The sequence below is a fragment of the Pinus tabuliformis genome, chromosome 7 (assembly GCF_031772625.1).
Source record: "Pinus tabuliformis cultivar Carrire ecotype Pingquan chromosome 7, CPIR1, whole genome shotgun sequence".
In the NCBI taxonomy this organism is placed as follows: Eukaryota; Viridiplantae; Streptophyta; class Pinopsida; order Pinales; family Pinaceae; genus Pinus; species Pinus tabuliformis.
Genome location: NC_142293.1, coordinates 550850012 through 550922100, shown reverse-complemented (window position 1 = coordinate 550922100; position 72089 = coordinate 550850012).

Sequence of the window (72089 nt, the reverse complement as noted above, 5' to 3'; positions counted from 1 at the left end):
GAATACATTATGTATTCCAGTAAACTAATCTACAAATTCTTTTGACTGGGTGTTCAATTACAATGAGTGTTTAGCATGCATACACATAATAAATTCATGCAGATATACTTAAGAGAATTATAATTTGCATCTTATGTACAAATACTAAAGGAATTGAAATAATATATTAGAGAGTGTAAGAGTTAAATAAATATAAGAAAATTGGCAAAAGGGGATTTCTTTAATAAAATCCTAGATGAAGCTTCAACATTTTTCATAATAAAAATATAGAAGGAAACAACTTGTATAAACAGGTGGGACCTAGTCCTTCATTGGGAAACAAAATTTGTCATAGTAATAAACATAAAAAATAGGGATATACTACTAATTATCTAGATTTATATTGTGAGAATAAACACCATGCAGAGGGAGAAACTCTATGCGATATATAACAAAATTTGTATTGTAACCGTCGATTCATGAACTTCCACCATGAAATAAATGGAAATAAAAATTCTAACTACTCTATCATACATCCGTATACATCACAGGGGCAAATTGAAGTAAAGAGTAAATGAACAAATGGATCCATTAACCAAACTCATGTCTTTGAAGTTCAAAATAAATAGTTTGAATATTATCTTCTATTACAAAATTTAATGACTGAGTGTAGTTAATAGATTATAAAACCCCATAGATGAATATAAATTTTTAAGCATTGGTAAGCCATTAATGGCTTTAATAACTTGTGTTCGTACAAAACATCAAAATCTTGATAGGGTTGAAACAATAGAAACCCCGAGGCAACAAACCAAGAAGAAGAGCATGTGGCCATTTCTAAGGCTTTTGGGTGAAGGAAGAATGTTGCTACCTGGAAAGTAAACCCATTCTCAGTTCATAAATTTATCATAACACATGAACCCAAAAAGGTGTTTCAAGTTAAATCCCACTCTACAACCCATACTTGTCATGAAAACAATGAGAATGTTATTATATAAGAAATGTAGAGCATAAGGAGGTAAATAATATGAAATCAGAAGAGGTTGTGCCCAAATGCCTGAAGGGGTCACCTGTAAAACTTGACATGCAAAGAAAACCCAGTCAAATTACTTATAATGATTTTTCAAAGACTAACAAAACAAAAACTCAGGAACTTAAAGTGATGAAGCTAAAGTGCTTTTGACTATAGTTGTAGCTAAAACCTTAACGTAATGAGACGGTGTTTTAGTCAGGAGTGGGTAATTTCATAATACTATGACCCTTACTCTAAGAATTAAACAAAAAGAATGAAGATTATATTCTTACTCAGAAGGGTCAAACACTTTCACACATAAATGAGGATTTTGGAATGGTACTAGACTTATATTTCTTTCAAACGGAGCTCATCAACGATGATAAATGGTTTTAGAACGAAAAAGGATTTCTACCTTTTGTTAGACACAGAGTTGATGTAGTCAAACCGTCACAATTAGAAAACTAGGGTACTCTGGTATTTGGAAGAATAAAGTACAAATTAAAGGAAAATTCTTCAAACATATAACATACATTTACAATGTTGATACTAAAATGAATAATAAATTTTTTACTTGGGAATTATATGAGCTTCTCAAGCTCTTCATTTTAATTTTCATAGTGAATGAGACGAAAAATCCATATAGAAGTGATTGCATTAGTGCCACTGCACAAATGGGATGAAAGACATAAATTTTTCCTCATAGAAAATAAAACAAATTGGAAAGGACAGCCTAATACAAACCAAGACTTAAATTATTGGAATGAATGTAAAAAAAATTGTATGATACCTAAGGAAACGTCTAAGGGGCATCTGTAAAAACCTCAAGGATAAATTGACACCAAAACTATTACAGTCGAACCAGGTGGCATGTTGCTCTAGTCCCTAGAGGAAATAAAATGAAAAACAAAGATTTTAAAAAGGTAGGGTTAGTTATTGATAAACCTTATCCATTGTCGACTCTTAGATATTAGAGTTAGATCTCAACTAGAGAAAAGGTGCACAATTTCCACTCCATGTGAAGTTCACATGACAAGCCATGACATGGCCTTCCTCCATTAATTCAGGCACATCAATAACCAAACCAATAATAAAACCTATCCTACATACATAATCTCTAAGTGTCATACCAAGGTATAAAGGTAATACAGAGGTAATTACATTGTATAAGTTAAGGTCTAATCATGCACCATTATAAATGGATATAATATATGAGGTGCAAAGGTGTAATACTTAGCAAAATTGAGTAGGTAGTGGTGTCATTATTTATTCAAGAACTCAAAACTCATATGGTGCAATTGTGATTCAAATGGAAATATAGTCATATCTTTAATGATAACCACATTGTATAATTGAGGCTTAGAGGTATTTTTCTCCACCATATTTGAATCCCTTATTGAGATTATTTTCAAAAGAGTAAGGCCTAATGGGGATAACATTGTAAATTAAATACATTCACTACCATATCAACCATTGTTTATTGAAACCAAAGAAATAACAATATTTTAGAAGAGACATTGTTAATGAAAGTAAATCAGAGACTTAACACACTCAAGTGAATAAAATAACACAACTAACCTGAATAATGTACATGGAAAAGGAAATACAGTAAGAGCTCTCCAAATAGGAGAGGCAAGAAATTAGTTACTAGAATAATCTAGATGACCATAATAGAAAAACGATGAGGTGAGGTATGTTACATTTACGGATGAATAATATAATTGAAATTGGAGAAATAACATATCATCTAGAACATATATTCAAAAATGGGTTATTGAAGTAAGATGGAAGAGGATTCTAGGTAGGTTAAGAAACAATGGTGAGTGAAAATATGAAACTGAATCAACCATTTGAAACATTTTTTGACATCGACTCTCAAATAATGTCACCTTACGATATTGACTAAAATAAAAATTTACATGGACCATTTAAGTGAATTCTATGTCAAAATAATAAAGAAGGTGTACAACAGTATTTTTTAGTGTCCTATTACATGGGGTTTTTGATACCGAAACTTTTGTCTGATAGGTGTTTAGTGTCGTATAATAAGGGAGGTTTAGTAGGGAAATTTTAGTCTAATATGGATTACCACATCATAGAGAAGAATCCCTGAAAATCCTTCGAGGTCTTTTCATAGGGACCTTAACATAATTAAAAATGATTTTATTTTCTTTTAGAGAGCTACATAAGACTGTGCCAATCCATAATGATTTCCTTGTAAACCAATTATATAATGAAAGCATTCACGATATTTTAAATAATACTCCTATTTTTTTAACAAATTAATCTTTGTTTATTAATTAACCCTCCTAAGATATGATTCTAAGTAAAATTGTCCTTCTTGTATTTTGTATTTGGGAGAGTTAATGATTACCTTTAAAACATACCAGCAAGCCTAGATAGGTTTTGAAGTGAGGTGTATGTTATTATCATCATGAGTCCAAACTAATAGTAATGTGCACGATATATTGGAAGTATTGATTCCATGTGTTGTTGTGTGTTGTCATTGTGAGTTCCCAAGCGTCAATATAGAAGAAATTTCCTATGTATGAGTTGTAGTCGACATCTAGACGTGTCGTAGCCAGTGATTTATATACTATAAATATGTAACCATTGAGATCGATAAAATACAATGTGTGTGATTTATGTGTCTAATTTTTCTCTCTGATCATCTCTCTCGAGATTTTTAAGATGGTATCATCCTTGAAACTCTCACGATAATTTCAAAGAAACAATGTTGATGTTGTTGCGTGAAATTACATTATGGACATTTTTTTGTAAAAGAAGAGGAGATCTGCTTGTGAAGAAGCTTGATCAACATAGATTTGGTTTGATCTAGTGTGGAACTAAAATTGAGAGCAATGTATACATATTTTAAATGGTGGTTCTCGAGATTATGAGATGGTGCAGGATGTACAACTGCGGTATGCAGGTGGAATAACGGCATTTATCATTCTAGATTTGAATTAATAAAATATTGTGGTATCTTTTATCCAGAGATCGAGATCCAAACACTACAAATCTGATGGAAAATACCAATATGAAACTTATCAATCTACACAGATAAATAAATTGCAGTCACTTATTTTGTCTTTGTACATTTTGGCGGTTGGTGTTTGTGTTATTATTCGTTATAAAAAAGGTTGGTGGTTCTTAAACTAGAAGCCCTGGTATCTAAAACATCAATTCTTGTGTGTTTTTATTGATTATAAAAAGGTTTGTTGGTTCTTAGATTAAAAGATCCAATGTCTAGACCATATTTTCTTCTGTGTTTGTAAGCTCAAGTTGTTTGATCAACTTCTGAACACATTTAGTATTTATATCTCCATCCTAGCATTGACGCATAGCCCAAAGAAAAATATCTAACATATGGTGATTGGTTCATTACTTGATGGTTCTTATTGTGGAATTCGTGGTGCACTGAGGTGTGAATATATTTGATCTTGAAAAGTTCATCAATGTTGGCGAAAGGAGGTTATGTTTTAAATGGAGGTCAAGTGATAGCTCAAATATGTGGTGGTGAAAGAGCGGTGTTTTAGAAATTATAGAGTGGATGTGAGAGTTGATGAAGAGCAGTCAAACAACGATTATCTGTGTTATTTTAATATGTGTTTCAATTTTTTTCCATATAAGAATTAAGGGAGGGTATTGGAAGTAATCCTTCCATGTGTTTTTGTGAATTTTCATTATGAGTTCCCAAGTGTCAATCTAGAAGAAGTTGTTTCCTATGTATCGGTTGCAGTTAGGATCTAGACGTGTTATAGTCAGTGATATATATACTATAAATATATAACCATTGATATCAATAAAATATAGTGTGTGTGATTTGTGTTTCTAATTGTTCAATCTTATCATCTCTCTCAACATTTCTAACATGATGAAAAAGAAAGGATACCTTGTTTTTACAAAATATTATAAGTAGCAATTATTGTGACATTTATTATACCCCTTGTTATGTCTAGATGATGTATGTTGCGCACAATATTTGACATACATATAAGGAATCTACTTTAGAATTTTTGTTTTCATAAACTACTTGAAACTTTAGTCAAGTTTATCAAACCTATTACTTAGGAATTAGAATATCATTTATTATTTGGAACCCACTATCAAATATATGGTTGTTTATGTTACTTTTTTAGACACTTTTATGGTTTACTAATAAATTTTGTATCCAACTACTCTTTCCTAATATCTGCCAAACAAAAAACTCACCAAAACAAACCTTCCCATATTTATAATTGAGAACTTATCAAGCTTTACTTCCAACATATTGATGATTGCAATAAATCACTAACTGCATATCATCTCATACTAGCATTTCATTGATATGGAAGCTTTATTAGAAGATATATTACTTCCATCGTCTTAATAATTTAAATTAAAAAGGAAATTAAATTTCATCAAAAATCCATTAAGCTTATGGATAAGGTAAAATGTTTTTTAAACAATGTCAAAAATGTCTCTAAAGTTAACCCAACGAATTTCTAACTTTAACCCAAATTTTTCGTTCACAAAAGCAAAACTATATCTAAACAATGAACAAATACACATTTCAAACTTAAGTTCCTTTGATTAAAAACTCCACTAATCAAAAAAATAAAATGATACTTGACCATATTAGGGAATTAAAGAGAAATAATTAAGACATAAACGAATTTCCTCTTCTCTATTATTAAATTTATCAAATTGTACTTTCCTATATAGTTAAAATTTTAATCACTTAAAAATATCTTATCAAAAAATATAGTTAATTACAATTTTAATATCATACTTCACTGTGTTATAAATCTCTTTATTAAGGTATATAGATTTTTGTCGCTGGAATTGTTCATAGATAGAAGAAGATCTGCATTTTGAAAAATTTTGGTTTACATTTGGGAACCACAATCAAGGTCTTGATGATGGAACTGGATTGTGGTTCCAAAAGGTTGACCAAAATTTGTCAATATATAGATATTATTCCACTTATCAACCAATCTTTTTATTTTTTAAATATCATTTAATATTAAAAATTATTATTTTGTTTTTCAAATAATAAATTTTTATAAAATTCTAATAAATAAAAATAACTATAAAAGAAATAGAAAGAGACAAGCCACCATGAAAACTTATATCTATATCCAGAAATAGAGAAGCCAACATCAAATAAAAGCTTCAAATGTGGAGCACTAATGTAGGAGCATCCAATTAGGGAGGCGACAGCTAGCCATGTTGTTTCAGTTTTTTTTTTAAACAAAAAAGACAATTTTAATTTTTAGTTTTCTTTATTGTATCGTTTTTTCAAGAAGGTTGTCACAGCCAATGTCATTATTTCTTTTATTTATTTTAAAAGTCAATAGATTAGGGAGTGACCTTCATAGATTAATTTTTGAAAACAGAAAAAGGAATGTAACTGTAAAGTTGTAACTGCAAGTAGTTCCTCAACTGAATGAGGCCACAAGCAGTTTATATACATGAAAAAAAACAAGAAGCAGGTTGTTGCTGCCAAACAAAAGAACAGAAGCTAGATAGTGTAAATCTCTGACAGAACAATTTCTCTTTTCTTGAATAGTGAAAGAAATCATTTCAGGTAACCATCAGTATTTAATATGAATGACTGCTACCGTGTACGAAGTTAACTATTAGAGGACTGTAACGAGACTGTGCATTGAATTAAGTCACTACAGACTGCTAGCGAACTCATTCAGGTATTTCACAAGACAACATATTGAAATTCTTACAAACAACAAAAGCATTCATTTCTTTCCATATATATATATATATATCGCATAAATATTTGTTACAGTAGAGAAAGTATCTTGTAACCCTACGCGAGTTCAGAGTCTAAGGAAAGTTGCCTTTCCAAACAAAATATACAAATACCAGAGACAGTCCATAGACATTTCGTTTCAGATCTAGGAGGGTTTCTGAAACCCAAGAGAAAACAACTATTACAAAATAGACAAGATAGCCCAGGACTTTCAATGGAGGAATAGGCTCAAGCATAAACAGAATGAGACTACATCTCTGAAAGGTCCAACTTACAGCTATCAAGTAAAACACACAGGAAAGACACTACCCGTTTCTAGTGAACATGGCCACGGAGAAGTGAAGGAACAGAGGCCATCAAGGGCCAAACCCTCGTCAACACGGCAGAGGAAGGAACCACCTGCATAGCAAACAAAAGATGTTTATAGAGGCAGCATAACCAACATATAGAAAGCAAATCGAAAGAATGGACATAACATTACAGTCAGAGAGTTACCTGAGATGGAGGGTGGGTTTCATAGTCGAACCCGAAACTGACAACGTTCAACCCATGGCCACAGAGCCACAAAACCCCAACTGCTCACAAGGAGCAAAACTGTTAGTAAACGAAGAGAAAGTAATAAGTTTGAAACTGGAGTGGAAGAATTAGCTTGCATGAAGGCCGAATCGTCACCAGGGAAGTCGAACTGAGGACCTAACAACAACTACCATCAACTGTCACCAACAAAACACAGAAGAAAATGAACCAGTAGTTACAGCGAACAAGTTACAGTCACAGAACAAACCTCGCATACCCGGAACAATCATAAGGCTCGGAAGCATTTCATGAAACTATACCAGGAGCAGCCACCAAGTTCAACGGAATAGCATCCCTACGTTTCCCATAGGCATAGAACCAAGGCTGAGACCGGGACCAGCAAACGGCGGAAGGCACAGGGACATTGCTATCGGCGGAAGGAATCAGGTAAGGAACAGAGCGAGTCTAGTAGAGACAAATGACCAATCAAACCTACAAAGACACAATAGAACCCTAGCACAGAGGTCGAGGATACCTCGCGGAGGAGGCGGAGTTATTGCACGATTAAACCCTCACCAAAACCCAGCTACCTTTCAACGTGGGAAATGGTCACGTGGGCCAGTTGCCACATAGGTGCCACCTCATGGTTTTGGGGTGAGTCATCAAATTTTGGTATCAGAGCAGTTCTTTCCTTAGGGAAGAAAGTTTAATTATGGGGGTAGGAGGAAGAGGAAGAGGAAGAGGGATTCTGAGGGCAACTGATGAAGGACTACATGAGGAAATCAAGATCCTAAGTGCCAGATTCGAAACAGTGGAAGCAGGGAGGCGCAGGGATCCAAAGGGTGGTGATGTTAGTGAAGAAGAAGCTACAGCTACGACAGATGGGTCCGATGAGGAAGGACCAGAGATAAGGTTGTTAAAATATGTTTTGTTAGCAAGTAGCAAACTAAAGCCTGAATTTTCAACTTATGATGGCAGCTTATCCACTGAAGTATTATTGGATTGGATTAGCGAGTTGGATAAGTATTTTGAATGTGAAGAGCTCAGTGAGGATTTGAGGGTCATATTCACAGCTACAAAACTGAAGGGGCATGCAGCGTTGTGATGGGACAGTGTGCAGTCAGAGCGAAGGAGATTAAATAAGCCACCAATCAGAACATGGGCTAGAATGATCACCAAAATGAAGGGTAAGTTTTTACCTATGGATTATCAGATTTCTCTATACAGACAGGTATAGAACCTAAAACAGAGAGCAATGACAGTGAAGGAATATATGGAAGAATTTTATAGAGTGAATTTATGAGCGGGTTATGTTGAGGATACCCTAGAAAAGATAGCAAGGTTCATGAATGGATTACGGGTGGAGATACTGGATGAGATTAGTATTCTCTCTCCCAAATCTATAGAAGAAGCATATCAAAGTTCTTTAAAGGCGGAGGAGAAGATCACCAGGAGACAGAATCCCAGGAGAGGACGTGGATCTGGCCGAGGAAGGGGATAATCCTTTGGCAGAGGCAGAACTGCCAACAACAGTAGGAAGGCAGCAATTCAAAGAGCGTAGGGTCAACTAAAAAGGACAGTAACACTAGAGGGGGAAGGCCTTACTAGTGAGGTAGAGGTAATGGTAGAGGCAGAGGAGCTGCCTACTAGTGTTACAAGTGCCACAAATGGGGGCACAAATCATTTGAATGTCCTGAAAGTGATCAAACAGGACAAAGGGGAGCATATGTTTCTTAGCACGAGGAAACCGAGGCCCCACCTCAAGAAGTGGAGAACATGCCTGAAACAGGAGAGGCCTTGGTGTTGAACAAAGTCCTGTTGAAACCAACTAAAGAGTTAGCTAACCAAACATAGCAGAAAGCCCTGTTCCGGACTATGTGTAAATCAGATGGGAAGTGTTGTAAATTGATCATTGAAAGCGGAAGCACTGATAATCTGGTAGCCACCGAGATGGTGGAGAGACTGGGTTTGAAAAGATTGAAACATCCAGCACCATACCAGGTGTCTTGGTTGCAAAAAGGGCATCAACTGCTTGTTGACAAGCAGTGTGAAGTGGAATTCCATATTGGCAGGTATAAGGATAAGGTGACATGTGACATTATGCCGATGGATGTGTGCCATATACTATTAGGTAGACCATGGCAGTATGACAAGAGGGTAGTGCGCGATGGAAAGACAAACTATTATAAGTTTGCAAAAGATGGGATCAAGCATACATTGCTACCCATGAACGAAGAAGATACAACAAAGAGTAGTGGGTCGAAAGCATTGTTACTGTTAGTCTCAGTCTTTCCAGCCTTCCTCCAGTGATCAAACGTGCTCTTACAAAGTGATTTTGAAGTGTCAAGGTCAAATTTTGTCATTTCAGTGAGTCTTCAAGCAAAATTTGGTCACTAGGCATTAGGTCTAGGGTTTGCCTTAACTCCTTTGAAAGTTGTCAAAATGTTGGTCCATGTCACCATTCATCTGATTCTATCATCATTCATAGGGTTTTCATTGTCATGTCAGTGTCTAATGAGTCATTTTACATCTTGTTCATGCTTCAGTTGTGCCTTGGCAAGGTCATTTCCCTCTCCTAGGGTTTTGAAAGCCAATGTCTCTTGGACGGTCAAATCATCGGCAAAACTTGTTTCCTGATGTTCATACACCTTCCCCTATCCTTAAAGTACCTTATCAAACACTTCCCATCCCTTAGATCCGCCAAATTCCTCATTTTTGCACAAACCCTAGTTTCTAGCTACAACCTAGCAATTTTCTAGGTTGGGCCTGTGTTTTGCCCTTTTGGACCCCTTCCCGTCACTCAATCTTTGAGATTCCACTTTCCCCTGCTTCCTAACATCCCTCCCTACTTCCAAAAATTTCCCCAAGAATTTAGAAGCCCCCTATCCCCTTCATTTCGCTCCATTTCGACAAAATTCCTTGTTTCACACATCGGGACAAGTCGCACTCAAATGATGTTCCAGAGCAATAAAAGATGAATTTTGGAACACTGAGAGAGGTTTTTGTCCACAACATGCCAAAGAAGAAAACCCTCCTTCACTTTTCACACAGGTGTCATGGTTTTAGAGAAATGTCAAAATTACAATCGCCGGATCCAAGGCAGTTGGCCAAGGCACAAAAAAGGAGAAAGAGGCCCGATCCCCTCCATATCTTGGCTGAGGCCTCACTGAAGGATCAAGGCACTCAATAGCCTAGCCACAGCTCAAATCCCAAAAATTTTTGAGAATTTTGGGTAATTTTGGCATTTTTTGGAATTTTACAGGTTTTGGCTCCTCAACGGGTCTCACCCCCGGTGAGACCCTTTGTCATGGCAACTCCTTTTCACAAAAACTCAGCATTTCCTGATTTTTTATGAAAAGCTACATATTCCCATGGATGGACTTGAGGTTTTATGGAGTATTGGGCCTCCAGAAGGTCAAAATACATGCAAAATTTAACTTTCTGCCACTTTTTTGAACTGCAGAAAGCTGTCTTGGGAGAATTGGTTTTTGATAGGGCAAATGAACTCCAAATTGAAAAATTCTAGTTGGGTTGGAAATTAGACTCATATACCTTTCCAACGAGCTATCCTACACCCAATTCTAACACCTGCAAGTGCCCCAAACAGAGCTCCAAAGGGGGGCGACCCGTTGAGCAGGGGGGCGCGACCCGTTGAGCAGACTTTGCCAGATTTCACTGTACAGCTCGGAAAAGCACAGTTTGACTTTTTGGGGTTGAAGATGATTATCTTTAATGTAATTTTGGTAACTCTAAGACACTTTTACTCTTGTTTAACACTTCTAGAAGATTCATTCATGTAAAGGGTAAAAATTGATTGTATGAACTGGTTTCCAAGTTTATAGAGGCAAGTTGTTTTGACTGCCTATTTTCTAGTGTCTAGTTTAGAAGTTGTTGAAACAGATCCTAGGATAGTCAGCTCGACCCATGGAGGCAGGGAAAGAGGTTAGATCATCTATATTATGTACTTTCTTGCTCATTTTCATGGTTGGACTCTTGAGGGAGAAGCTATCATTGTATATTTTCACTGTATCTCTACAATTTTTGGCTAAGGAAGACCAGGGTTTTGCAGTCATCTTTGGGATTCTTGTGGACTCATGTGTTGATGGTGTGTTTCTCAATGTTCTTGTAAGCTTTGTTATGTGATTCGTTTCCTTTCTTTACTGCTGCACATTAAACAAATGAAGTGTTAAAGTATGAATTCATGCTAGCCATGCTCTGCTTTTAAATTTGTTTAATTTCCATGTTTTCTACTGTCTAAAGGGAATTCAAAGTCATTGTTTGCTCTCTTTAGCTCCTCGTCTTTCATTCATGATCATCCATCTCAAGTTAAGGCATCAATATTGTCTCCTACCTCGCCCCAAAGAACCCCCTGCAGAAACTGTGTCCAATCCCCGCACCCAAAATTGAAGTTCCTCAATTTGCCACCAAAAACCCAAAAAAACCCCAAATCAACTCTTTCTAATCAGTTTACTAGCCTAATATCAGTGTTACCTTGTTGGTCATCTCATCAATTGAAGATCTACCGAGATTGACCGGAGAGAGCCTTCCCCTGCCCCGTAGGGCTAGCTACGAGGCTAAATGGTTTGATATAGCCTTGAGGTTTACCTTTCTCAGCCTGAGGTGAAATTTCAAGTGCTAACATACTGGCGACCATACTGGGGAGAACAACTAATCCTTTGCTCATTGACGTGTTATTTCATAAGTCTTAGACGGAGCCTGAAGTTACGCCAGGTAGCCTTCGAAAACGCTCTTGTCTTACATCAGCGTTAGTAGATAAATGCTGCTTCAGTCAATCTCCGTGAGCTTGTGAACGTAGCGCTTCATTGGCACTTTACCCCAGTTCATTTGTAAACTCTGAACTTTTGGATGATTAGTTGAGAGTTTTCACAGGCTGAAATCATTCACTGGCGACTCCTTCACTGAAAACTCCAGAGATCAATGCTTCATGGTGACTTCACTGCAGAGAGATCAGTAGCTGTGAGATTTTCAAGATGGATCAGATTGCAAGAAGATACGCTCCCCTGAGCCGAGATCACATTCCAGGTTTTCCGAATAAGATTCCCAAGGTAGATTGGTCAAGGAATTTGCCTATATTTAATGATGATGGTAAGAAGGATGCTGCTCTACATCTAGTTAGATTTCATATGCATATTCGCAAATTAAAGGTGGATTTTCAGGAAGATTGCTTGATGAAGATATTCTTGGCCACTCTGGAAGGTGAAGCCCAATCATGGTATGAAGGTTTGCCGCCTGCTTGTATTTATTGTTTAAAGGATTTTCATGCCTTGTTTATTGAAAGATATCAAGCATCTTATCCATAATTAAATTTAGTTCAAGATTGTTGCAAGCATTCCTATAGTTTTATTGAAATCCTTGAGAAGTTTTATGAAGATGATAATTTCATGGATGAAGAGATCATGGAAGCCCTGTATGAAAAGCCGTTTCAGCAGCACATAGATATCTTAGAGGATACTTGTCAAGATCAACATGTTGAAGATGGCCATATGGCTGTAATTGATGAAAGAGAAGAGCTTGTTTCAGATCTGCCTACAGAAGAAGACAGCGTGCAGGGTAGCCAAGATTCAATTTTAGAATGTAATGCAGTCAACTCAGCTATTTCAGATCAAAATTCAGATCATGGTGACCAAGAATACCTTGTGTTGAATCCTATAAAGAAGAACTCGACTGTTGAGATTAGCTGGCATGAAGAAAACGAAGTTACAAATCTAAGTGCTCTCACCTCACCGGAGCTAGATCTTCATGAGGAGGTCATTCAGTCAGCTCATGAACAACAAGGTGAGATATTTGCTCAAGCAAGTGAAAAAAATTTTCTGCATGAATTTGTGGTAGACAATATAAATGATGATCTTGTGCTTCAAATACCATCTGAAGTTTCTTCTCTTATGATTGATGAATGTAATGAGAATCTGGCTATCATATCATATGAGGATGACTTACCATGTATTCAAACTACAAAAGATCATATCATTCAGGATTCCATTTCAGATTCTTCCTCATATGTCTCATGTTTTGAAATGTTATTTCAAGAGGAGATCTGCTCATCTACTTGTTCAGAATTTTTTGAGGACCAGGAACATACTCTTTCCGAAGCACATGATGAAGGCATATCAGAATTTGAAGCAAAGGATACCTTGTTCTTTCAGCAGGAGGTGGCAATGTCAAGTCTTCATGTTTTCCAGGATCCAATGGCAGATTTGTTGCAGCCAGCAGTGATAGTGTTTATTGCAATATTCAGTGATGAAGGAGAATATGGTCAACTATGTTTTTGGATGCCCAGTGATAGGTTTGTATTGTTGATCAGAAGATCTAATCAGGAGAATCAATCAAGAAGGCATCTGCTTGATTGGTTGCATTGGCATTTTGATATAGTTTGATGTATATAGTCTTGTAAGAAACACCGATGGTTGTCATCATGATTTCACATCTTGATGGACTGCTGCCCTTCTCTTGTTTTAGTTAAGTCAGTCATGAGTCATTTGTGTTTGGTCTATTGAGTGAGTTTTTTCAAGTTATTTCAGTTTGCCATCGAGTCGGTTTGAGTCAAGCTTCAGTTAAGTTTCAGTCAGTTTTCAGTCAAGTTTTCATTCAATAAATGTGTCAAAGTTTTGTGTCAAAGGTGTAAATAATGACTCCATCGCCCAATGGTTGCAAGCACTGGTCTGCTCTCCCAGATGTCTAAGGTTCTTGGCACCTCCAAGGAGCTACCATCCCCATTGGAGCCAATGTTAGTGTCAGTCTTTCCAGCCTTCCTCCAGTGATCAAACGTGCTCTTACAAAGTGATTTTGAAGTGTCAAGGTCAAATTTTGTCATTTCAGTGAGTCTTCAAGCAAAATTTGGTCAGTAGGCATTAGGTCTAGGGTTTGCCTTAACTCCTTCTAAAGTTGTCAAAATGTTGGTCCATGTCACCATTCAGCTGAGTCTATCATCATTCATAGGGTTTTCATTGTCATGTCAGTGTCTAATGAGTCATTTTACATCTTGTTCATGCTTCAGTTGTGCCTTGGCAAGGTCATTTCCCTCTCCTAGGGTTTTGAAAGCCAATGTCTCTTGGACGGTCAAATCATTGGAAAAAATTGTTTCCTGATGTTCATACACCTTCCCCTATCCTTAAAGTACCTTATCAAACACTTCCCATCCCTTAGATCTGCCAAATTCCTCATTTTTGCACAAACCCTAGTTTCTAGCTACAACCTGGCAATTTTCTAGGTTGGGCCTGTGTTTTCCCTTTTTGGACCCCTTCCCCTCACTCAATCTCTGATATTCCACTTTCCCCTGCTTCCTAACATCCCTCCCTACTTCCAAAAATTTCCCCAAGAATTTAGAAGCCCCCTATCCCCTTCATTTCGCTCCATTTCGACAAAATTCCTTGTTTCACACATCGGGACAAGTCGCACTCAAATGATTTTCCAGAGCAATAAAAGATGAATTTTGGAAAACTGAGAGAATTTTTTGTCCAAAACATGCCAAAGAAGAAAAACCTCCTTCACTTTTCGCACAGGTGTCATGGTTTTAGAGAAATGTCAAAATTACAATCGGCGGATCCAAGGCGGTTGGCCAAGGCACAAAAAAGGAGAAAGATGCCCGATCCCCTCCATATCTTGGCTGAGGCCTCACTGAAGGATCAAGGACCTCTATAGCCTAGCCACAGCTCAAATCCCAAAAAAATTTGAGAATTTTGGGTAATTTTGGCATTTTTTGGAAATTTACAGGTTTTGGCTCCTCAACGGGTCTCACCCCCGGTGAGACCCTTTGTCATGGCAACTCCTTTTCACAAAAACTCAGCATTTCCTGATTTTTTATGCAAAGTTACATATGCCCATGGATGGACTTGAGGGTTTATGGAGTTTTGGGCCTCCAGAAGGTCAAAATACATGCAAAATTTGACTTTCTGCCACTTTTTTGAACTGCAGAAAGCTGTCTTGGGAGAATTGGTTTTTGACAGGGCCAATGAACTCCAAATTGAAAAATTGCAGTTGGGTTGGAAAGTAGACTCACAGAACTTTCCAACGAGCTATCCTGCACCCAATTCTAAACCATGCAAGTGCCCCAAATAGAGCTCCAAAGGGGCGCGACCCGTTGAGCAGGGGGGCGCGACCCGTTGAGCAGACTTTGCCAGATTTCACTGTACAGCTCGGAAAAGCACAGTTTGACTTGGTTTGACTTTTTGGGGTTGAAGATGATTATATTTGATGTAATTTTGGTAACTCTAAGACACTTTTACTCTTGTTTAACACTTCTAGAAGATTCATTCATGTAAAGGGTAAAAATTGATTGTATGAACTGGTTTCCAAGTTTATAGAGGCAAGTTGTTTTGACTGCCTATTTTCTAGTGTCTAGTTTAGAAGTTGTTGAAACAGCTCCTAGGATAGTGAGCTCGACCCATGGAGGCAGGGAAAGAGGTTAGATCATCTATATTATGTACTTTCTTGCTCATTTTCATGGTTGGACTCTTGAGGGAGAAGCTATCATTGTATATTTTCACTGTATCTCTGCAATTTTTGGCTAAGGAAGACCAGGGTTTTGCAGTCATCTTTGGGATTCTTGTGGACTCATGTGTTGATGGTGTGTTTCTCAATGTTCTTGTAAGCTTTGTTATGTGATTCATTTCCTTTCTTTATTTCTGCACATTAAACAAATGAAGTGTTAATGTATGAATTCATGCTAGCCATGCTCTGCTTTTAAATTTGTTTAATTTCCATGTTTTCTACTGTCTAAAGGGAATTCAAAGTCATTGTTTGCTCTCTTTAGCTCCTCATCTTTCATTCTTGATCATCCATCTCAAGTTAAGGCATCAATATTGTCTCCTACCTCGCCCCAAAGAACCCCCTGCAGAAACTGTGTCCAATCCCCGCACCCAAAATTGCAATTCCTCAATTTGCCACCAAAAACCCAAAAAAACCCCAAATCAACCCTTTCTAATCAGTTTACTAGCCTAATATCAGTGTTACCTTGTTGGTCATCTCATCAATTGAAGATCTACCGAGATTGATCGGAGAGAGCCTTCTCCTGCCCCGTAGGGCTAGCTACGAGGCTAAATGGTTTGATGTAGCCTTGAGGTTTACCTTTCTCAGCCTGAGGTGAAATTTCAAGCGCTAACATACTAGCGACCATACTGGGGAGAACAACTAATCCTTTGCTCATTGACGTGTCATTTCATAAGTCTTAGACGGAGCCTGAAGTTACGCCAGGTAGCCTTCGAAAACGCTCTTGTCTTACATCAGCGTTAGTAGATAAACGCTGCTTCAGTCAATCTCCGTGAGCTTGTGAACGTAGCGCTTCATTGGCACTTTACCCCAGTTCATTTGTAAACTCTGAACTTTTGGATGATTAGTTGAGAGTTTTCACAGGCTGAAATCATTCACTGGCGACTCCTTCACTGAAAAATCTAGAGATCAATGCTTCATGCTGACTTCACTGCAGAGAGATCAGTAGCTGTGAGATTTTCAAGATGGATCAGATTGCAAGAAGATACGCTCCCCTGAGCCGAGATCACATTCCAGGTTATCCGAATAAGATTCCCAAGGTAGATTTGTCAAGGAATTTGCCTATATTTAATGATGATGGTAAGAAGGATGCTGCTCTGCATCTAGTTAGATTTCATATGCATATTCGCAAATTACAGGTGGATTTTCCGGAAGATTGCTTGATGAAGATATTCTTGGCCACTCTGGAAGGTGAAGCCCAATCATGGTATGAAGGTTTGCCGCGTGCTTGTATTTATTGTTTAAAGGATTTTCATGCCTTGTTTATTGAAATATATCAAGCATCTTATCCATCATTAAATTTAGTTCAAGACTGTTGCAAGCATGCCTATAGTTTTATTGAAAGCCTTGAGAAGTTTTATGAAGATGATAATTTCATGGATGAAGAGATCATGGAAGCCCTGTATGAAAAGCCGTTTCAGCAGCACATAGAAATCTTAGAGGATACTTGTCAAGATCAGCAGGTTGAAGATGGCCATATGGCTGTAATTGATGAAAGAGGAGAGCTTGTTTCAGATCTGCCTACAGAAGAAGACAACGTGCAGGGTAGCCAAGATTCAATTTTAGAATGTAATGCAGTCAACTCAGCTATTTCAGATCAAAATTCAGATCATGGTGACCAAGAATACCTTGTGTAGAATCATATAAAGAAGAACTCGACTGTTGAGATTAGCTGGCATGAAGAAAACGAAGTTACAAATCTAAGTGCTCTCACCTCACTGGAACTAGATCTTCATGAGGAGGTCATTCAGTCAGCTCATGAACAACAAGGTGAGATCTTTGCTCAAGCAAGTGAAAAAGTTTTTTTGCATGAATTTGTGGTAGACAATATAAATGATCATCTTGTGCTTCAAGGACCATCTGAAGTTTCTTCTCTTAAGATTGACGAATGTAATGAGAATCTAGCTATCATATCATATGAGGATGACTTACCATGTATTCAAACTACAAAAGATCAGATCATTCAGGATTCCATTTCAGATTCTTCCTCATATGTCTCATGTTTTGAAATGTTATTTCAAGAGGAGATTTGCTCATCTACTTGTTCAGAATTTTTTGAGGACCAGGAACATACTCTTTCCGAAGCACATGATGAAGGCATATCAGAATTTGAAGCAAAGGATACCTTGTTCTTTCAGCAGGAGGTGGCAATGTCAAGTCTTCATGTTTTCCAGGATCCAATGGCAGATTTGTTGCAGCCAGCAGTGATAGTGTTTATTGCAGTATTCAGTGATGATGGAGAATATGGTCAACTATGTTTTTGGATGCCCAGTGATAGGTTTGTATTGTTGATCAGAAGATCTAATCAGGAGAATCAATCAAGAAGGCATCTGCTTGATTGGTTGCATTGGCATTTTGATATAGTTTGATGTATATAGTCTTGTAAGAAACACCGGTGGTTGTCCTCATGATTTCACATCTTGATGGACTGCTGCCCTTCTCTTGTTTTAGTTAAGTCAGTCATGAGTCATTTGTGTTTGGTCTATTGAGTGAGTTTTTTCAAGTTATTTCAGTTTGCCATCGAGTCGGTTTGAGTCAAGCTTCAGTTAAGTTTCAGTCAGTTTTCAGTCAAGTTTTCATTCAATAAATGTGTCAAAGTTTTGTGTCAAAGGTGTAAATAATGACTCCATCACCCAATGGTTGCAAGCACTAGTCTGCTCTCCCAGATGTCTAAGGTTCTTGGCACCTCTAAGGAGCTACCATCCCCATTGGAGCCAATGTTAGTGTCAGTCTTTCCAGCCTTCCTCCAGTGATCAAACGTGCTCTTACAAAGTCATTTTGAAGTGTCAAGGTCAAATTTTGTCATTTCAGTGAGTCTTCAAGCAAAATTTGGTCACTAGGCATTAGGTCTAGGGTTTGCCTTAACTCCTTCTAAAGTTGTCAAAATGTTGGTCCATGTCACCATTCAGCTGAGTCTATCATCATTCATAGGGTTTTCATTGTCATGTCAGTGTATAATGAGTCATTTTACATCTTGTTCATGCTTCAGTTGTGCCTTGGCAAGGTCATTTCCCTCTCCTAGGGTTTTGAAAGCCAATGTCTCTTGGACGGTCAAATCATCGGCAAAACTTGTTTCCTGATGTTCATACACCTTCCCCTATCCTTAAAGTACCTTATCAATTCCCATTCCTTAGATCCGCCAAATTCCTCATTTTTGCACAAACCCTAGTTTCTAGCTACAACCTGGCAATTTTCTAGGTTGGGCCTGTGTTTTTCCCTTTTGGACCCCTTCCCCTCACTCAATCTCTTATATTCCACTTTTCCCTACTTCCTAATATCCCTCCCTACTTCCAAAAATATCCCCAAGAATTTAGAAGCCCCCTATCCCCTTCATTTCGCTCCATTTCGACAAAATTCCTTGTTTCACACATCGGGACAAGTCGCACTCAAATGATGTTCCAGAGCAATAAAAGATGAATTTTGGAAAACTGAGAGATTTTTTTGTCCACAACATGCCAAAGAAGAAAAAAGTCCTTCACTTTTCGCACAGGTGTCATGGTTTTAGAGAAATGTCAAAATTACAATCGTCGGATCCAAGGCGGTTGGCCAAGGCACAAAAAAGGAGAAAGAGGCCCGATCCCCTCCATATCTTGGCTGAGGCCTCATTGAAGGATCAAGGCACTCAATAGCCTAGCCACAGCTCAAATCCCAAAAAATTTTGAGAATTTTGGGTAATTTTGGCATTTTTTGGAAATTTACAGGTTTTGGCTCCTCAACGGGTCCCACCCTCGGTGAGACCCTTTGTCATGGCAACTCCTTTTCACAAAAACTCAGCATTTCCTGATTTTTTATGCAAATTTACATATGCCCATGGATGGACTTGAGGTTTTATGGAGTTTTGGGCCTCCAGAAGGTCAAAATACATGCAAAATTTGACTTTCTGCCCCTTTTTTGAACTGCAGAAAGCTGTCTTGGGAGAATTGGTTTTTGACAGGGCAAATAAACTCCAAATTGAAAAATTCCAGTTGGGTTGGAACGTAGACTCACATACCTTTCCAACGAGCTATCCTGCACCCAATTCTAACACTTGCAAGTGCCCCAAACAGAGCTCCACAGGGGCGCAACCTGTTGAGCAGGGGGGCGCGACCCGTTGAGCAGACTTTGCCAGATTTCACTGTACAGCTCGGAAAAGCATAGTTTGACTTTTTGGGGTTGAAGATGATTATCTTTGATGTAATTTTGGTAACTCTAAGACACTTTTACTCTTGTTTAACACTTCTAGAAGATTCATTCATGTAAAGGGTAAAAATTGATTGTATGAACTGATTTCCAAGTTTATAGAGGCAAGTTGTTTTGACTGTCTATTTTCTAGTGTCTAGTTTAGAAGTTGTTGAAACAGCTCCTAGGATAGTGAGCTCGACCCATGGAGGTAGGGAAAGAGGTTAGATCATCTATATTATGTACTTTCTTGCCCATTTTCATGGTTGGACTCTTGAGGGAGAAGCTATCATTGTATCTTTTCACTGTATCTCTGCAATTTTTGGCTAAGGAAGACCACGGTTTTGCAATCATCTTTGGGATTCTTGTGGACTCATGTGTTGATGGTGTGTTTCTCAATGTTCTTGTAAGCTTTATTATGTGATTCATTTCCTTTCTTTACTGCTGCACATTAAACAAATGAAGTGTTAAAGTATGAATTCATGCTAGCCATGCTCTGCTTTTAAATTTGTTTAATTTCCATGTTTTCTACTGTCTAAAGGGAATTCAAAGTCATTGTTTGCTCTCCTTAGCTCCTCATCTTTCATTCCTGATCATCCATCTCAAGTTAAGGCATCAATACTGTCTCCTACCTCGCCCCAAAGAACCCCCTGCAGAAACTGTGTCCAATCCCCGCACCCAAAATTGCAATTCCTCAATTTGCCACCAAAAACCCAAAAAAACCCCAAATCAACCTTTCTAATCAGTTTACTAGCCTAATATCAGTGTTACCTTGTTGGTCATCTCATCAATTGAAGATCTACCGAGATTGACCGGAGAGAGCCTTCTCCTGCCCCGTAGGGCTAGCTACGAGGCTAAATGGTTTGATGTAGCCTTGAGGTTTACCTTTCTCAGCCTGAGGTGAAATTTCAAGCGCTAACAGTTACTACGGGGAAAAGAGTTCCTACAGCAGATGGGAGATGACAAAATCATATTTGCAATCGTGCGAAGGCCAAGGGCAGTGTTACTCCATACTGAAATTAAGGATTTACAGGAGGAAATCCAAGATATGTTGCATGAATTCAGCGATATAGTGGTGGACAATTTGCCACATAAGTTACCTCCAAAACGGAGGATCAACCACCATATCGACTTTATACTAGGAGCCAACTTACCCAACAAAGCCGCTTATCGAATGAGCTCGAAAGACAACGAAGAGATTAGGAAACGTGTACAAGAATTGTTGGACAAGGGATTGATTTTGGAAAGCCTAAGTATGTGTGCAGTACCAACAGTTTTGGCTCCCAAGAAAGGAGGAGAGTGGAGAATGTGTACCGAATCTCGAGCAATCAATAAGATTACTATAAGATACAAGTTTCCTTTACCACGCATGGACGATATGACACTACAACAAAACCAGCGATTAGCGTCCCTTTTTACTTCTTTTTTTGCATCTAGAGCCCATTTTTGGTGCTATTTGCATCCATTTATCAAATATGGTGCAAAACTTGACACAAAATTTGCATCAAGTTTTACACCAAATCTTACACCAAGTTTAGCACCAAGTATTGCAATAGGTTTTGCACCACGTTTTGCACCAAATTTTATGCCAAGTTTTGTGTCATCCTTTACACTAGGTTTTGTTCCAGGTTTTGCATCAAGTTTGGCATCTAATTTTGTTTGACATACTTTTGCATCCTCATTTGCATCCACTTTTTGCACCTACACTTGCATCAACTTTTGCATCGACTTTTGCATCCTTTTTTAAATCATTTTTTGCATCCATTTTTTCATCCATTTGTGCATCCCTTTTGCGCCAAGTTTTACATCGTGTTTTGTGTCTAGTTTTGCATAGAATTTTGCATCTACTTTTGTTGCATCCACTTTTCCCTCTTGTTTGGCATCCATATTTACATCCTCTTTTGCATCTATTATTGTACCCACTATTGCATCTAATATTTTTGTGCCACAATTAGCACCTAGTTTGGCACCTCCTTTTGCACCCACTTTTGATTATAATTTTGCATCCACGTTTGCATCCTCATGTGCGTCTAGGTTTTCATCAACTACTACATCTATTTTTGCATCCCTTTTTGTATCCAATTTTGGACCGGGATTTGCATCGGGTTTTGTGTCTCGTTTTGCATCTACTTTTGCATCGACTTCTATTGCATCCACTTTTGCACACAATTTTGCATCCACTGTTGCACCCATTTTAAATTTCACTTTTTGCATCCCCTTTTACATCTTCATTTGCATCATACTTAGATTCTTTTTTTGCATCTATCATTACATCCACTTTTGTTATGCCACAATTTGCACCATGTTTTGCACTCACTATTGTATCCACGTTTGCTTCCAATTTTGCATCCATGTTCACATCCTCTTTTGCATCAAATATTGCATCTATTTTTGCATCCATTTTTATGTCAGGTTTATGCATTGGGTTTTGCATCTCGTTTTGTATCTACTTTTGCATCTACTTACATTATATCCATTTTTTGCATCCAATTTTGTTTTGCCTATTGCATCAATGTTTGCTTCCACTTTTACATCCATTTTTGCATCTTATTTTGCATATTTTTTTGTCTATTGTTACATCCACTTTTGTTGCACCATATCTTGCGCCTACCATTGCAACCACATTTGCTTCCACGTTTGCATCCCCTATTGCATCCACTTTTGTTTCATCCATTTTTTCATATACTTTTGTTTCCGTTGTTGCATCCACATTTGTTTCACCACAATTTGTGCCAAGTTTTACACCTACCATTGGAACCATGTTTGCTTCCACTTTTGCCTTCATGTTTGCATCCAAGTTTGCATTGACAAATGCATCTACTTTTGCATCCACTTTTGTCTCAGGTTTTTCATGTTGTTGTGCATCTACTTATGTTGTATCCACTTTTCATCCAATTTTACTTCTATTGTTGCCCCCATTTCTATGTTCGCTTTTGCATCCCTTTTCCAACACTCATCATATTTTCTACATTGATGATATTCCTTATGGCATTGACAATTATGAACAATTGATGATAATGTCAATAATATTGGCAATGATGAAAATGAAGATGATGGCGATGAGATGAATTGTGATTATGATGATAAAGACGATAGTGGTTACAATGACAATGATGATGATGGCAATGATTATGATGATGACGATGCTAATGACGTTGGCGAATCTTCCCAATTTTAGATGTTGTCATTGTCATAATCATAAGCATTATCTTTGGTGTCATGATCATCATTTTCATCTAGGTCATCATCAAAAACAATAATGGCATGAATGATGATGATGCATGATTACAACAATGTCGATAGAAATTACATTAATGATGATGATGGGGATGATAAAAATGACAATGACGATGATAATGGTGGTGATGATGATGATCATCGATCATCTGTCAAAAATAGAGTTGTTAATTCTCTTACGTATATCAATGTGTCCTAAACAACCCTTTTCTAGCACTGATCACATTTTTTGGGTTGATGATATTTCTTACAACATCTACAATTATGAACAATTGCAAACAATGTCCATAATGATGATGATGATGGCATGAATGGTGATTATGATGATAATGTAATGATGGCAATAACAATGACAAGGATGATGGTGATGATGATGACAATGATTATGATAATGAGAATGACCTTACAATCTTATGGATTCGTGAACAATTACTAGTTTCAAAACCATCTTCTGGATACGTATTACTATCATACTTTTTAAATTTTTTGTCTCTCTTGAGGTATCTTACTATAATGGTGTTGTCAACACTAGAAAGATATCTTGTTGTAATGGTGGTTCTAATGTTAGCACTAGCAAAGTTTATTAGGGAGGATGCTACTACAAGAGGAATTCCTTCTAAGTGACTATGGCATTCAAAATGAGGCTTTATGGGCTGCTTGTTAACACATGTTCTCATGCTCATATAAAATTAATGTGAAAAGTTGCTTTAATTGGTTCCCATGCATAATTGATATTGATAATGGGGTGGTATAAAATTGTAATGGGCATATCCGTTAGTTAGTTATGATGGGTCAACAACATTAAAACCATCCAAGTGACATTTCACCTTGGAACAATCGTCGCTCGTGCGAAAACACGAAGTTTATTTAAATGAAAGTTGTGATTGTAGTGGAATTAAAACCATCGAGAAATATCAAAGAAGACGCTGCCTACTAGTTTTGAAAGACAACCAAGGCATTGAACAACTATTTGCGTTAGGATGTAGTGAGGGAATCGAAGGAAATTTGGCAGCCCTAAGTTGCCATTACTATTGCCAATCACACATTCAATAGTAACCATAAAAGGTAGCCACATATAAACAGAACCTCGAGGTGTTGACAGTCAGAATCTATTGTAATAGCTTTGACGTATATATAGTTTTGTGTTTAGATGAGAATGAAGTGGGCTTCATCCAGGGTTCGGCTCAATCCTCGTCCATTCCATGCAGTGGTGTTTAATTCGCCAAGCAAGAGAATATTACGTGAGTGTTCAGAGTTAAATCAACAAAAATCAAGGACGTGTGATTGTCAAATTATTGCTCCTCCCTTATGATTGAGCACTTGATGCGATGGTCATTATCCTTGGGTGATACTTTTATTCCCCATTTTCTATTGAAAAAGTAGCGTTTTTCTTTGCATTTATCTTTTAGACTTCTTGCTTTCACCAATTGATTTAGAGCTTATGGAGTCTCAAGTAGCACCAATCCCCTTGCTTCTATTGGATTGAATAACATGATTTCTCTTTTGAAATCCATAATATCTCATTCACATGCTTCCTATTTCTCCCATAAGACTTTAGCACAGACTCCATGATCATGTTTGTGTCCCTCTTAATAACGCACTCCTTGGAAGGGGCCATAAAATCTTTTATTAGGACTAAACTTGGATGTCTCTTCTTTCTTGCCCTTTGATTCTTCATTCAATCATACCACCCATCAACTTGTTATTTTTCCATTTTTCTTATAATGACCTTTGTTGTTGGGAAGGTGCCTTTCAAGTATTTTGTCTTTGCATATAGATACACATAAAGTATCATTATTTTAATCTAATGGACGTGGTTGTTAAAATCACCAATATTTAATTAAATATGCATTGTTATACCTTTGCTCAAGTCAACTTCAATTCAAATTCTAACACATGTGTTTATACCCTTCCTTGCTTAGTTTGTATATTGTTGTAAGTCCCCAATATATTTATGTTGGCTTTTGAAAGATCATCTCATCCCAAAATAAGTAGGGGGGATTCAATATTCAAATCCGGCAGAGTGGGGTTGAAGAAATGGATATTGAAGATGGATTCAATTATAGAAACTATCTTTTGAAAAAAGGTCAGTTTTGCCCCAAAAAGAAAGTCCCTCCTTTGGGACCTTGCCACAACTTCCATAGTTGTGAAATTTTACAATAATAGAACCTCTAGAGTAGAGGTTTACCATATACTTAGAACTTAGGTTGGAATTGATTTGATTCTTGAACACTTTAGATGATGACTAGAGATCATTAAATACATAGTTTGAAGTGTTTGCTTGTAGTTATTAATGAACTTGTTAACCATCCATAGATGAATACTTCCCTTGCACATGTGCTTGATTTTGTCAATAATGAAAGAATCCTACTATGTTTTTGGTATATTCGACAAGACTACATCTTTAAAATAAAGAAGATTCAATTCTTAATGCTTTGCAATCCTGTAAGAGGGAGGGACAATCAAAGTCACGCAGGAGGAGGTATTCCCTTTGTTTAGCGAAACTCTACAGAGATAAAGCACTAAATGCAAGATTAACCCCTTGTTTATGTGATAATTAGGGAATATATATCTATTCTCTCAAAGATTAGTCTTCATGATGGATTGCTTAAGTGGAGCAGCATACTTTCCCAAGACTCATTCGAAAAGCAGCTATCATCAGATACAGATTCGAGAAGGAGATGAGTGGAAGACTGATTTTAAGACCAATGAGGGCCTGTATGAGTGGCTGGTCACGCCATTCAGATTGAGTAATGCACCCAGCACGTTCATGCACTTGATGAACGAGATGCTGAAAGAGTACATCGGGAAGTTCATTATTGTGTACTTGGATGAAATTCTTATTTTCAATAAGACCAGGGAGGAACATTTTATACACGTTAGGTGTGTCTTGGAAAAACTACAGCAAAATAAATTGCTGTTAAATTTGAAGAAATGCACGTTTAAAAGGAATTGACTTATTTGGGGTTCGTGATCTCAGAGCATGAGTTGAAGATGGATCCGGAAAAGGTTGCAGCCATAGTTAGCTGGTCGTCCCCAAAGAGTTTATTTGAAGTTTGAAGTTTTCATGGGCTAGCAATTTTTTATAGGAAGTTTATAAGGAATTTTAGCGGTATCTGCGCGCCCATGGTGGAAACTGTCAAGAAGGCCAATCAACCATTTCATTGGAGTGAATCCACTGAAAGGAGTTTTCAGCTACTGAAAAAGAAGATTACGGAACGACCAGTTTTACGTTTACCAGATTTCAACAAACTTTTTCAAGTTCATTGTGATGCCAGCGGGATAGCCATTGGAGCAGTGCTGAGTGAAGAGGATAAACTGGTGGCCTATTTCTGTGAAAAATTAAATGAGAGAAGACAGAAATATTCGTCCTATGATAAGGAATTCTATGTAGTAGTACAAGCACTGAAACACTGGAGACACTATTTGTTGGGAAATGAATTTGTCCCGTTTTCGGACAATTTTGCTCTGCAATATGTTATGCAGCAGCACAAGTTAAACCACAAACATGCGAAGTGGGTGGAATATCTCCAAAGTTTCACGTTTGTATTAAAAAACATTAGTGGACAAGCCAATAAAGTGGTAGATGCATTAAGTCGAAGGAGTTTGATTTTGCAGGAAAGCAGAGTACAGGGGTTGGGTTTTGAACATCTTCAATATCTGTACGAAACAGATGCAGATTTTACGAAGCATACAAAGCTTGACAGAATCCGCTGTTGAGGGACAATAGCTTGTGGTTAGATTATAACTTGCAGGAAGGATTTCTTTCCAAAGGTGGACAATTGTGCATCCTAGAGTGTTTATTGGGGGAAAATCTAATCCAGGAGAAGCACAATGGTGGCCTAGCTAGACATTTTGGCATAGACAAGACATTGGACCAGGTAAGTCATTTTTATTATTGGCCAAGGATGTGACGAGACGTGCAACGGTATGTGGCTAGATGCAAGATGTGTCAACTGGCAAAGGGACATAGTCAAAATACGGGATTGTATACACCATTACCTATTCCGGACAGGCCTTGGGATTCAGTCAGCTTAGATTTTGTTTTGGGTTTGCCAAGAACACAAAAAGGATACAATTCAATTATGGTAGTGGTGGATCGATTTACAAAAATGGCACATTTTATTCCTTGCAAGAAGACCAGTGATGCCACGCATGTAGCCCATCTATTCTTTACAGAAATTGTCAGGTTGCATGGCTTATCGAAGTCTATTCTTTCAGACAGTGACGTGAAGTTTATGGGCCATTTCTGGCGAACTTTGTGGAAGAAACTGGACACTAAACTGAATTTCAGTTCAGCTTATCATCCATACACTGACAAGCAAACTGAAGTAGTAAACCGAAGTGTGGGAAATCTGATACGTAGCCTAGTTGGAGAGAATTCATGATAGTGGGATCGTGTAACTGCCCAGGCAGAGTTCGCTTATAACGACTCTCCAAACAGGATCACCGGCAGAAGCCCTTTCTAGATCCTGTATGGCATGCACCCTCGCGGAGTGCATGAGTTACGAGATTTGGGTCGGTTATAACAGACGAGTGCTAACAGAGAATCAAAATGATTAACGATCTTCACAAATAGGTGAAAGATAAATTGCAGAACAACAGCCAAAAATACAAGCAGAGAGCAGATTTAAAATGACGGGAAGTGCAATTTAATGTAGGAGACCTGGTACTGGCACACCTACGGAAGGAGAGGTTTCCTAAAGGGGAATACAACAAGCTTAAATTGAAAAAGATAGGGCCTTACCGGGTACTATGAAAGTTTTCTGCCAACGCATATGAACTACAATTACCCCCGGGTATTGGGATCTCGCCCATTTTTAATGTAGCAGACCTATACCCTTATATTTCTGATAACATGGACGACAACTCGATAGGACACACACGGGACACCCAAGGAGACGAAAAGACAGAAACATGGATCAAACAGATGTCACCAGCCAAGCCTTTGGAGATTGACCAAATACTGGACACTCAGGTAGCTAGGCGCACACGCCGAAAGGAGTACTTGCAGTACTTGGTTAAGTGGAAGGACCGTCTGATTGAGGACAGTACCTGGTTGGATGTCGGACAGATTCAACGCGTCGGGTATTCGATTGACGAGCTCATGGACAGGAGCCATGAGAATCAATCACCCCGGGAGCCTAATGCAGGAGCATCCAATTAGGGAGGCGACAGCTGGCCATGCTGTTTCAGGTTTTTTTTTTTTTTACAAAGCAAAAAAGACAATTTTAATTTTCAGTTTTCTTTATTGTATCATTTTTTCAAGAAGGCTGTCATAACCAATGTCATAATTTCTTTTATTTCTTTTAAAAGTTAATAGATTAGGGAGTGACCTTCATAGATTAATTTTTGAAAACAGAAAAAGGAATGTAACTGTAAAGTTGTAACTACGAATAGTTCCTCAACTGAATGAGGCCACAAGCAGTTTATATACATGAAAAAAACAAGAAGCAGTTTGTTGCTACCAAACAAAAGAACAGAAGCTAGATAGTGTAAATCTCTGACAGAACAATTTCTCTTTTCTTGAATAGTGAAAGAAATCATTTTAGGTAATCATCAGTATTTAATATGAATGACTGCTACCGTGTACGAAGTTAGCTATTAGAGGACTGTAACGAGACTCTGCATTGAAATACGTGACTACAGACTGCTAATGAACTCATTCAAGTATTTCACGAGACAACACATTGAAATTCTTACAAACAGCAAAAGCATTCATTTCTTTCCATAACTACATATCGCATAAATATTTGTTACAATAGAGAAAGTATCTTGTAACCCTACGTGAGTTCAGAGTCTAAGGCAAGTTGCCTTTCCAAACAAAATATACAAATACCAGAGACAGTCCGTAGAAATTCTGTTTCAGACATAGGAGGGTTTCTGAAACCCAAGAGAAAACAACTATTACAAAATACACAAGATAGCGTAGGACTTTCAACAGAGGAATAGGCTCAAGCATAAACAGAATGAGACTACGTCTCTGAAAGGTCCAACCTACAGCTATCAAGTAAAACACATAGGAAAGACACTACCCATTTCAAGTGACCATGTCCATGGAGAAGTGAAGGAACAGAGGCCATCGAGGGCCAAACCCTTGTCACCACCACCAAGGAACGAACCACCTGCACAGCAAACAAAAAATGTTTAGAGAGGCAGCATAACCGAGCGAGTCCAACAGTGACAAATGACTAAGCAAACCCGCGAAGACACAATAGAACCCTAGCATAGAGGTCGAGGATACCTCGGGGAGGAGGCAGAGTTATTGCGCCATTAAACCCTCACCAAAACCTAGCTACCTTTTAGTGTGAGAAATGGTCACGTGGGCCAGTCGCCACATAGGTGCCACCTCAGGGTTTTGGGGTGAGTCATCAAGCACCGCCATTAGTACAATTAGGGGAAATCTATTAGGCGAGGCAACACGAACATTTTATAAAAAGATAATCCACATGATCAGAGTTATGAAATTAGGAGGACTAGTGAACGAACTTGATCGTGATGAGAGGCTGGTCAGCAAGCACCTTCCGAAAATTAAAAGACAATTGAACGCAACATAGGAGCATCGCATTATTATGTTGGTAAATTACTATTTAACCATATAAAGAAATACAACATATTTACGCATAAGATCTCGTTGAAATTTTCTTAGTTTCCTAGATGTTAAACGGACTAGCGGGAGAACACCACCCACTAAAAGCAATATAGAAAGTTTTGATGACTAGCAGATCAACACCACCCACAGAAAATTAAAAAATGAATAACATATCAATCATTAAAAAAAACCAAAGTTAACTTATAACATATAAATTCATATATAATATATAACAAATAAATCTTGTCAAAATTACAGTATATTATTATATTAAATAATATAAAAAATCGATGTATATAAAATAAATAATAAAGGTTAGAATCACGAACCTTAACCTTCAAGCATGCATGACTTAAAGGTGATGACATTGACAAGTATTGGAAACACGACCTTCCTGACCAATATCCTAAACAATTTACATTATTGGTGTAATCCGAATGTATTTTCTCCCACAGCTACATTATTAAATACGGAACAAACGTGGGCTGAAAATCTCGTTGCAGAGATTGGCTACGAACCAGTAAAACCAATTTGATTGGTGTAATCCGAATGCATTTTCTCCCACAGCTAGATTATTAAATACGGAACAAACGTAGGCTGCGAATCTCGTTGCAGAGTTTGGCTACAAACCAGTCAAACCAATTTGATTGGTGTAATCTGAATGCATTTTCTCCCACAGCTACATTATTAAATACGGAACAAACGTAGGCTGCGATTCTCGTTGCAGAGTTTGGCTACGACCAATCAAACCAATTTGATTGGCCTAATCCGAATGCATTTTCTCCCACAGCTAGCTTATTAAATACGGAACAAACGTAGGCTGCGAATCTCGTTGCAGAGTTTGGCAACGAACCAGTCAAACCAATTTGATTGGTGTAATCGGAATGCATTTTCTCCCATAGCTACAATTTTTTTTTTCAGAGAAAAAAAACAACATAGCTTTATATTAAGAGAATATAAAGGTCAAAATATACATATTCAGAAGAGACTGATTGGCTTGGATGCCCAGGCCTCTGTATAATGATGCAAGACTAAATACATGGCAGCAGATAATACCTATCATCATTACAAAAACCCTGATAAAAGAACACATGTGAAGAAACAGTGACAAATACAGTGACAAAATATAAGCATCTCCTGGATCAAAAGTTTATGGAGATGAGACAAAACTTTAGTGGCTGTTCCAAAAAGGAAATCCCATCCAAAATACAAATAGGAAGACGGTAGCTACATCCTGCTTTATGAAAAGGAAACAGAAACAAAAGAAAGAGTGACAATCTGAAGACAAAGCCACTACAAGGGTCACCACCCACAGCAAAACTAATGGGATCACATGTTGTAGCAGAAAGATGTTAACGATAGGAATCATGGCAAGCCAGAATACGCTGTAGAATAGCCTGGAGAGGCTCCTTAGAATCTTGGAAAATGTGCGCATTCCTCCAATTCCACAGGTGCCAGCGATCTCCAAGAGAGGGATTGTCTGCTCCACCAGAGAAAACCTTCCTGTACAGAAGAAAAAGAGATGAGAGGAAAAACAAAATATGTTGATAATTCATACCAGATTGTGAGGGACGTCGGGCACTGAAAGAACATGTGAATATTTGTTTCCAATGCATTTCGGCACATGGAGCATCTACTTGGACCCTGCCAGTTTTTTCTTTGAAGATTCTCCCATGAAAGATTTTTGTTCTGAAAAAGCAACCAGGAGAAGGTGATCATCTTCATCGGGCACTGAGCTTTCCAATAACATAGAGGAAAAAGAGGAGGAGGGTTTCCGGCAGCAACAAAAATCATTTCCGCGTATATGTTCTTGACGCTCACAGGTTTATGAATTGACCATACCAGATTGTCTCTAGTGCCCGAGCGGGAGATTCCCAAGCAATCAAGACTCGCTTTTACCCTCAGCAATCAAGACTCGTTTTTACCAAACGTAGCCTACGAATCTCGTTGCAGAGTTTGGCTACGAAACAGTAAAACCAATAGGAGGATAAGCAATTGAATCTATATGTGAAGTCATGAATGTTTCTTCATAGTAATTTTCAAAAGTATAAGCAATTGAAGCTAGATGTGAAATCGTGAATCTTTATTCGTAGTAATTATTGAAAGTAGTTTGTTGGAAATTTCTCTTGTCAATATAAATGGAAACATAATTTCAAATGAAAGGTGCATAGGACATAAATCGTTTTCGCATAGTTTAACAAGGGCAGGAGTTGCCCGGAAAGTTACAGAAATTCTGGTTATATTTAGAGAAAATCTGGCAAGTATTTTTGTAAATCCGAGTTATAGTTGTTAAACTTCAAAACTTTACTTATTCTAGACGTTTTTTATGGTGTTGAATCCATTGCCACCATCAAAACACGATTCAAACACTGTCTCTACAAGATTTTTGAATTTTTTATGATTATGTGATAATTATGATATGTATTAAAATATATGTTAGAAATTATGTTTATATGAAAGAATCAATTTACAATGAAACTTATAATGAAAAATAGCACGAAATAAAAGGTATTTATGAGATAATGGTGGTAGTGAGGATTTCCTATATGTGATAGTTATGGTATGCATTTAAATATTTATTTAAAGTTAGTTTTATGAAAAAATGTAAATATAATATTAGAGGGGAAAATGCGACATCAAATGACATTTTCATAATAAATGGAGACAAAACATTTTGATTATTTTCTTTAATAAGATAAGGTTTTACAACTATGTTTAAGATTTCTCTATTAAACAAATTAGAAGTTACAATATAAAAAATAATATTGAATGAAAAATTGCAATATTATGATCATATTTTTCTATCTCAAGAAAATAAAAAATATTTGAAAATACATTTTACTCAAAGTAATTAGATAATTGAAAAGATGATATGTATATAGAGAAATATAAATCAATCTATTTGAACCAATAATAGCATCAACATAAATTTATGTTAAATTTGGATCTACCAAAAATGAAAGATCAAATACTTTAAAATGCAAACCTTTTCTGAATATAAAACTTAGAGGAAATTTTTTCACCTAAAAAATGGTATTCCTCTAAATGCTTAACACACACACACATATAATTTTATTGAAATTTTATAAAACTTATATATACACTTGGTATTTCTCTTCGACATGATATATATATATATGTTTTGTAGATTTTTATATCTTAATTAATTAAATTTAAATATGAAATTGTAAAATATGATGGTTACAAATATGAATCATCATTATTTTAAGTTATATGATAAGATGGATCTTAACTTATATTAATTATTTATATTTTATATATATTTCATATTTTATATAAAAACATTTTTATATTCAATTATATATTTATTAATTAAATTTGAAGATGAAATTTTGAATTATAGTTGAAAATAAAGATACTTGTTATTTAAATTTCTTATAATATAATATATATATATATATATATATATATATATATATATATATATATATATAATATTTTCTGAATGTTAAACAGAGGGCCGATGGTAGCGACGGGAGCAACTGGAGCAAGTTGAACGAGGCTTTCGAACAAGGGGAGTTCCACTCCCTCCTACAGTCATGGAGTTGTGAACAGAAGCAAGGAAGTTGGTTCGAATCGTTTCAAGAAACCAATGGAGGCAGAAATGGAGAAGATAAGCACAAAAAAGCCGGAAAACATAAAATCTCATGAACAGGAAGAGAATCATGAGGAAGTCATAAGAGAGAAGAGAACATGGGACAGTAGTGAGAGAGCTGAGCACAAGACCATGACAGGACTCTGTAAACCCAGGTCAACCATTAAACCCAGGGTTGTTTTAAATGATCTAGCACTACAGGTGCACAAGGATCACATGGTGGCATACACGGTTATATGGCCAATGAAGAAGGCTTTGCACACATGGATAAGAAACCATTGGAAACCAAAGCGGGATATAAGCCTTCACCTTGAGTCTAAGGGATTCTTCACAGTGGTGTTCACAAACCTAGAGGACAAAGATAGAGTGTTCGAAGAAGGACCATATTTCTAAGCTGCTACAGGCCTCTACATGCGACCATGGGTGATGAATTTTTTTCCTAGAACGAGAAAAATTCACATCAGTAACAGTATGGATAAGACTCTACTCCCTACCTTTAGATTATTGGCTGCCAGAATCATTAAAAGTCATAGGCAATAAATTAGGTCATTTTATAAGAATATCATATGCGACTCTACGAGTAAAATACACCTCCTTCGCCCACATATGTGTAGAAATGGACCTATTAGGAGCACTTCTGGACGAAATTATTCTAGAAGTATATGATGAGGAATGGGTGCAGGTGGTGGACTATGAACATGTCCCATTCAGATGCCGTAAATGTCATGAACATAGGTACCTCTTCAGAGACTACCCACTAAACAAACTGGAGGACAATATGAAAACCAACACAGGCAAAGATGTTGCAGGTTTTACCAAGGTGGGAGGCAAAGGGAAGGGAAGAAAAAAGTACCAAAAGAAAACTAATGAGGATAAGCAACCAAGTCATAACAGTTTCAATATTTTAGAAGAAGAAGGTGGGAACAATGAAATGAACCAGGAAACAGAGGATAATCCTGGAGAGAAGGAAAAAGATGCTAACATGGATGATATACCTAAGAACAACAAACTAAAGGAGGATTTTCCAAGCACTATGGAACTTGGTAGGGAACATGAGATGACCCCAGGTGAATTTGGTATGGAGGACCAAAAACTACATGAGATTCTTTAGAGGGAGAATCTCGATCTAAAAAAGTTCCTAGAGTAGGGAACCACCGAAGGGGTTGATTCTCTACCACAAGAGGAGTTTGACAGAGTGCAACATCTATTCCTCTGGAGATCTGAAGCGAAGGGTTCTGGAGTCAAAAGGAACCATGATAGCCAGGAAAATATAGGGATAAAACCAATGGTGGTAACATCAAGACACTCTTCCAAGAACCCAGGTAGGAGAAGAGGAAGGAAGGGACAGAATGATCTGTTGACAGAGTGTGGGAAACTCATGATTAACTCAGGCAAGATGAAAGATCTTACGAGTTACTCATTTACAAACATTTCATAGTGAATCTCACAACCTGGAATATTAGGATTCTAGGAAGTAAAAGAAAACGAAGAAATCTTAGCCATAGAATAAAAGAAGAAAAACCAGATATGGTGTGTATCCAGGAAACAAAATGTTCAACAGATAAAATCAGATGGATACATAGAAAATGGCTCATTAAGTACGAATATCTTGAAGTTAAAGCAAACAATCTCACTCTTTGGAATCCCCAGAAAACTGGAATCCTCGATGCAGAAGCATCCAGGAACTACCTTTCGATGATGATCCAACCTTTGGTAGACAAGGAACTCTATATGATCACAAATGTCTATGGTCCTCAAAAACTTGAAGACAAACTCAAGCTTCCCATATCACTAGAGAATCTGCGAGAGAGACATCCTGCTATGCCCTGGATTCTGGGAGGGGATGTTAATATGATTAGATCTCTTACAAAAAACAAAGGCGGGACCAGAATATTAGGTAGAGACTCCATTGCCTTCCAAAACTTCCTAAACGACATGAGGCTAGTGGACACAGAGACAATAAATGGTATCTTCACCTAGAACAATAAGAGGGGAGGGGCTTCTCAAGTTGCCTCTAAACTAGACAGATTCATAATCTCGGAGGACCTCCTTCTCACTAGACTTGACTTGATTGCATTAATCCTTCCTTTTGGAGGATTAGATCACTGGCCTATCCGGCTTGAAGCTTCTTTTACAGGCACTCCGAGGAATAGACCTTTCAGGTTTGAAAATGTCTGGCTCACTCACCTTGAATTCATCAGTAATATTGGAAAATGGTGGGTGGAATACATGCATGTTCAAGGCACGAAGATGTTCCTACTACAACAGAGACTGAAACACATCAAAATCAAGCTTAAAGAATGGAACAAAAATGCGTTCAGCAATATTTTCAAATAAAAAAGAGAAGTTGAACAAAAACTACAGGGAATTAATCAGATCCTCATCTTAAATGGCTTTACCGAGGAAAGGAAAATGAAAGCTAACTCACTTCAATAGGAATGCGAAAATAGATGCCAGCAAGAGGAGATATTCTGTAGACAGAAATCGAGAGTATAATGAAATAAAGAAGGGGAAAGAAATACAAAGTTTTTTCACAAGTCAACCGTGGATCACAGGGCACATAACAAGATCTTAAAACTAAGAGATACTCAAGGGAAAGACCTTAGCACCGACAATGAAATGGAATTGGCTCTGGTACAACATTTCCAAAGTATAACAGAGGAGCCTCTCTTAGACAAGTCATAATTTATCAACAACTTCACACAGTACATTCCAAAACATGTAACCAGGGAAGACAATTACAATCTTAACAGGCCAGTGACCGAAGAGGAGGTCAATGAAGTCATAAAAGAGATGAAAAATGGGAAAGCTCCAGGCCTGGATGGGTTAAATGTAGACTTCTTCAAAGCATGCTAGGAAATAGTCAAACAAGATATCCTTGATGTTGTGGAGGACCCGAGAAGATGCAAAACAGTTTTGAGGATGCTCAATGCATCTTTCATAGCTTTGATTCCAAAGCAGGAAAAAGCTATGACACCAGATAGATCCAGACCCATAGCTCTATGCAATGTTGTGTACAAAATCATTTCTAAAGAAATTGCAAACAGACTCAAGCCCCTTCTTCCAACTCTTATGTCTGAGGAGCAAACTGGATATGAGGAAGGAAGGCAATTTCTAAATAACATCATTCAAGCTCATGAGGTGGTACATTCCCTTAAGAGCAATAAGCAAGCGGGTATGATCATACAGCTTGACCTAGCGAAAGCTTATGACAAGCTATGTTGGTCGTACATCAGGGAAGTAATAAAAGCGTATGGCTTCGACCACAATTGGATAAGATGGGTAATGGCCCTTGTTGCCATAGCCAGTTTTTTAATCCTACTTAATGGCTCTCCATCCAGAACCTTTAGGCCTTAAAGAGGCCTCAGACAAGGAGATCCGCTCTACCCCTTCCTCTTTATTCTCATGATGGAAGGATTGGGCAAAGCGTTTAAATCAACCAATGCAAAAGGAAGAATCTAGGGTCTCAAACTAACCCTGAATGGACATAGCTTGACTCATCAACAATTTGTGGATGACACCATGCTACAGGGTACACACACGGTCAAGGAAGCTAAAGCTTTAAAAAAATCCTGAATGATTTTTCTATGGTCACTTGCATATAGGTAAGACTCACCAAATCAAAAATTTTCTTTTTTAATACTGACATTGTTATACAAAGAAACCTCTCCAGAATTCTTGGCTTTCAAAGCAATCAACTTCCCTCCAAATGTCTAGGAATCCCTCTCACCGACAAACCTCTAAGCAAGGATGTTTGGGAGCTAGTGACTAATAAACTGCAGGACAAAATAAGGAAATGGACAATCAGATCTTAAAATTTAGTAGGATGACTAGTGCTTACAAAGGCTGTGTTGAAAACTATTCCCATCTACATGTTTTCAGCTCTTCCTGCTCCTAGAGGAGTTTTACAACACATCAGGAACATCTAAAGAGATTTTCTTTGGGGCAAAGAGGAAGAGAAAAATAAATGGGCTTTGGTAGCTTGGGAAAAGCTTTGTAAACCCAAGACCCATGGAGGTTTGGGACCTCATGACCCGGAAACCCTAAGCAAAGTTTTGGGGGCAAAACTTCGATGGAAATGGCTAAAAGAAACAAGAAACCCTTGGGCCATGTTCTGGAAACATTAGTATGCAAATAATTGGGAAGAAAGGGATCATATTTGAATGACTGGGCTCATCAAGGGTTCCCACATTTGGAACAATGCCTGGGAGAATAAAGACATAGTTCAGAAGCATAGTTTTTGGGAGATCAGAGATGGAAACATAGCTTGGTTTTGGGAGGATAACTGGCAGTAGGAACCTAACTTGTGTAGAGAAGAACTAGCCATTCTCAAGAATGACACTGATAATAAAGGTATACTCAGGGTAAGTGACTTATGGGATCAAACAAGCAACAAGGGAAAATGGAGAACATGGAAGTACCTAGTATATAGTGAAGAGACCCCTTTGAAGGCCCAGGCAAAATCTCTTGCAGTGATCTTGGAACAGAGAAAGATTTTGACTTCAACATCATTTGACCAACTAATATGGGGAAGAAACAACAAAGGAAACTTCAACCTCAAAGAAGCCAAAAGAATTACCATTGGGCTTGACTTTCAAAACCCTAATAAGATATGGAAGGACCTATGGCAGAACCTGCACTGGATGAAAATCAAATTGTTCATGTGGTTGGTGCAACATAAAAAAAATTTGACTTGGGAAAATCTTAGAAAAATAGGTTTATCTGGTCCATCTAGAGGCCAGCTATGTGGTCTACAAGAAGAAATGATGGAACACCTACTCAACCTCTGCCCATTCAGCTCTACCTTATGGAATTGGGTAGCCTCAATCTTCAGGCTAACTGACAGGGATTAATACAGCATCACTGACACTTTGAAGAACTGGAGGAAAGACTTCTCACCAAATGAAATAATCAACAAAGCCCGGACTCTGGTACTAGGTTTTTTGATCTGGGATGTCTAGAAAGAATGCAACAATAGGATTTTCAAGAACAAAATTGGCTCAACCCATAGCATCATAGCACAGATTATAAGACAACTTAAAGAAACTGTGAGCACCCTCTAAAGAAACCCCTTGAGAACCCTCCTCTAAACCAGGATGCTCATATACTCTTTCATTTGGGTCTCCAGTTGCCTGTCCCCCAGGGCATAAGCAAGATCGTAAGACATAGAAGAGCGAGAAGGACTTTTGGCAACCGCCTCCTCATGGATTTTTGAAATTTAATATAGATGGAGCCTCTAAGGGAAACCCTGGGTGGCTAGTTATGGCGGAGTCATAAGAGATGAGCAGGGATACATAAAATTCATCTTTCATAGTCATTTGGGAAGGCCACTAATAATGTGCTGGAACTCATGGCCTTAGAGCAATGCCTAGAAATCTCGATTAACTCCAATTTACACAATGACATCATAGAAGCAGATTCTGAATTGATAATTAATTCGGTCAAGAAGATAGGCAACAACACAGCACCAGAAAAAGCATCAAATCACTAGCGGTTATTGCAGTTATATCAACGTATACAATCCCACCTGAGAACCCTTAGAACACTCAGATTTGTTCACGTGTGCAGAACATGCAACAGGTTAGTGGATCGTCTGGCGAATAAAGGAGTGCTTTGTACAAGAAATAACAGAAGATATGCTTGGGAGTCGACAGCCTCAGGGAATTTGCACGAGGCCTGTCAGAGACAGGAGATCGAAGACAGGGAGTATTTTCAATTTATGAAAAGATAAGCAGTAAATAGACCAATGGAAATAGTAGAAAGTGAACCATTCACAGGGAAGAAGCAAGGGGTAAATAGCGGGCACGTTGATAGGCAGTTGACGAAAGATTGCAGTGAACTCTAGAATCCTATGGATTTTGGGCGGATAACTGCACGTAGGATAAACCTTCAAACGGACTTGAAAAAATTTACAGCGGCGGTTTATGCTACTCATTGGGTTCGAATGGAAAAATAAACAGTGGGCATGTTGCTGGCCCAAAATCAACTCAGGATCGCCGGATCAACGAGGGCTGGATTGCACGGTATTCATGTCATAAAGTAAATTGAAGGTTAATCCTCAAACATACCCGAAAAATTATAGAAAAGAGGTTTTGATTTCTCATCGGGTTCGTAAGTAAAATTAAGGAGTGGGTAAGTTGATGACCTGAAATCAGATTATGATTGTCGGATCTTTGAGGGCTCGATCACTTGGTTTTCGGGTTGTTATTCAACCACAGGTTAAGGCTTGTTTTTTAGTCACATACTATTACATTGTGAGTTGTAGTATCTGTGGGCCCTCGTCATCAAGGGCTTTCAGGTTCTATGATGCCCGAGACTTAAGTCTTTCGTGATAGGAAGGCAGGTATCCTACCTCATTGGTAGTTTGAGAGTCAGTCATTTTGTAGTTTTGTTTGAGTTAGGTACGGGGTTGTGTCAACCCAGCTGTCTGTTGAGTGTTCACAGAGCTAGTGATGTTGTTCTTGACCCCATTAATAGGAAAAAAAATGTACATTATGTATTTTTTCTCGATAATGAAAGGCTCCACTCTTACTGGATCAAAAAATTTATTATAAATATTTTCTACATAAATTGTTTGTAATTTTACTAAAAAAATAAATAAATTAAACACCCATATAACTTTTAATATTAAAAAAATAGGAAGCTTCACCCTAACATCTCACTCCTCTTGAAACAATCACAAGATACAAAAACCTTTTAAAAAATCCTATGTTTCATTACTAATGAAATATAACAGTTGAAGATGCTACTACCAACATATCGTGAAATGATACCTAAAATAACACTTCGGATCCCTAAAATCATGCTCAATGTCACTTTATTGGTATCTCACGCATAAGAGATGTCATATTCACCTACCAACTTTAGAACATCATCTCGAGCAAAGGAAATACTCCATTCTAAATAATATGACTTATAATGCAATTTCGCCTCAAAATTGAAGTCATATTTAGATTCATGGACAAACAAATTCTTAACTATTAATATCCAGATAGGATTAGTTCATTTATTTGTAACGTAATGAAACTGCTAAAACGCTTGGATTTATGTTACTTCTTCATGTTCAAATAGTTTAATGGGTATTTCTTTGTTAGGAATATCTAAAATGATATATATTGTTATATTAAGAATTAATTAAAATTATTGATAGAAGTATATTGTAGGATCATGAATATTTGTTGTAGTGACGGTCTCTATAGGTAGGAAATACCCCTTGTACCTAAGGCGAGTAACTCCGGGTCTTATAGATGCAATATCTTATATTATCGATGTATTTCTTTGTTGATGAAGTAGTTCCATTGGAAATTCTGCTAACTCAACTTCTTGCCTAGACCAGGGATTCTATTTCAAAATCAAGATTGTGATTGTTTGGCTCAAACCTACACTAATGCATTAATTATTGTATTAATAAATCTCCTATTAATTTATAATATCTATTTTTATGGATTAGCTGAAAGTTATAATTTAATTAGATTTCGTCATGAGTATTAATGAAATAAACATTATAAAATTAAAAGTAATACATTTTAACAATATAAAGATGATTCATAATTAAGCCTTTGAGATTATTAACTAGGTTATACATTTTAAAATTTAATTACAAGTAATATATGGTGGTTTAGGTCTATATGTATGATTCATAAGCATAAAGAAACAACTTTTTCATCCCAAAAGCATGGAAAAAAGACGAAAAGCTATGTGCACGAAAACTTTGAATACATTTTGATATCATAATTTTAGATAAAATATTTCTTCTCTAGGGATTTTTTGTGATTCAAGATCCATTTAGAAAACATGAACCCAAAAACGAACTCACAGCATATAACTATCTAACTTTATGATATCTACCGTGAGATGGGAACTACATTCAATCTTTATGTTGCAAAACCGTTATTTGGGTCACACATGATGGTGTAGGCATTATGCATGGTATACAATTTCTAATATGACATTTCATAATGTAAATCACTACTCTTCATCTCCAAACAATAGTGAGGATCTTTGAGATATATATATTGTATGAAATCTGATATTAGGACCCATATTTCACTCATATGGCCAAGATTTCTTTACAAAATGTGTGTCGGTTCTAGGCCCGGTTTTTTTGCCTAGATTTCCTTAGTGCCTATTTTAGGGCCTAATATCTTCCTGTCATTCGCATAATGTATCCCCAAATATCCATCCATGGTCCAAATCATCTAAGATTATTGCGCATATCCTACTCATAGGAAATAATTATTTTTTCATGGTATACAACGTAGTTTTCTTCTACATGCTTATCCCATTTTTCATTAAAAAATGTATTTACGACATAAGACATTATTTTTCATTCATAGATAAATATTTAAGATTCCAATAACCTTCATTGGTTCATAAAATTTTGAAACAGTGCATATATCCAATGATAAAAAAAATATTCAATAAGTCCACTTTGGTGGTATTCATAGAACATGTGAACAAACGTAGGCTTCGAATCTCGTTGCATAGTCAAACCAATTTGATTGGTGTAATCCGAATGCTTGCTGTCCCACAGCTACATTATTAAATATGGAACAAACGTAGGCTGCGAATCTCATTGCAGAGTTTGGCTACGAACCAGTCAAACCAATTTGATTGGTGTAATCCGAATGCATTTTCTCCCACAACTACATTATTAAATACGGAACAAACGTAGGCTGCGAATCTCGTTGCAGAGTCAAACCAATTTGATTGGTGTAATCCGAAAGCTTTTTGTCCCACAGCTACATTATTAAATACGGAACAAACGTATGCTGCGAATCTTGTTGCAGAGTTTGGCTACGAACCAGTCAAACCAATTTGATTGGTGTAATCCGAATGCATTTTCTCCCACAGCTACATTATTAAATATGGAACAAACGTAGGCTGCGAATCTCATTGCAGAGTTTGGCTACGAACCAGTCACACCAATTTGATTGGTGTAATCCGAATGCATTTTCTCCCACAGCTACATTATTAAATACGGAACAAGCGTTGGCTGCGAATCTCGTTGCAGAGTTTGGCTACGAAACAGTAAAACCAATAGGAGGATAAGCAATTGAATCTATATGTGAAGTCATGAATGTTCCTTCATAGTAATTTTCAAAAGTATAAGCAATTGAACGTAGATGTGAAATCGTGCCAATATAAATGGAAACGTAATTTCAAATGAAAGGTGCAGGGACATAAATCGTTTTGTGTAGTGAGGCTGAGGAGTTGGTTGGAAAGTTATAGAAATTCTGGTTATATTTACAGAAAATCTGGCCATTATTTTTGTAAATCCAAGTTACGGTTGTTAAACTTCAAAACTTTAATTATTCTAGATATTTTTTATGGTGCTGAATTCATTGCCACCATCAAAAATACGATTCAAACACTGTTTCTACAATATTTTTTGAAATTTTTTATGATTATGTGATAATTATGATATGTATTAAAATATATGTTAGAAATTATGTTTATATGAAACAGTGAATTTACAATGAAACTTATAATGAAAAATGGTACGAAATAAAAGGTATTTATGAGATAATGGTGGTAGTGAGAGGATTTCCTATATGTGATAGTTATGGTATGCATTTAAGTATTTATTTAAAGTTAGTTTTATGAAAAAATGTAAATATAATATTAGAGGGGAAAATTCAACATCAAATGGCATTTTCTTAATAAATGGAGACAAAACATTTTGATTATTTTCTTTAATAAAATAAGGTTTTACAACTATGTTTAAGATTTCTCTATTAAACAAATTAGAAATTACAATATAGAAAATAATATTGAATGAAAGATTGCAATATTATGGTCATATTTTTCTATCTCAAGAAAATAAAAAAATAAATAAAAAATATTTGAAAAGACATTTTACTAAAAGTAATTAAATAATTGAAAAGATGCAATAGGTTAGTGGATTGTCTGGTGAATGAAGGAGTGCTCTGTACAAGAAATAACAGAAGATATGCTTGGGAGTCGACACCCTCAGGGAATTTGCACGAGGACTGTCAGAGACAGGAGATCGAAGAGAGGGAGTATTTTCAATTTATGAAAAGATAAGCAGTAAATAGACAAATGGAAATAGTAGAAAGTGAACCATTCACAGGGAAGAAGCAAGGGGTAAATAGCGGGCATGTTGATAGACAGATGACGAAAGATTGTAGTCAACTCTAGAATCCTACAGATTTCGGGCGGATAACTGCATGTAGGATAAACCTTCAAAGGGACCCGAAAAACTTTAGAGCGGCGGTTTATGCTACTCATTGGGTCCGAATGGAAAAATAAACAGTGGGTATGTTTTTGGCCAAAATCAACTCAGGATCACCGGATCAACGAGGGTTGGATCACACAGTATTCGGGTCATAAAGTAAACTGAAGGTTAATCCTCAAATGGACCTGAAAAATTATAGAACAACAGTTTTGGTTTCTCATCGGGTTTGTAAGATAAATTAAGGAGTGGGCAAGTTGATGACCCGAAATCAGATTATGATTGTCGGATCTTCGAGGGCTCGATCGCTTGGTTTTCGGGTTGTTATTCAACCACAGGTTAAGGCTTGTTTTTTAGTCACATACTATTACATTGTGAGCCGTAGGATCTGTGGGCCCTCGTCATCAAGGGCTTTCAAGTTCTATGATGCTCGAGACTTAAGTCTTTTAGTGAACCCAAAAGAACTTTAGAACCTTTTAAACTTCTCTTTCGTGATAGGAAGGCAGGTATCCTACCTCATTGGTAGTTTGAGAGTTAGTCATTTTGTAGTTTTGTTTGAGTTAGGTACGGGGTTGTGTCAACCCAACTGTCTGTTGAGTGTTCACAGAGCTAGTGATGTTGTTCTTGACCCCATTAATAGGAAAAAAAATGTACATTATGTATTCTTTCTCGATTAATGAAAGGCTCCACTCTTACTGGATCAAAAAAATATTATAAATATTTTCTACATGAATAGGAAGCTTCACCCTAGCATCTCACTCCTCTTGAAACAATCACAAGATACAAAAACCTTTAAAAAAATCCTATGCTTCATTACTAATGAAATATAACGGTTGAAAACGTTACTACCAACATATCGTGAAATGATACCTAAAATAACTCTTCGGATCCCTAAAATCATCGTCAATGTCACTTTATTGGTATCTCACGCATAAGAGATGTCATATTCACCTACCAACTTTAGAACATCATCTCGGGCAAAGGAAATACTCCATTCTAAATAATATGACTTATAATGCAATTTTGCCTCAAAATTGAAGTCATATTTAGAATCATGAACAAACAAATTCTTAACTGTTAAATATCCAAATAGGATTGGTTCATTTATTCGTAACGTAATGAAACTGCTAAAACTTTTGGATTTATGTTACTTCTTCATGTTCAAATAGTTTAATGGGGATTTCTTTGTTAGGAATATCTAATATGACATATATTGTTATATTAAGAATTAATTAAAATTATTGATAGAAGTAGATTGTAGGATCATGAATATTTGTTGTAGCGACGGTCTCTATAGGTAGGAAATACCCCTCGTACCTAAGGCGAGTAACTCCGGGTCTTATAGATGCAATATCTTATATTATCGATGTATTTCATTGTTGATGAAGTAGTTCCATTGGAAATTCTGCTAACTCAACTTCTTGCCTGGACCAGGGATTCTATTTCAAAATCAAGATTGTGTTTGTTTGGTTCAAACCTCTACTAATGCATTAATTATTGTATTAATAAATCTCATATTAATTTATAATATCTATTTTTTATGGATTAGTTGAAAGTTATAATTTAATTAGATTTCGTCATGAGTATTAATGAAATAGACATTATAAAATTAAAAGTAATACATTTTAAAAATATAAAGATGATTCATAATTAAGCCTTTGAGATTATTAACTAGGTTATACATTTTAAAATTTATTTACAAGTAATATATGGTGGTTTAGGTCTATATGTATGATTCATAAGCATAAAGAAACAACTTTTTCATCCCAAAAACATGGCCAAAAGACGAAAAGCTATGTGCACGAAAACTTTGAATACATTTTGATATTATAATTTTAGATAAAATATTTCTTCTCTAGGGTTTTTTTGTTATTCAAGATCCATTTAAAAAACATGAAACCAAAAATGAACTCACAGCATATAAGTATCTAACTTTATGATATCTACCCTGAGATGGGAACTACATTCCATCTTTATGTTGCAAAATCGTTATTTGGGTCACACATGATGGTGTAGGCCTTATGCATGGTATACCATTTCTAATATGACATTTCATAATGTAATTCACTACTCTTCATCTCCAAACAATAGTTAGGATCTTTGAGATATATATGGTACGAAATCTGATATTAGGACCCATATTTCACTCATATGGCCAAGATTTCTTTACAAAATGTGTGTTGGTTCTAGGCCCTGTTTTTTGCCTAGATTTCCTTAATGCCTATTTTAGGGCCTAATATCTTCCTGTCATTAATTTTCGCATAATGTATCCCCAAATATCCATCCATGGTCCAAACCATCTAAAATTATTGCGCATATCCTACTCGTAGGAAATAATTATTTTTTCATGGTATACAACGTAGTTTGCTTCTACATGCTTATCCCATTTTTCATTAAAAAAAATGTATTTACAACATAATACATTATTTTTCATTCATAGATAAATATTTAAGATTCCAATAACCTTCATTGGTTCATAAAATTTTGAAACAGTGCATATATCCCATGATAACAAAAATATTCAATAAGTCCAGTTTGGTGGTATTCATAGAACATGTGAACAAACGTAGGCTGCGAATCTCGTTGCAGAGTCAAACCAATTTGATTGGTGTAATCCGAATGCTTGCTGTCCCACAGCTACATTATTAAATATGGAACAAACGTAGGCTGCGAATCTCATTGCAGAGTTTGGCTACGAACCAGTGAAACCAATTTGATTGGTGTGATCCGAATGCATTTTCTCCCACAGTTACATTATTAAATACGGAACAAACGTAGGCTGCGAATCTTGTTGCAGAGTTTGGCTACGAACCAGTCAAACCAATTTGATTGGTGTAATCCGAATGCATTTTCTCCCACAGCTACATTATTAAATACGGAACAAGCGTTGGCTGCGAATCTCGTTGCAGAGTTTGGCTACGAAACAGTAAAACCAATAGGAGGATAAGCAATTGAATCTATATGTGAAGTATATGTGAAGTCATGAATGTTCCTTCATAGTAATTTTCAGAAGTATAAGCAATTGAACCTAGATGTGAAATCGTGACAATATAAATGGAAACATAATTTCAAATGGAAGGTGCATGGACATAAATCGTTTTTAGTAGTTTAGCGAGGCAGAGGAGTTGGTTGGAAAGTTATAGAAATTTTGGTTATATTTAGAGAAAATCTGGCCAGTATTTTTGTAAATCCAAGTTATAGTTGTTAAACTTCAAAACTTTAATTATTCTAGATGTTTTTGATAGTGCTGAATTCATTGCCACCATCAAAAATACGATTCAAACACTGTTTCTACAATATTTTTTGAAATTTTTTCTGATTATGTGATAATTATGATATGTATTAAAATATATGTTAGAAATTATGTTTATATGAAACAGTGAATTTACAATGAAACTTATAATGAAAAATGGTATGAAATAAAAGGTATTTATGAGATAATGGTGGTGGTGAGAGGATTTCCTATATGTGATAGTTATGGTATGCATTTAAATATTTATTTAAAGTTAGTTCTATGAAAAAATGTAAATATAATATTAGAGGGGAAAATGCGACATCAAATGACATTTTCTTAATAAATGGAGACAAAACATTTTGATTACTTTCTTTAATAAGATAAGGTTTTACAACTATGTTTAAGATTACTCTATTACACAAATTAGAAATTACAATATAAAAAATAATATTGAATGAAAGATTGCAATATTATGGTCATATTTTTCTATCTCAAGAAAATAAAAAATAAATAAAAAATATTTGAAAACACATTTTACTAAAAGTAATTAAATAATTGAAAAGATGATATCTATATATAAAGAAATATAAATCAATCGATTTGAACCAAATCTTTTACTGAATAATAAAACATTGTGAAGTCTTGGCGAATGTTTTGTTAAACTATGAAACCATATATGATAATAAGAAAACATATTCATTAAACTGTAATATACTAAAATACATGTTTGGAATAAAGAAACATAATTTTCTCTTCCTACAAACAATGTTCCAAGTTTCAGTGGTCGTGTTTGTCAAGGTTCTTACAATACACTCTTTCATATCCTTCTATTAGTTTTGATAATATTCCACAACAAAGTTCTTGTAGGTGTTGATATTAACAACGATTTCTGTCAAGGTAAGAGAGATTAATCTTTTCTCTACAACTTTTGTCAAGCTACCGCATTTTACAAGTTATCAAATTTCTTTTTTATTCCATAGACTCCAACTGCGAGATAAAAAAAAAAAAAACACATCAAGTTTGTTTACCCCAACAGGCCAACAACTAGCAAGCCCCAACTATATTATATAAGAAAGTATTAGGTATCCCAAAGGCTTGAAGGGGATCTAATTGAAAGAAGTGACCATTGTGAGAACAATATATGAATATATAAATGTAGATTTATTATTATTTTAATTGGAAATCTTCAATTAAATAATAAAATTTAATTACGACTCTCTCAATCTAAATTGCTTATTAGCATAGTTCACTACCCTCATAGGTCTCGCATTTTTTAACAACATTGTAACATGTAGATTAATTTCCTTTTTGGTGAAAAATCTCCACCTTTTAGGAAAATATGGTGAAGTGGCTCCAACCCCTACAGATCATTAGGACAAAATAAGAATAGCACAGAAGATGAAAGGTTGTACAAACCAGTTTATTTTTCAAACAACTAATCCAACATCAGTACCTAAACTTTTTCATGAAGATATCATATGGAGAATGTTTGAAAAATGGTGAGAAATCTTCTGGGAGAGTGATGCGGAAAGAGTGATAAGGTTTCATTGTTTTGAATTTTTTTTTGTTAAATAAGAAAAAGTTAAAAACCAATATTAATGAAGATATTGGTATTTTTTACTAAATTTTGTGAAGTGACTAAATGTAGCTTTAACCATTCACGTTAATATTTTTTTACAATATAATTTCCTAAGTCTATTTAATATCTTCATTATCATAAAAACCAACCTATATCCATCTCAACTCCACATCTACCACTCTTAAGGGGATGAAATCTATTTATCCCTCTGAGCACTTGGTAGACGTAGAATTAAGATGGATCTAAGATGATAGAATTTCCCCTTTAAATAGTCTATGCTCACATGAATACCATGGTATTACCATGGGGGGTTACCATAAATCTGGAGCTTAAAAATTACTATTAGTAATTGATAAAAGTTAATAAAATTAATAATTGATTTTTATTTTATTTTTTATTTTAACCAAGTTAAAGTGTTTAACATACATTAAATTACAACATCCAGTTTTACTCTTGATCCACCAAGCCCCAAGAGGGATCAAATATTTTTTCTCTCTGTGCTACTTTGCATGTCACGATATTTGATCCCTCTCAGGGCTTAGTAGATCCAGAGTAAAGATGGATCTATGCTGGTTTAATTCCCCCATTTAAATAGGCTACATTCCACGTGAATACCATGGGTCAATACCATGTGCCATTTTTATTTTTAGTAATACTAATATTAGGGTTAATAATGTTTGTTTGCATGGTATTAATAATAATCTAGCCCATGGTATTTGGCCCATAGTATTTTTCCCATAGGTTTCACCTAAATTTAACGCATTTTTTGAGTGTTAGTAAATATAAGGTGACTTATGGAGTAAATATAAAAAAATGTTTTATTTGTTTACCATACCTCTCATTTATTTATATTTCTATTAATTTACCATACCTCTTTTACAAATATGGTATTTGGCCCATAGGATTCACTTAAACAAAACCTCTTTTTTTAGCCTTCATAAATAGAAAGAGGGTTATGGACTAAATATAAAAAGAGGTTTTATTTATTTACCATACGTCTAGTTTATTTATATTTTTATTTATTTACCATACCTTTTGAGTAAGTATAAAAAGAGGTTTTATTTATTTACCATACCTCCACTTTATTTATATTTTTATTTGTTTACACACTTGCATGTATATAAGGTGACTTATGGAGTAAATATAAAAAATGTTTTATTTATTTACCATACCTCTTTTATAAATATGGTATTTGGCCCATAGGATTCAATTAAATAAACCTATTCATGAAAATTAGGGCAAATGGAAGGTTGTAGCTCCTAATTTCAAGGGCTAAATTTACCTTTTTTACCCTCTCCCTTAAAATAAGGTGCGCTATCTGAGGCGATTTGTACTATGATACAAAATATTCGCCCACTAAAAATTTAAAACCCCTTGATTTCGCCTAAGTGCGAACATTCGCCCCTAAAATTTTCCATGGTCAGAAGAGAGAAGAGAACATGAGACAGCAATAAGAGAGCTGAGCACAAAACCATGACAGGACTGTGTAAACCCAAGTCAACCATTAAACCCAGGGTTGTTTTAAATGATCTAAAGCTACAGGTGCACAGGGATCACATGGCGGCATATGTGGTTATATGGCCAATGGAGAAGGCTTTGCACACATGGATAAGAAACCACTGGACACCAAAGGGGGATATAAACCTCCACCTTGGGTCCAAGGGATTCTTCACAGTGGTGTTCACAAACCTAGAGGAAAAACATAGAGTGTTCGAAGGAGGACCATATTTCTAAGTTGCTACAAGCCTCTACATGCGACCATGGCTGATGAATTTTGTCCCAGAACGAGAAACATTCACATCAGTACCGGTATGGATAATACTCTACTCCCTACCTTTAGATTATTGGCTACCAGAATCATCAAAAGCCATAGGCAATAAATTAGGTCATTTTATAAAAATATCAGATGCGACTCAGTGAGCAAAATACACCTCCTTCGCCCGCATATGTGTAGAAATGGACCTATCGGGAGCACTTCTGGAAAAATTCATTCTAGAAGTATATGATGAGGAATGGGTGCAGATGGTGGACTATGAGGATGTCCCATTCAGATTCCGGAAATTTCATGAACATAGGACCTCTTTAGAGACTTCCCACTAAACGAACTGGAAGATAATATGAAAACCAACACAGGCAAAGATGTTGCAGGCTTTACCAAGCTGGGAGGCAAAGGGAAGGGAAGAAAAAAGTACCAAAAGAAAACTAACGAGGATAAGCAACCAAGTCATAACAGTTTCAAGATTTTAGAAGAAGAAGGTGGGAACAATGAAATGAACCAGGAAACAGAGGATAATTCTGCAGAGAAGGAAAAAGATGGTAAGATGGAGGATATACCTAAGAATAGCAAACTAAAGGAGGATTTGCCAAGCACTATGGAACATGGTAGGGAACATGAGATGACCCCAGGTGAAGTTGGTACGGAGGACAATGAACTACAGGAGATTCCTGAGAGGGTGAATCTTGATCTAGAAAAGTTCCTGGAGTAGGGAACCACAAAAGGGGTTAATTCTCTACCACAAGAGGAGTTTGACAGAGTGCAACAGCTCTTCCTCTGGAGATCTCAAGAAAAGAGTTTTGGAGTCAAAAGGAACCATGATAACTAGGGAAATAGAGGGATAAAATCAATGGTGGTAACATCAGGACACTCTTCCAAGAACCTAGGCAGGAAAAGAAGAAGGAAGGGACAGAATGAGCTACTAACAGAGTGTGGGAAACTCATGATTAACTCAGGCAAGATGAAAGATCTTACGAGTTACACATTTACAAACATTTCATAATGAAGCTCACAACCTAGAACATTAGGGGTCTAGGAAGTAAAAGAAAACAAATAAATCTTAGCAATAGAATAAAAGAAGAAAAACCGAATATGGTGTTTATCCAGGAAACAAAATGTTCAATAGATAAAATCAGAGAGATACATAGAAAATGGCTCATTAAGTACGAATATCTTGAAGTTAAAGCAAACAACATAGCAAGAGGTATTCTCACTCTTTGGAATCCCCAGAAACTTGGAATCCTGGATGCAGAATCATCCAAGAACTACCTTTCGATGGTGATCCAACCTTTGGGAGACAAGGAAATCTATATGATAACAAATGTCTATGGTCCTCAAAAACTTGAAGACAAACTCAGGCTTCTCACCTCACTGGAGGAGCTGAGAGAGAGACATCCTATTATGCCTTGGATTCTAGGAGGGGACGTTAATATGATCAGATCTCTTACAGAAAACAAAGGTAGGACTAGAATAATAGGCAGAAACTCCATTTCCTTCCAGAACTTCCTAAACGACATGAGGCTAGTGGACACGGAGACTATAAATGGTACCTTCACCTGGAACAATAAGATGGGAGGGGCTTCTCAAGTTGCCTCTAAACTAGACAGATTCATAATCTCGGAGGACCTCCTTCTCACTAGCCTTGACTTGATTGCATTAATCCTTCCTTTTGGAGGCTCAGATCACTGGCCTATCCAGCTTGAAGCTTCTTTTATAGGCACTCCGAGGAACAGACCTTTCAGGTTTGAAAATGTCTGGCTCACTCACCTTGAATTCATCAGTAATATTGGAAAATAGTGGGTGGAAGACATGCCTATTTAAGGCACGAAGATGTTCCTACTACAACAGTGACTAAAAAACATCAAACATAGGCTTAAATAATGGAACAAAAATGAGTTTGGAAATATTTTCAAAGCCAAAAGAGAAGTTGAACAAAAACTATAGGGAATTAATCAGATCCTCATCATAGATGGCTTTACCGAGGAAAAGAAAATGCAAGCTAACTCTCTTCAACAGGAATGGGAAAATAGATGCGAGCAAGAGGAGATATTCTGGAGACAGAAATTGAGAGTACAATGGATTAAAGAAGGGGAAAGAAATACAAAGCTTTTTCACAAGTCAATCGTGGATCACAGGGCACATAACAAGATTTTAAGACTCAGAGATACTCAAGGGAAAGAGCTCAACACCCACAATGAAATGGAATTAGCTCTGGTACAACATTTCCAAAGCATAAAAGAGGAGCCTCTCTTAGACGTATCACAATTTATCAACGAATTTGCACAGTACATTACAAAATATGTAGCCAGGGAAGACAATTACAATCTTAATAGGCCAGTGATCGAAGAGGAGGTCAATGAAGTCATAAAGGAGATGAAAAATGGGAAAGCTCTAGGCCTGGATGGGTTAAATGTAGACTTCTTCAAAGCATGCTAGGAAATAGTCAAATAGGATATCCTTGATGTTGTGGAGGACTCGAGAAGATCCAAAACAATTTTGAGGGCACTCAATGCATCTTTCATAGATTTGATTCCAAAGCAGGAAAAAGCTACTATGACACCAGATAGATTCAGGCCCATAGCTTTATGCAATGTTGTGTACAACATCATTTCTAATGTAATTGCAAACAGACTCAAGCCCCTTCTTCCAACTCTTATGTCTGAGGAGCAAACCGGATATGTGGAAGGAAGGAAATTTCTAATAAAATCATTCAAGCTCACGAGGTGGTACATTCCCTTAAGAGAAATAAGCAAAAGGGTATGATCATACAGCTTGACCTAGCGAAATCTTATGACAAGCTAAGTTGGTCGTACATCAGGGAAGTAATAAAAGCGTATGGCTTCGACCACAATTGGATAAGATGGGTAATGACCCTTGTTACCACAACCAGTTTTTCAATCCTACTTAATGGTTGTCCATCCAGAACCTTTGGGCATTCGAGAGGCCTCAGACAAGGAGATCCGCTCTCCCCCTTCCTCTTTATTCTCATGATGGAAGGATTAGGCAAAGCGATTAAATCAACCAATGCAGAAGGAATAATCCAGGGTCTCAAAGTAACCCTGAATGGAGATAGCTTGACTCGTCAACACTTTGTGGATGACACCATGCTGTAGGTTACACACACAGTCAAGGAAGCTAAAGCTTTCAAAAAAATCTTGAATGATTTTGCTATGGCCATTGGCATAAAGGTAAGCCTCACCAAATAAAAAATTTTCTTTTTCAATACTGACATTGTTATTCAGAGAAACCTCTCCAGAATTCTCATCTTTCAAAGTGATCAACTTCCCTCCAAACATCTGGGAATACCTCTCACTAAAAAACCTTTGAGCAAGGATGTTTCGGAGCCAGTGACTAATAAACTACAGGACAAAATAAGGAAATTAACAAGTAGATCTTTAAATTTAGCAGGACAACTAGTGCTTAGAAAGGTTGTGCTGCAAACTATTCCCATCTACATGTTTTCAGCTCTTCCTGCTCCTAAACAATTTTTACAACACATCAGGAACATCCAAAGAGATTCTCTTTGGGGCAAAGGGGAAGAGAAAAAGAAATGGGCTTTTGTAAACCCAAGACCCATGGAGGTTTGGGACTTCATGACCCGGAAACCCTAAGCAAAGTTTTGGGGCCAAAACTTTGGTGGATATGGCTAAAGGAAACGAGAACCCCTTGGGCCAAGCTCTGGAAACAGAAGTATGCAAATAACTAGCAAGAAAAGAATCATCCTTGAATGACTGGGCTCATGAAGGGCTCCCACATTTGGAACAATGCTTGGGAGAATAGAGCCATAGTTCAGGAGCATAGTTTCTGGGAGATCAGAGATGGAAACATAGCTTAGTTTTGGGAGGATAACTGGCAGCAAGAACCTAACCTGTGTAGAGAAGAACTAGCCATGCTCAAGAATGACATTGATAATAAAGGTTTACTCAGGGTAAGTGACTTCTGGGATCAGACAAGGAACAAGGGCAAATGGAGAACATGGAAGGACCTAGTATATAGTGAAGAGACCCCTTTGAAGGCCTAGGTAGAAGCTCTTGCAGTGATCTTGTAACAAAGAAAGATTTTGACTTCAACATTGTCTGACCAACTAAGATGGGGAAGAAACAATGAAGCCAACTTCAACCTCAAAAAAGCCAAAAGAATTGCCATTGGGATTGACTTTCCAAACCCTGATAAGATATGGAAGGACCTATGGCAGAACCTGCACTGGATGAAAATCAAACTGTTCATGTGGTTGGTGCAACATAAAAAAATTCTGACTTGGGAAAATCTTAGAAAAAGAGGTTTAGTTGGTCCATCTAGATGCCAGCTATGTGGTCTACAAGAAGAAACGATGGAACACCTGCTCAACCTCTACCCATTCAGCTCTACCTTGTGGAATTGGATAGCCTCAATCTTCAGGCTAACTGACATGGATGAATTCAGCATCACTGACACTTTGAAGAACTAGAGGAAAGACTTATCACAAAATGAAATAATCAATAAAGCCTGGACTCTGGTACCAGGTTTTTTGATCTGGGATGTCTAGAATGAATGCAACAATAGGATTTTCGAGAACAGAATTGGCTCAACCGAGAGCATCATAGCACATATTATAAGACAACTTAAAGAAACTATGGGAAACCTCTAAAGAAACCCCCTGAGAAACCTCCTCTAAACTAGGATTCTCATATACTCTTTCATTTGGGTCTCCAGTTGCCTGTCCCCCAGGGCATAAGCAAGAACGTAAGACATACAACAACGGGGAAGGACTTCTGGCAACCACCTCCTCATGGTTTTTTGAAATTTAATATAGATGGAGCCTCTAAGGGAAACCCTGGGTGGCTGGTTCTGGCAGAGCCATAGGAGATGAGCAGGGATACATAAAAGTCATCTTTCATATTCATTTGGGAAGGCCACTAATAATGTGGTGGAACTCATGGCCTTTGAGCGATTCCTAGAAACCTCGATTAACTCCAATTTAAACAATGCCATCATAGAAGCAGACTCTGAATTGATAATTAATTCGATCAAGAATATAGGCAACGACACAACGCCAGAAAAAGTCTCAAATCACTGGTGGTTATTGCAGGTCTATCAACGTATATAATCTCATATGAGAACCCTGAGAACACTCAGATTTGTTCACAAGCACAAAACAGCCAACAGGTTAGCGGATTGTCTAGCGAATGAAGGAGTGCTCTATACAAGAAATATGAGAAGATATGCTTGGGAGTGGACACCCTCTGGGAATTTGCATGAGGACTGTCAGAGACAGGAGATCGAAGACAGGGAGTATTTTCAATTTATCAAAAGATAAGCAGTAAATAGATCAATGGAAACAGTAGAAAGTGAACCATTCACAAGGAAGAAGCAAGGGTAAACTGTGGGCACGTTGATATGTAGTTGAGCAAATATTGTAGTGAACTCCAGCATCCTACGGATTTCGGGCGGATAACTACACGTAGGATAAATCTTCAAATGGACTTGAAAAACTTAAGAGTGGCGTTTTATGCTACTCATCGGGTCCAAATCGAAAAATAAAGAGTGGGCATGTTGTTGGCTCGAAATCAGGTCAGGATCGCCAGATCAATGAGGGCTAGATCACACGGTATTCGAGTCATAAAGTAAATCGAAGGTTAATCCTCAAATAGACTCGAAAAATTATGGAACGACAGTTTTGGTTTCTCATCGGGTTCGTAATACAAATTAAGGAGTGGGCAAGTTGATGACCCAAAATCAGATTATGATCGTCGGATCTTCGAGGGCTCGATCGCTTGGTTCTCGGGTTGTTAAGTCAACCATAAGTTAACTCTTGTTTTTTAGTCAAATACTATTGCATTGTGAGTCGTAGGATCTATGGACCCTCGTCATCGAGGGCTTTTAGGTTCTATGATGCTCGAGACTTAAGTCTTTTAGCGAACCCGAAAGAACTTTAGAACCTTTTAAACTTCTCTTTTGTGTTAGGAAGGCAGGTATCCTACCTCATTGGTAGTTTGAGAGTCAGTCATTTTGTAGTTTTGTTTGAGTTAGGTACGGGGTTGTGTCAACCCAGCTGTCTGTTGAGTGTTCACAGAGCTGGTGATACTGTTCTTGACCCCATTAATAGGAAAAAAAAATGTACATCATGTATTTTTTCTCGATTAATGAAAGGCTCCACTCTTACTGGATCAAAAAAAATAATATAAATATTTTCTACATAAATTGTTTGTAATTTTACTAATAAAACAAATTAAATTAAACACCAATATAACTTTTAATACTAAAAAAATAGGAAGCTTCACCCTAACATCTCACTCCTCTTGAAACAATCACAAGATACAAAAACGTTTAAAAAAATCCTATGTTTCATTGCTAATGATATATAACGGTTGAAGATGCTACTACCAACATATCATGAAGATATGACACCTAAAATAATTCTTCGGATCCCTAAAATCATCGTCAATGTCACTTTATTGGTATCTCACGCATAAGAGGTGTCATATTCACGTACCAAATTCAGAACATCTTCTGGAGCGAAGGAAATACTCCATTCTAAATAATATGACTTATAATTCAATTTCGCCTCAAAATTGAAGTCATATTTAGAATCATGAACAAACAAATTCTTAACTGTTAAATATTCAGATAGGATTGGTTCATTTATTTGTAACGTAATGAAACTGCTAAAATGCTTGGATTTATGTTACTTCTTCATGTTCAAATAGTTGAATGGGGATTTCTTTGTTAGGAATATCCAATATGATATATATTGTTATATTAAGAAGTAATTAATATTATTAATAGAAGTAGATTATAGCATCATGAATATTTGTTGTAGCGACGGTCTCTATAGGTAGGAAATACCCCTCATACCTAAGGCGAGTAACTCCGGGTCTTATAGATGCAATATCTTATATTCTCGATGTATTTCTTTGTTGATGAAGTAGTTCCATTGGAAATTCTGCCAACTCAACCTCTTGCCTGGACCATGGACTCTATTTCAAAATCAAGATTGTGATTGTTTGGTTCAAACCTATACTAATGTATTAATAAATCACATATTAATTTATAATATCTATTTTTTATGGATTAGTTGAAAGTTATAATTTAATTAGATTTCGTCATGAGTATTAATGAAATAGACATTATAAAATTAAAAGTAATACATTTTAATAATATAAAGAATATTCATAATTAAGCCTTTGAGATTATTAACTAGGTTATACATTTTAAATTTTATTTAAAAGTAATATATGGTGGTTTAGGTCTATATGTATGATTCATAAGCGTAAAGAAACAACTTTTTCATCCCAAAAACATGGCCAAAAGACGAAATGCTATGTGCACGAAAACTTTGAATACATTTTGATATCATAATTTTAGATAAAATATTTCTTCCCTAGGGATTTTTTGTGATTCAAGGTCCATTTAGAAAATATGAACCCAAAAATGAACTCACAACATATGAGTATCTAACTTTATGATATCTACCGTGAGATGGGAACTACATTCCATCTTTATGTTGCAAAACCATTGTCTGGGTCATACATGATGGTGTAGGCCTTATGCATGGTATGTAATTCACTACTCTTCATCTCCAAACAATAGTTAGGATCTTTGAGATATATATATTGTACGAAATCTGATATTAGGACCCATATTCCACTCATATGGCCAAGATTTCTTTACAAAATGTGTGTTGGTTTTAGGCCCTATTTTTTTGCCTACATTTCCTTAAAGCCTATTTTAAGGCCTAATATCTTCATGTCATTAATTTTTGCATAATGTATGCCTAAATATCCATCCATTGTCCAAATCATCTAAAATTATTGCATATATCGTACTCATAGGAAATAATTATTTTTTCATGGTATACAACGTAGTTTGCTTCTACATGCTTATCCCATTTTTCATTAAAAAAAAAATGTATTTACAACATAAGACATTATTTTTCATTCACAGATAAATATTTAAGATTCCAATAAGCTTCATTGGTTCATAAAATTTTGAAACAGTGCATATATCCCATGATAAAAAAATATTCAATAAGTACACTTTGGTGGGATTCATAGAACATGTGAACAAACGTAGGCTGCGAATCTCGTTGCAGAGTCAAACCAATTTGATTGGTGTAATCCGAATGCTTTTGTCCCATAGCTACATTATTAAATACGGAACAAACGTAGGCTGCGAATCTCGTTGCAGAGTTTGGCTACGAACCAGGCAAACCAATTTGATTGGTGTAATCCGAATGCATCTTCTCCCACAGCTACATCATTAAATACGGAACAAACGTAGGCTGCGAATCTCGTTGCAGAGTTTGGCTACGAAACAGTAAAACCAATAGGAGGATAAGCAATTGAATCTATATGTGAAGTCATGAATGTTTCTTCATAGTAATTTTCAAAATTATAAGCAATTGAACCTAGATGTGAAATCGTGAATCTTTATTCGTAGTAATTATTGAAAGTAGGTTGTTGGAAATTTCTCTGGTCAATATAAATGGAAACATAATTTCAAATGAAAGGTGCATGGACATAAATCGTTGTCCCCTAGTTTAACGAGGCGGAGGAGTTGCTCGGAAAGTTATAGAAATTTTGGTTATATTTAGAGAAAATTTGGTAAGTATTTTTGTAAATCCAAGTTATAGTTGTTAAGCTTAAAAACTTTAATTATTCTAAACGTTTTTTATGGTGCTGAATCCATTGCCACCATCAAAAACATGATTCAAACAATGTCTCTACAAGATTTTTTGAAATTTTTTATGATTATGTGATAATTATGATATGTATTAAAATATATGTTAGAAATTATGTTTATATGAAACATTGAATTTACAATGAAACTTATAATGAAAAATGGTATGAAATAAAAGGTATTTATGAGATAATGGTGGTAGTGAGAGGATTTCCTATATGCGATAGTTATGGTATGCATTTAAATATTTATTTAAAGTTAGTTTTATGAAAAATGTAAATATAATATTAGAGGGGAAAATGCGATATCAAATGATATTTTCATAATAAATGGAGACAAAACATTTTGATTATTTTCTTTAATAAGATAAGGTTTTACAACTATGTTTAAGATTTCTCTGTTAAACAAATTGGAAATTTCAATATAAAAAATAATATTGAATGAAAGATTGCAATATTATGATCATATTTTTCTATCTCAAGAAAATAGAAAATAAATAAAAAATATTTGAAAAGACATTTTACTCAAAGTAATTAAATAACTGAAAAGATGATATATATATATATATATATAAAGAAATATAAATCAATCTATTTGAACCAATAACGGTATCAACATAAATTTATGTTAAATTTGGATCCACCAAAAATGAAAGATCAAATATTTTAAAATGCAAACCTCTTTTGAATATAAAACTTGAGGAAATTTTTTCACCTCAAAAATGGTATTCCTCTAAATGCTGAACACACACACCCACACATATATATAATTTTATTAAAATTTTACAAAACTTATATATACACTTGGTATTTCTCTTCGACGTGATTTATATATTTTTTTTAAATTTATTTCTTAATATAATAGGTATCACATTGATATATATGTTTTGTAGATTTTTTTATCTTAATTAATTAAATTTAAATATGAAATTGTAAGATATGGTGGTTACAAGTATGAATCATCATTATTTTAATTTATATGATAAGATGGATCTTAACTTATATTAATTATATATATTTTATATATATTTCATATTTTATATAAGAACATTTTTATCTTCAATTATATATTTATTAATTAAATTTGAAGATGAAATTTTGAATTATAGTTGAAAATATAGATAATTGTTATTTAAATTTCTTATAATATAATATATATATTAGAAATATTTTCTGAAAGTTAAACGCGGGGGCAACGAGAGCAACGGGAGCAACGGGAGCAAGCTGAACGATGGTTTGGAAGAGGGAATTAGTGTTGGTAACCATGGGAGGGGCAAGGAGGGGGGAGTTCCACTCCCTCCTACAGTCATGCAGTTGTGAACAGAAGCAAGGAAACTAGTTCAAATCATTTCAAGAAACCAATGGAGGCAGAAATGGAGAAGATAAGCAAAAAAAAGCCAGAAAACATAAAATCTCATGAACAGGAAGAGAATCATGAGGCAGTCAGAAGAGACAAGAGAACATGAGACAGCAGTCAGAGAGTTGAGCACAAGACCGTGACAGGACTCTGTAAACCCATGTCAACCATTGAACACGGGGTTGTTTTAAATGATCTAGCACTACAGGTGCACAGGGATCACATGGCGACATACGCAGTTATATGGCCAACGGAGAAGGCTTTGCACGCATGGATAAGAAACTAGTGGAAACCAAAGGGGGATATAAACTTTCACCTTGGGTCCAAGGGATTCTTCACAGTGGTGTTCACAAACCTAGAGGACAAAGACAGAGTGTTCGAAGGAGCACCATATTTCTAAGCTACTACAAGCCCCTACATGCGACCACGGGTGAGAATTTTGTCGCGGGACGAGAAACATTCACATTAGTACCAGTATGGATAAGAATCTACTCCCTACCTTTAGATTATTGGCTACCAGAATCATTAAAAGCCACAGGCAATAAATTAGGTCATTTTTAAAAAATATCAAATGTGACTCAGGGAGGGAAATACACCTCTTTCGCCCACATATGTGTAGAAATGGACCTATCGGGAGCACTTCTGGACGAAATCATTCTAGAAGTATATGATGAGGAATGGGTGCAGGCGGTGGACTATGAGCATGTCCCATTCAGATGCCGGAAATGTCATGAACATAGGCACCTCTTTAGAGACTTCCCAGTAAACGAACTGGAGGACATTATGAAAACCAACACAGGCAAAGATGTTGAAGGTTTTACCGAGGTGGGAGGCAAAGGGAAGGGAAGAAAAAAGTACCAAAAGAAAACTAACGAGGATAAGAAACCAAGTCATAATAGTTTCAAGATTTTAGAAGAAGAAGGTGGGTACAATGAAATGAACTAGGAAACCAAGGATAATCCTGGAGAGAAGGAAAAAGATGTTAATATGGAGGATATACCTAAGAACAACAAACTAAAGGAGGATTTCCCAAGCACTATGGAACTTGGTAGGGAACATGAGATGAATCTCGATCTAGAAAAGTTCCTGGAGTAGGGAACCACCAAAGGGGTTGATTCTCTACCACAAGAGGAGTTTGACAGAGTGCAACAGCTCTTCCTCTGGAGATCTCAAGCAAAGGGTTCTGGAGTCAAAAGGAACTATGATAGCTAGGAAAATAGAGGGATAGAACCAATCGTGGTAACATCAGGACACTCTTCCAAGAACCCGGGTAGGAAAAGAGGAAGGAAGGGACAGAATGAGCTACTAACAGAGTGTGGGAAACTCATGATTAACTCAGGCAAGATGAAAGATCTTACCAGTTACTCATTTACAAACATTTCATAATGAAGCTCACAACCTGGAACATTAGGGGTCTAGGAAGTAAAAGAAAACAAAGAAATCTTAGCAATATAATAAAAGAAGAAAAACCAGATATGGTGTTTATCCAGGAAACAAAATGTTCAATAGATAAAATCAGAGAGATACATAGCAAATGGCTCATTAAGTACGAATATATTGAAGTTAAAGAAAACATTCTAACTCTTTTGAATCCCGAGAAACTTGGAATCCTGGATGCAGAAGCATCTAGGAACTTCCTTTCGATGGTGATCCAACCTTTGGGAGACAAGGAACTCTATATGATCACAAATTTCTATGGTCCTCAAAAACTTCAAGACAAACTTAGGCTTCTCACCTCACTGGAGGAGCTGAGAGAGAGACATTCTGTTATGCCCTGGATTCTAGGAGGGGACATTAATATGATTAGATCTCTTACAGAAAACAAAGGCAGGACCAGAATACTAGGCAGAGACTCCATTGCCTTCTAGAACTTCTTAAACAACATTAGGCTAGTGGTCACGTAGACAAAAAATGGTACCTTCACCTGGAACAATAAGAGGGGAGGGGCTTCTCAAGTTGCCTCTAAACTAGACAGATTCATAATCTTGGAGGAACTCCTTCTCACTAGCCTTGACTTGATTGCATTAATCCTTCCTTTTGGAGGCTCAGATCACTGGCCTATCTAGCTTGAATCTTCTTTTATAGGCACTCCAAGGAATAGACCTTTCAGGTTTGAAAATGTTTGGCTCACTCACCCTGAATTCGTCAGTAATATTGGAAAATGGTGGGTGGAAGACATGTCTGTTCAAGGAACGAAGATGTTCCTACTACAACAGAGACTGAAACACATCAAACTCGGTCTTAAAGAATGAACAAAAATGAGTTTGGCAATATTTTCAAAACCAGAAGAGAAGTTGAACAGAAAATACAGGGAATTAATCAGATCCTCATCGTAGATGGCTTTACCGAGGAAAGGAAAATGCAAGCTAACTCTCTTCAACAAGAATGGGAAAATAGATGCCAGCAAGAGGAGATATTCTGGAGACAAAAATCGAGAGTACAATGGATTAAAGAAGGGGAAAGAAATACAAAGTTTTTTCACAAGTCAACTGTGGATCACAGGGCACATAACATGATTTAAAAACTCAGAGATACTCAAGGGAAAGAGCTCAGCACCCACAATGAAATGGAAATGGCTCTGGTACAACATTTCCAAAGCATAACAGAGGAGCCTCTCTTAGACAAACCACAATTTATCAACAACTTCACATGGTACATTCCAAAACATGTAACTAGGGAAGACAATTACAATCTTAACAGGCTAGTGATCGAAAAGGAGGTCAATGAAGTCATAAATGAGATGAAAAATGGGAAAGCTCCAGGCCTGGATGGGTTAAATGTAGACTTCTTCAAAGCATGCTGGGAAATAGTCAAACAAGATATCCTTGATGTTGTGAAGGACTAAATAAGATCCAAAACAGTTTTGAGGGTGCTCAATGCATCTTTCATAGCTTTGATTCCAAAGCAGGAAAAAGCTATGACACCAGATAGATTCAGACTCATAGCTTTATGCAATTTTGTGTAAAAAATCATTTCTAAAGTAATTTTAAACAGACTCAAGCCCCTTCTTCCAACTCTTATGTCTGAGGAGCAAACCAGATATGTGGAAGGAAAGCAATTTCTAAATAACATCATTCAAGCTCACGAGGTGGTAAATTCCCTTAAGAGCAATAAGCAAGCGAGTATGATCATACAGCTTGACCTAGCGAAAGCTTATGACAAGCTAAGTTGGTCGTACATCATGGAAGTAATAAAAGTGTATGGCTTTGACCACAGTTGGATAAGATGGGTAATAGCCCTTGTTACCATAGTTAGTTTTTCAATCCTACTTAATGGTTGTCCATCTAGAACCTTTAGGCATTCGAGAGGCCTTAGGCAAGGAGATCCGCTCTCCCCCTTCCTCTTTATTCTCATGATGGAAGGATTAGGCAAAGCGATTAAATCAACCAATGCAGAAGGAAGAATCCAGGGTCTCAAACTAGCCCTGAATGGAGATAACTTGACTCTTCAACAATTTGTGGATGACACCATGCTGCAGGGTACACACATGGTCAAGGAAGCTAAAGCTTTCAAAAAAATCCTTAACGACTTTTCTATGGCCGCTGGCATAGAGGTAAGCCTTGCAAAATAAAAAATTTTCTTTTTAAATACTGACATTGTTATTCAGAGAAACCTCTCCAGAATTCTCGTCTTTCAAAGCAATCAACTTCCCTCCAAATATATGGGAATACCTCTCACTGACAAACCTATGAGCAAGGATGTTTGGGAGCTAGTGAGTAATAAACTTCAGGACAAAATAAGGAAATGCACAAGCAGATCTTTAAATTTAGCAGGATGGCTAGTGCTTACAAAGTCTTTGCTGCAAACTATTCCCATCCACATGTTTTCAGGTCTTCCTGCTCCTAAAGGAGTTTTACAACACATCAGGAACATCCAAAAGGATTCTCTTTGGGCCAAAGGGGAAAAGAAATAGAAATGGGCTTTGGTAGCTAGGGAAAGGCTTTGTAAACCCAAGACCCATGGGGGTTTGGTACTTCATGACCCAGAAACCCTAAGCAAAGTTTTGGGGGCAAAACTTTGGTGGAGATGGCTAAAGGAAATGAGAAACACTTGGGCCAAGCTCTGGAAACAGAGGTATGCAAATAACTGGCAAGAAAGGGATCATATTTGAATGACTGGGCTCATCAAGGACTCTCACATTTGGAACAATGCTTGGGAGAATGAAGCCATAGTTCAGAAGCATAGTTTCTGGGAGATCAAAGATGGAAACATAGCTTGGTTTTGGGAGGATAACTGGCAGCAGGAACCTAACCTGTGTAGAGAAGAACTAGCCATGCTCAAGAATGACATTGATAATAAAGGTTTACTCAAGGTAAGTGACTTATGGGATCAGACAAGGAAGAAGGACAAATGGAGAACATGGAAGGACCTAGTATATAGTGAATAGACCCTTTTTAAGTCCCAGGAAAAAGCTCTTGCAGTGATCTTGAATAGAGAAATATTTTGACTTCAACATCGTTTGACCAACTAAGATGGGGAAGAAACAACGAAGCCAACTTCAACCTCAAAGAAGCCAAAAGAATTACCATTGGGATTGACTTTCCAAACCCTGATAAGATATGGAAGGACCTATGGCAGAACTTGCATTGGATGAAAATCAAACTGCTCATGTGGTTGGAACAACATAAAAAAAAAATTGACTTGGAAAAATCTTAGAAAAAGAGGTTTAGCTGCTCCATCTAGATGCCAACTATGTGGTCTACAAGAAGAACAATGGAACACCTACTCAACCTCTGCCCATTCAGCTCTACCTTGTGGAATTGGGTAACCTCAATCTTCAGGCTAACTGACAGGTACGAATTCAACATCACTAACACTTTGAAGAACATGAGGATAGACTTCTCAGTAAATGCAATAATCAACAAAGCCTGGACTTTGGTACCAAGTTTTTTGATTTGGGATGTCTAGAAAGAATGCAACAATAGGATTTTTGAGAATAGAATTGGCTCAACCCAGAGCATCATAGCACAGATTATAAGACAACTTAAAGAAACTGTGAGCACCCTCTAAAGAAACCCCCTGAGAACCCTCCTCTAAAGCAGGATGCTCATATACTCTTTCATTTGGGTCTCCAGTTGCCTGTCCCCCAGGGCATAAGCAAGATCATAAGACATACAATAGTGGGGAAGGACTTTTGGCAACCACCTCCTCATAGCTTTTTGAAATTTAATATAGATGGAGCCTCTAAGGGGAACACTGGGTGGCTGGTTATGGTGGAGTCATAAGAGATGAGCATGGATACATAAAAGTCATCTTTCATAGTCATTTGGGGAGGCCACTAATAATATGGTGGAACTCATGGCCTTAGAGCAATGCCTAGAAATCTCGATTAACTCCAATTTAAACAATGCCATCATAGAAGAAGACTTGGAATTGATAATTAATTCGGTCAAGAAGATAGGCAACGACACAACACCAGAAAAAGTATCAAATCACTGGTGGTTATTGCAGGTCTATCAACGTATACAATCCCACCTGAGAACCCTGAGAACACTCATATTTGTTCACGTGTGCAGAATAGCCAATAGGTTAGCGGATCGTCTAGCGAATGAAGGAGTGCTCTGTACAAGAAATAACAGAAGATATGCTTGTGAGTTGATACCCTTAGGGAATTTGCACGAGGATTGTCAGAGACAGGTGATCGAAGACAGAGAGTATTTTCAATTTATCAAAAGATAAGTAGTAAAAACACCAATGGAAATAGTAGAAAGTGAACCATTCACAGGGAAGAAGCAAGGGGTAAACAACGGGCATGTTGATAGGCAGCCGACCAAAGATTGCAGTGAACTCCAGCATCCTACGGATTTCGGGCGGATAACTGCACGTATGATAAACCTTCAAACGGACCCAAAAACTTTAGAGCGGCGGTTTATGCTACTCATTGGTTCCAAATGGAAAAATAAAGAGTGGGCATGTTGCCGGCTCGAAATCAGCTTAGGATTGCCAGATCAACGAGGGCTGGATCGCACGGTATTCTGGTCATAAAGTAAATCGAAGGTTAATCCTCAAACAGGCCCAAAAAATTATAGAATGATGGTTTTGGTTTCTCATCGATTCGTAAGACAAATTAAGGAGTGGGAAAGTTGATGACCTGAAGTCAGATTATGATCATCGGATCTTCGATGGCTCGATCACTCGGTTTTCGGGTTGTTAAGTCAACTACAGGTTAAGGCTTGTTTTTTAGTCACTACTATTGCATTGTGAGCTGTAGGATCGTGGGACCTCGTCATCAAGGGCTTTCAGGTTCTATGATGCTCGAGACTTAAGTCTTTTAGCGAACTCGAAAGAAATTTAGAACCTTTTAAACTATTCTTTCGTGTTAGGAAGGCAGGTATCCTACCTCATTGGTAGTTTGAGAGTCAGTCATTTTGTAGTTTTGTTTGAGTTAGGTATGGGGTTGTGTAAACCCAATTGTCTGTTGAGTGTTCACATAGTTGGTGATACTGTTCTTGACCCTGTTAATAGGAAAAAAATGTACATTATGTATTTTTTCTCGATTAATGAAAGGCTCCACACTTACTGGATCAAAAAAAATATTATAAATATTTTCTACATAAATTGTTTGTAATTTTACTAATAAAACAAATTAAATTAAACACTCATATAACTTTTAATATCAAAAAAATAGGAAGCTTCAACCTAACATCTTACTCCTCTTGAAACAATCACAAGATATAAAAACCTTTAAAAAAATCCTATGTTTCATTAATAATGAAATATAATGGTTGAAGATGCTACTACCAACATATCGTGAAGATATGATACCTAAAATAATTCTTCGGATCCCTAAAATCATGGTCAATGTCACTTTATTGGTATCTCATGCATAAGAGATGTCATATTCACCTACCAACTTCAAAACATCATTTGGACAAAGGAAATACTCCATTCTAAATAATATGACTTAGAATGAAATTTCGCCTCAAAACAGAAGTCATATTTAGAATCATGAACAAACAAATTCTTAACTGTTAAATATCTAGATAGGATTGGTTCATTTATTTGTAACGTAATGAAACTGCTAAAATGTTTTGATTTATGTTACTTCTTCATGTTCCAATAGTTTAATGGGGATTTCTTTGTTAGGAATATCTAATATGATATATATTGTTATATTAAGAATTAATTAATATTATTAATAGAAGTAGATTGTAGCATCATGAATATTTGTTGTAGTGATGGTCTCAATAGGTAGGAAATACCCCTCATACCTAAGGCGAGTACCTCCGAGTCCTATAGATGCGATATCTTATATTGTCGATGTATTTCTTTGTTGATGAAGTAGATCCATTGGAAATTTTTCCAACTCAACTTCTAGCCTGGACCAGGAATTCTATTTCAAAATCAAGATTGTGATTGTTTGGTTCAAACCTATACTAATGCATTAATTATTGTATTAATAAATCTCATATTAATTTATAATATCTATTTTTGATGGATTAGTTGAAAGTTATAATTTAATTAGATTTTGTCATGAGTATTAACGAAATATACATTATAAAATTAAAAGTAATACATTTTAATAATATAAATAATTAAGCCTTTGAGATTATTAACTAGGTTATACATTTTAAATTTTATTTACAAGTAATATATGGTGGTTTAGGTCTATATGTATGATTCATAAGCGTAAAGAAACAACTTTTTCATCCCAAAAACATTGCCAAAAGACAAACAACTATTTGCACGAAAACTTTGAATACATTTTGATATCATAATTTTAGATAAAATATTTCTTCTCTAGGGATTTTTTGTGATTCAAGGTCCATTTAGAAAACATGAACCCAAAAATGAACTCACAGCATATGAGTATCTAACTTTATGATATCTACCATGAGATGGGAACTACATTCCATATTTATGTTGCAAAACCGATATTTGGGTCATACATGATGGTGTAGGCCTTATGCATGGTATACAATTTCTAATATGACATTTCATAATGTAATTCACTACTCTTCATCTCCAAACAATAGTTAGGATCTTTGAGATATATATATTGTACGAAATCTGATATTACGACCCATATTCCACTCATATGGCCAAGATTTCTTTACAAAATGTGTGTTGGTTCTAGGCCTTGTTTTTTGCCTAGATTTCCTTAAAGCCTATTTTAGGGCCTAATATCTTCATGTCATTAATTTTCGCATAATATATCCCAAATATCCATCCATGGTCCAAATCATCTAAAATTATTGCATATATCCTACTCATAGGAAATAATTATTTTTTCATTGTATACAATGTAGATTGCTTCTACATTCTTATCCCATTTTTCATACAAAAATGTATTTACAACATAAGACATTATTTTTCATTCATAGATAAATATTTAAGATTGCAATAACCTTCATTGGTTCATAAAATTTTGAAACAGTGCATATATCCCATCATAAAAAAGTATTCAACAAGTCCACTTTGGTGGTATTCATAGAACATGTGAACAAACATAGGCTACGAAACTCGTTGCAGAGTTTGGCTACGAAATAGTAAAACCAATAGGAGGATAAGCAATTGAATCTATATGTGAAGTCATGAATGTTTCTTCATAGTAATTTTCAAAAGTATAAGCAATTGAACCTAGATGTGGAAACAAAAGGGGGATATAAACCTTCACCTTGGGTCCAAGGGATTATTCACAGTGGTGTTCACAAACCTAGAGGACAAAGACTGAGTCTTCAAAGGAGGACCATAGTTCTAAGCTTCTACAAGCCTCTACATGCGACCGTGGGTGATGAATTTTGTCCCGGAATGAGAAACATTCACATCAGTATCGGTATGGATAAGACTCTACTGCCTACCTTTAGATTATTGGCTGCCAGTATCATTAAAAGCCATAGGTAATAAATTAGGTCATTTTATAAAAATATCAAATGCGACTTAGTGAGGAAAATACACCTCCTTCGCCCCCACATATGTGTAGAAATGGACCTATAGGGAGCACTTCTGGACAAAATCATTCAAGAAGTATATGATTAGGAATGGGTGCAGGTGGTGGACTATGAACATGTCCTATTCAGATGCCGTAAATGTCATGAACATAGGCACCTCTTCAGAGACTACCCACTAAACAAACTGGAGGACAATATGAAAACCAACACAAGCAAAGATGTTGTAGGCTTTACCAAGGTGGGAGGCGAAGGGAAGGGAAGAAAAAATTACCAAAATAAAACTAACGAGGATAAGCAAGCAAGTCATAACAGTTTTAATATTTTAGAAGAAGAAGGTGGGAACAATGAAATGAACCAGGAAACAAAGGATAATCCTGTAGAGAAGGAAAAAGATGCTAACATGGAGGATATACCTAAGAACAACAAACTAAAGGAGGATTTTCCAAGCACTATGGAACTATGTAGGGAACATGAGATGACCCTAGGTGAAGTTGGTACAGAGGACCACGAAGTACCAGAGATTCTTGAGAGGGAGAATCTCGATCTAGAAAAGTTCCTGGAGTAGGGAACCACCAATAGGGTTGATTCTCTACCACAAGAGGAGTTTGACAAAGTGCAATATCTCTTCCTCTGGAGATCTCAAGCAAAGGGTTCTAGAGTAAAAAGGAACCATGATAGTCAGGAAAATAGAGGGATAAAACCAATGGTGGTAACATCAGGACACTCTTCCAAGAACCCGGGAAGGAGAAGAGGAAGGAAGTGATAGAATGAGCTGCTGACAGAGTGTGGGAAACTCATGATTAACTTAGGCAAGATGAAAGATCTTACAAGTTACAAATTTACAAAAATTTAATAATGAAGCTCATGACCTGGAACATTAGGGGTCTAGGAAGTAAAAGAAAACAAAGAAATCTTAGCAATAGAATAAAAGAAGAAAAACCAGATATGGTGTTTATCCAGGAAACAAAATGTTCAATAGATAAAATCAGAGAAATACATATGAAATTTTTCATTAAGTACGAATATCTTGAAGTTAAAGAAAACAACATAGCAAGAGGGATTCTCACTCTTTGGAATCCAAAGAAACTTGGAATCTTGGATGCGGAAGCATCCAGGAACTACCTTTTGATGGTGATCCAACCTTTGGGAGACAAGGAACTCTATATGATCACAAATGTCTATGGTCCTCAAAAACTTGAAGAAAAATTCAGGCTTCTCACCTCATTGGAGGAGCTGAGAGAGAGACATCCTGTTATGCCCTGGATTCTGGGAGGGGACATTAATATGATCAGATCTCTTACAGAAAATAAAGGCAAGACCAGAATACTAGGCAGAGACTCCATTTCCTTCTAGAACTTCCTAAATGACATGAGGCTAATGGACACGGAGACAATAAATGGTACCTTCGCCTGGAACAATAAGAGTGGAGGGGCTTCTCAAGTTGCCTCCAAACTAGATAGATTCATAATCTCGGAGGACCTCCTTCTCACTAGCCTTGAATTGATTGCATTAATCCTTCCTTTTGGAGGCTCAGATCACTGGCCTATCCAACTTGAAGCTTCTTTTATAGGCACTCCAAGGAACCGACCTTTCAAGTTTAAAAATGTCTGGCTCACTCACCCTGAATTCATCAGTAATATTAAAAAATGGTGCGTGGAAGACATGCCTGTTCAGGGCACGAAGATGTTCCTACTACAATAGAGGCTGAAACACATCAAACTCAGGCTTAAAGAATGGAACAAAAATGAGTTTGGCAATATTTTCAAAGCCAAAGGAGATGTTGAACAGAAACTATAGGGAATTAATCAGATCCTCATCATAGATGGCTTTAGCGAGGAAAGGAATATGCAAGCTGACTCTCTTCAACAGGAATGGGAAAACAGATGCCAGCAAGAGGAGTTATTTTCGAGACAGAAACTGAGAGTACAATGGATTAAATAAGGGGAAAGAAATACAAAGTTTTTTTATTAGTCAACTGTGGATCACATGACACATAACAGGATATTAAAATTCAGAGATACTCAAGGGAAAGAGCTCACCACCCACAATGAGAAGATATACACCAGGACCCCACCCCAAAGAAAGAAGAAATGAATTAGACCATATCTTGTAAAGCATTGGCAAGAATTACCACTCCTCAAACTCTCAAGATAGAAGGACATATCAAGAAGAAAAAGGTGAAAGAAGTGAAATATCACATCGAGAATGAAGAAATGAATCCAACCATATCTTGTAATTCATTGGTCCAAATTACCACTCCTCAAACTATCAAGATAGAAGGACATATCAAGAAGAAAAATGTTCAAGAAGTGAAAGATCACATCGAGCATCAAGAAATGAATCTGACCATATCTTGTAAAGGATTGGAAGAAATTATCACTCCTCAGACTCCAGAGATAGAAGGACATATCAAGAAGAAAAAGGTTCAAGCAGTGAAAGATCACATTGAGCATCAACAACAAGTTCTCCAAATTTTAAAGGATAATGCCACTTCGGTGCAAAATCAAATGAAACAACAGGTAGATCAAAATCATAGTGAAAAATGTTTTGATGTAGGTGATTTGGTATTTTTACTGCTACATCTAAAGCAAGCTATTAATGAGAAGGAAATGTTGGCAATACTACATGCACTTAAGAAATGGCGACCTTACCGAATGGGAAGACTCTTCAAGGATGAGGATGTGGAGGCATTGTTTTGTGCTATTTCTATTATCCAACCAGATTGGATAAATGAAGCAATGGATGAATGGAAGAAGGACGAAGAAGTATGGCCACTTATTCAAAAGTTTCAAAAGATCAAAATTCAAACAATATTGCCAGAAATTGAAGAGGAAGGAAAAATCATATTGGAACCTGGAGCGGTCTTAGAAACAAGAACCCGACAGCTATGAAATCGATCAATTTCAGAGTATTTCATCAAGTGGAAGAACTTACCCGCTGAAGATTCCACATGGGAGGACAAGAATTTTATACAGAAGCATCAAGAACTACTCAAGCGTTGAGGACAACGCTTTTTGAAGGAGAGGGGCATGTT